Below are 70,138 nucleotides of genomic sequence, written 5' to 3'. Positions count from 1 at the left end.
AGTTGCCCAGCACTGAGGTTTGGGACTCTTTTTTTTTTTTTTTTTTTTGGTCCAGGCTTTGGACATTCCCTCCAATGAGATGACCATTTGACAGGATTGAAGAAAAAACAAAAAAACAAGAGTGATTCTCCAACATTCACCTGTGTCCTCCTGGGCACTACTCATTAATATCTAAGTTAACATTCATTTTAATTATTTCAAAATTAATTATTTTAGCTTACTTTAATAGAGGTTAATTAACATTTTAACTGAATTTAATTAATTAAAATTGAAAATAAACCCTGTAACTATCTTGCAAATTGCACCATTATATTGCAGTGCTTTTCTGTGTTAGGAGAGCATTATTCTGTCACACGTAAACATTTAAAATACCACCATTTCTGTACCTTCAAAAGACACTTTAGAATGTCTTTGGAAATGTTTTTAATATGATGAGACCTTCATGCAATGGAAGTGGTACAGGGCTTGCCTGAACCCAGGCTGGGTGTTCCTCGGGACAGAGTCCATTCATCATGGGACTCAGCCTCCCTGGGGAGAGACCTGGCAAGAGATCTGGCAGAGGCCCAGAGGTATGGGCCAGACCCATGCCCAGGAGTCTGGGAAACATTCATTCATTGAGAACTTATTTTTCGGCACCCTGTGTGAGGTGCTGTTCTAGGCACTGGGACAGAGCTGTTAGCAAGGTCCAAGTTCCTGCCTTCCGTGCGACTGACCTCTAGTGGCAGCAGACGGTAAAGCAGGTGAGTAAATAGCCGCAGTGTTCCGGAGGTGAGGGCGATGGAGAAGCATAAGCCAGTGGAGGAGGATAGGATGGGGGGTGAGAAGACACACCAGGAGGCTAGTGGGGCAAGACATAAAGGAGGTGAAGGGGCGAGGCCTGCAAAGATCCAGGGCAGGGGGTGGCAAACTTTTCTGTGAAGGACCAGATAGTAAATACTTCGGGTTTGCACGCCCTCTGGTGTTTGTCACGGTCCCTCCGCTCTGCTGCTGTCACCCAAAAGCAGCATAGACAACAGGTCAATGGATGGGCATGGCTGGGTCCCAGTAAAGCTTTACACAAGCAGGTGGCGGGCTGTGGCTTACCAATCACTGATCTAGGGGAAGGGAGTTCCAGGGAGAGGGAACAGCACATGCAAAGGCCAAGTGCCTGGTGACTGAGGAATAGCAAGGAGAACGGTTATACCATGTACCAAGCACAGGAACGCAATACAAGGGAGGGACGGTGGCCAGGAGAGCTCAGGCTCGGTGCTGGGACAGAGGTGAGGGGGCCACTGCATTCACCGTGGCAACTCTTCTGACTCCCCTCTCACCTGATCGGGACCCATCGGGGACCTCGGGAACGGAATGCACAAAGCCGGCCTGAACAGCCCATTTGCTGCTCATGCAAATGTTCCTCTCCTGTGGCAAGACTTTGTTCAGAGAATTCTTTAAAGGGGTTGTTTTGGGTTGGATTTGGGATGCACACAGAGTTGTGATCAGATGTCAGGAAATGCAGTTAGGTGATGAAAAGGAGTCCGCTGTGTATGACCAAAGTGGGACAGTTGCTCCAGGCGGGGAGCAGAGGGCTGGAAATCCGTGAGGTCAGAGACAGACAAGAGGGGACAATGCCCCCCTTCTCTGAGGTCAACCCGGCTCTCCTGCTGCTCAGCTCAGTTAAAAGAAATAGTTCCTCTACCCCCCCAGCCTCAGTTTCCTAATCTGTTGAATGGGAAGGACAATGCCCACCTCAGAAAGTTTCATTCATTCATTCACTCACTCACTCATTCATCGAGGATTAAACAAGATGGCAGATATAAAACCCTGAGCACGTCGCAGTATTCCAGGGGAGTCAGACCCCTGCCCCACCATCTTTCTCTCGGGAAATCCCATTCCCAGGGAGCAAAGGCTCCTCTTGGGAAATCCCATTCCTAGGGGGCAAGGGCTCCTCTCTGATGATGAGAGTGTGTTGTTTGCGCAAAGTGGCCGAGAGGGAGAGCTGTGGCTGGGAAGGCCGAGCATCGAAGAGGCACCTGTTTACAGGTTGTTAGGTGACTATCTGTTGAGTTCCCAAGATGACTCAGAAACCGACCAATCATTTTGCTCCATGTTCAAGTTTGTTCATTAAATCATATGCTCAGCACACTTTATTATGTGCCTACTGTATGCAAATATACGTGGAGGACAAACTTCCTTTCTAGCCTTTTCCTGCCCCACTCCCTGTGGCAACCTCTCCTCTCCATTGCACTAAACTTCTCACCGTCTTCATTCTCCAGCACGCCTAACGCCCCAGTCTCAGTTTGGTGAACTCAACTAATGAACTCTGGCCTGGGAAGTGCGAGCACCTCAGGGAGTTGCTTCCCTTCTCTGGGGCCCTGATCCCTTGATGAAAACCCCAGAGCTTGGGTTACCAGAATGTCAAGCTTCATACCCCTAGCTTTGCATCCTGTGATATCAGACAGGATTCAGGGACACCTAGCCCATCTCTATCCAGGCCCACAGAAGACACCACTAGCCAATCAGGGCATTCTAACTGCTGAGCCCTGCAGGGCCCTCAGAATCTTTCCAGGGGGCACCTGCCAGCCATTACCAATCAAATCCGAGTTGGCAGTTGAGATTAAACAGACTTTCATTCCTGGCTGGTGCCCTGGATGAGGTGAAGAGACACATCAGAAAGGCACCAGATACAGTCAAGGTGACGGGCATGTGGAGGGTGGCAGGGATCAGTACGGGGCAGTGGCGAGAATGTGGGGGCAGCGGTCCATTGGGGGCACCCAACAGGGGTACTAAGACACTATTTCTGTGTCATTCCTGTCACATCAGCCCCTTTATGGGTGAGACATGCCCAAGGTGGGCTTCACCTGCCAGGTTTGGACCCAGCTCAGAGGGGAGGAAAAAGTGAGGGAAGGGCATTAACTATGAGCCAGGCACCATGTTAGTCTTTTTCAAAGATGATCTTTCCTATTTCCCATCATCCACCCTGCCTGGGAACTACTGTTAGCTCCATTTAAAGATGAAGAACCTGAGTCTCAGAGCTTATTGAACATGATGATTAACCACAAAACCATAATAATCTGCTGGTGTTGGACTCCAGCTTCACCTCTTCTGGCTGTGGGGTCTTAGGCACATCTCTTAGTCAGCCTGTGCCTCAGTCTCCTCATCTGTAGAGTGGGGATAATAGCAACAGCCAGCTCATTATGAAGGAGTTAATATAGATGACGTTTTGGGAACATCCTCTAGCATAGAGTAAGAGGTCTATTTGCTAGGCTGTTTGCACGGGTGTCTTATTTATTTTGATATCTCCAGCACCTCACAGAATGTCTTGCACATAGTAGGTGCTCATTAAATGCTTTGGAACTGAGCCATTGAGCTCTGACTATCCTTAGAAGAGTCTCGCATAGCTCTCCTTGTCCCCGTTTCACAGAGAGAAAAACTGAAGCTTGGTGTGATAAGGTGACCTGCCCGAAGTCCCAAAGCTAAGAAATGGTGGAGCGAACTTCCACTCCAGGTGTGTGTGAGCCCAGAGTGCTTCCCTTGCCCCTGCCTCCCTCGCCCCTGCCTCCCTCAGGGGCTTCGCCTTTTGCTTTTTCCTTAAAATGTTCCAAAGACTCACCTGCTGTTGAGCCCCTGAATAGAGGATATGTAACCACGTGTCATAGGAGGATGTGAGTGGACAGTGATTCTGACCAGAAGGAATTAATTAACCAATGAAGTCTGAAAGCTAGATCTATAAAGTAACTGAGATATGTGATAACTGTGTTCTGAGCTAACCTTGATTCGAGGCAGTGGAAGGTGAAGAATGAACATGATATAAAGTGAATTAAGAGAGTTCAAGGTGCCCATAAGCTGGGTAGGGATTGACCATGGGTTTTATCTTAATTGGTGGAGGCTGCTGAAAGGTACAGAGCCACTGCAGGGGTCAGCAGGAAAGGGTGCTGACCTGCTGTGATGTCTGCCCGGGGATGGATGTGAACAGTTGGCATCTGTGAAGGAAGTGATAAAAGGCTGGTTCTTTGGCTGGGAACTGGCCCCAGGAATGGTGGCGAAGGGATCCTGAGCCTTTCCCCAGTCTCCTGATGCTCACTCAGTGACTCAGGTGTTTTGTGAATGGCCAGCCTCTAGAACAATTGGGAGCATTGACTTCTAGAGAAACTGAGCATGGGCTAAGAGCAGAGCCCTCCTTGGTGAGATGGCCATGTGTCTGTCTCATTCCTCCTAACTTCAGCCACAGGTTTCCTTCACTGTACTAAGTGACTTCTAGCTTTGGAATTATAGTGAAGTTTCAGACCTGGACACGTTTCCAGGCTCTGTGAGGACCTACACCTGCCCAAGTTATCTGTCCTGGAAGGAGTCTCAGAGAGCATCCAGGCAGTGAACTTCCATCCTGGCTGCACATTAGAATCACCTGGGGGGCTTTTAAAAATACCGGGGCCGGCCTCACCTTCCCCCCCACTGCCCCAGTAAAAAAGATTCTGGATTTGTTGGTCTCAGGAGGAGCCTGGCGTTGGGTAGAGAAGCACTGATTTAGGACAACAGTAAAATGATGGCAACGTGTTGAAACTAATAGACTGTAACAGTTATGTATGTACACTGAAATACGTAGAGCAACCACTAATAAAACTATGCAGAGAGATATATCCAAAGAAGCAGAAAACAAATGACCAAATGGCAGACTTAAGCCCTAACGTATCAACAGTTAATGTAACATAAATGGTATAAAAATTAAAAGAGATTGGCAGAGTGGGTTAAAAAGTGACCCAATCACATATTGTCTACAAGAGATCCACTTCAAATATAAATATATAGGCAGGTTGAAAGTTAAAAGATGAATAAAGATATATCATGCAAACATTAATTTTTAAAAGCAGGAGTGGCTATATTAATATCAAGTAAGGTAGATTTTAGAGCAAAGAGAATTATCAGGGATAAAGAGAAGCATTACAAAATGCTAAAAGCGTCAACCAACCAGGAAAACATAGCAATCTTAAATGTTTGCACATCAAACCATAGAACTGCAGAGTATACGAAGCAAAACCTGATAAAACTGAAAGGAGAAGTAGACAAATCCACAATTATAGTTGAATACTTAGACACCCCTCTCTCGGCAACTGACGGAACTACCAGAAAAGCAGCAAAGATCTAATTGACATTTATAGAGCCCTCAAGCCGACAGCAGCAGACCATACATTCTTTTCAAGTGCTCGTGGAATATTTGCTAGGATAGACCATACCCTGAGTGATTAAACACACTTCAACAAATATAAAAGAATGCAAGTTATACCGTGTATGTTCTCTGACCATAATGAAATCAAAGTAGAAATCAATAGCAGAAAGATTACTCCCCAAATCTCTAGGCACCGGAAATTAATCAACATACCGCTCATGCTTCTCAGTAATCAGTGGGTCTGTAATCATCTGTAATTAGTCAGAGTTCTCCAGAGAAACTATATCTATCTATCTGTCTATCTAATCTATACACACACACACATACATATATATATGGGAGAGAGAGATTTATTATGAGGAATGGACTCATGTGATTATGGAGACTAAGAAGTCCTATGATCTGCCATATGCAAGCTAGAGACCTAGGAAGGCTGGTGGGTGTACTTCCAGTCTGAGTCCAAAGGTCTGAGAACCAAGTGAACTGAGTATGTAAATCCCAGTTCAGTTCAAGGGCAGGAGAAGACCAATGTCCCAGCTCAAGCAGGGAGGCAGGGAGAGAAGAAATCTTCCCTTCCTCTGTTTTTTGTTTTATTCAGACCCTCAACAGATTAGATGATGCCCGCCCACACTGGGAAGGGCAATGCCTTCTTCTCAGTCCACTATTTCAAATGCTTATCTCTTCCAGAAACACCCTCACAGACACACCCAGAACTAATGACTAACCAGACATCTGGGCACCTCATAATCCAGTCAAGTTGACACATAAAATTAACCATCACGGGGTCAAAGAGGATATATCAAGAGAAATACCAAGGACGCACTGACCCGATGGAAATTTAAGATAAACGATGTCAAAATTTGTGAGATGCAGCTAAAACAGCACTGAGAGGAAATTTTAGAGCACTAACTTCTTACATTAGAAAAGAAAGTCTCAATTATCTAAGTTCATGAAAGTAGAAAAAGAAAAGTAAAACAAACCCAAAGAAGGGGGAAGAAAAGAAATAATAAAGAGTAGAAATCAATGAAATTGAAAACAGAAAGACAATACAGAAAATCAATAAAATGCTTGTTCTTTGAAAAGATCAATAAAATTGATAAACCTCTAGCAAGGCTGACCAAAAAAGGAGACACAAATCACCAGTATCAGGAATGAAATGAGATAGCACTACAGATAACATCAGACATCAAGATGATAATAAAGGAATACTATGAACGACTCTATGCACATAAATTCAACAACTTAGATGAAATGGATCAATTCCTCAAACACTACAAACTACTAAAGCTCATCCAATATGAAGTAGATAATCTGAATAATTCTATTACTATTAAAGAAATTGAGATTGTAGTTAAAAACCTCCCCCCAAAGAAATCCCCCGGCCCAGATGTTTTCATGGGAGAATCCTACCAAACATTTGAAGAATTAGCACCAATTTTATACTCTTCTAGGAAAAAAAAATTGGAAACACTGCCAAATTCATTTTCTGAGGCCATTGTTACCATGAAGCCAAAACCAGACAAAAATAGTACAAAAAACAAAACTATAGACTAATACACACAATGAACATAGAGAAGAGAAAAAAAAATCCTCAACAAAATATTAGCAAATTAAATTCAGCAATATATGAAAAGAATTATACACCCTAGCTGAGTGGAGTGTTTTTCCCAGGAATGCAAGGCTGGTTCAATATCTGAAAATCTACCAGTATAATTCACCATATCTACAGGCTAAACAAGAAAAACCACATGATCATGTAAATTGATGAAAAAAATCATTTGACAATATTCAACACTGATTCATGATTAAAAAAAACTCTCTGCATATTAGGAATAGAGGAGAACTTTCTCAACCAGATAAAGGGCATCTACAAAAATCCTATAGCTAACATCATACTTAATGGTAAAAGACTGAATGCTTTCCCCCAAGACAAGAACAAGGCACGGATGTCTGTTCTCACCTCATTCAACATAAAATTCTTTCTCTGAACCCTGCCCTTCCTGAGAACCCATGTGATGAATGAAAATTTGAGGCTCTAGCCTCTCTTCCTGGAGAGTTGGGTCCTCAGACTCACCTGCTCATTCATATAACTTTCCAGAAAGCACAAGAGAATACAAAGGAGTTCACCTAACTTTATTATGCTGAATCTGCTCTAATTTATGTTAGGAAAAAGCACACTTTCTAAGTTTGGAACGTTTGTAAATAACACTGACTTGTGACACACCAGCCCCACACCAATGACCATGTGTGCAACATGGAGGCTGAGAGCTGCTAATGTAATCCAGCCAGGAAACTGAGGCCCAGAGAGGGTGAGTGACTGGTCCAAGATCACACAGCCAGGTATGGGCAGAGTTCAGAGGTCTTATCTCCAAAGCCAGTCTCCCTTCTGGCTTCATAATAATGCAGTGAAATCACTTCCAATATGGGACTTGATCACACTGACATTTGTCTCTGTCACTGCAGTCGAGCTGTGGCCCAGGACACAGGGACTGTCTGAGCTGGGCTGCGACCTCTCCAGGTCATCGTGAGGTCTCTAGCTGCTCTGAGGGCACAGCCAGACTAATGTTCAGCCTCAGTTGTGAGGCAAGGTCGCCAAGGCCAGAAACCCTCGGCCCAGCACCAAATTTCAACCCGACACCTCCCATTACAAGGAAACAGGAAGCCCGTCTGCTCTAATTACAGTTGACAGCGAGCCTCAGGCTGGTCTTTCATAGAAATACTCCCATTATGTAAGGAGGTTACATAAATCATCTTGTGATGTCCGCGTCATACATCCACAGAGGTGCTGGCTGGACCACTGTGCCCTTGCCCCCAGCGTAGCCTCTGTACGTTTCCTGAGCGGGGGTTGCTGGACAGTACAGCTGATGTCAGAATGTAATCTACAGGCCCTTATTTCCACATTCCCTGTCATCAAAACAGACTCCTTGCTCTAATCCACTGTTTGCAAAATAAGTAGAAAGTATGCATTTGTGTGTGCAAAATCAATCTGTAATCACCACACACTGCTGTCACTGTTTTACATGTTGGACTCCCACACACTATTTCTTAATGGGCTTCTCTGCATAAAAGCAGTTTGAAAGCGCACTGCCCCAGGTCACCTCCCTAGGTTCCCCCTGGCTGGGCTGGCACAAGACATGGCCCACTGCCTCCTTTAGCTTTTCAGTTTCAGGCTGCACCGGTGTCAGCTAATTCTAGAAGAGGACCATGTCAGATGACATCCAGAGATTCTGGATGGGTGGTCCCTAATAGTTTGTTTGGGAAGCCAAGGAAAGTTAAGGTGTCGTTCGTTTCACCGCTGGATGGGCCCGAAGATGGATGCTTAATCATCAAGACAAAGTTGATCTCTCCCCGCCAGTAAGTTGCCTTGGGAACAGAGAAGCAAGCGAAATGCGCCCACCCTTGCACCCTCTGGTCCTGGCACACAGTAGGTACCGAATGGAGTCCCTCGTGATGAATAGCGTGGATAAACTTGAGGCGGGGTTAACACGACTGGGACGTAGGAGATGCATGGCAATGACAGCAGATGGTTGGGACGGGACCCTCAAGTTCAATTCAGCACAGCTCACTTGCTTTCAACAGAGCTTTCTAGAGCCCCTGCTTGGCGCAGGGGGATGCAATTGTGAAAAAGAGCTTCCTGCTTTCAAGGCACACACAGTCGAGAAGGAACACACAGTCGAGAAGGAACACACAATTTCTCATCGAGTGCAACCATGGCAGCCACAAGGGTCAGTCATGAAGCCCTGCTCTGTGCCAAGGCCATTCTAGGCACCAGAGATACAGAAATGAACCGGCAGACAGAACTCCAGAACCTGGAGCTTGCCCAGGCAAGGCTGGGAGGGTGGGGCAAGCAATGAACAGTAACACCAGACAGGAAGCAGTTGCTTCCAGTCCAAAGGATACATTCTATTCGGCAGGATGGCCAAAGTATTTAATTCATGAAACACTTAATGAGAAGCTACTCTGTGCCGGGCCCCAGGAGGGCTCAGATTCCAAAGGGCCTTTTGTGTCAAGCCAAGGAGGTTAGACTTCATCTTTGACTCTGTAAATGGAGGGATGGGAGACGGTGTCGCATACAGTGCTGGCAGGTGGAAGTCTTCCTGGATGTTTGAGCTGGGCCTTGAAGAATGCTGAGGGGACAGGGCTGCCTGAGTTGGGCCCAAGAAGCAGAAGCCTGAGGCTTGTCTTTGGGTGTGTCACCAACTGTAAACAGGGAGAACAATTCACTCCCTGCACAGGACCAGGACCACAATGAGAGAATGACCGTGGAAGGACTCTCTAGAGGGAAGCATGGTTATCATTAGTGATGTTTTTCCACCTGTCTATACGGCCCGTTGGAAAATCACGGAGAAGCCTTCCCCCGGCAGGGGTCACCGGCAGCGCCAGAGGCCTGGCTTGAGGCCTGGGGTGCGGCCGCGTCCATGTGGGGCCGTGGATCAGGTTCTCAGGCCACAGTTCAAGCCACAGCTGGCCCCGCTCCCCTCGCCTGGTCACCGATAGCCACGGCTCCCATGTTCCTGAGTCGGAAGTTGAAAGTCACATTCCAACGAAAGGACGCAAGAGCTGAACCCAGGACTTGATGTAGAAAATCTGGTCTGCGAGGCCTCCTGACAGCTCAGGGAATCAGCGAGGGCTGGTGGGACAGACACGGGCTTTGTACACAGACAGTCCTGGCTTCAAGTTCAAGTGCTGCCGGTTAGTAGCTGCGGGGCCTTGGGAAAGTAACTGCACCTCGTGCTCCTCCTCTGTGACGGCCACACTCACACCCTCGGAGCTGTCTCAGGGCCACGTGAGACGGTCCACGTGCATGCGTCTCAGCGCGAACCAGATGCCCTACAAGTATCGATTGTCTTCACCCCGTGTTTTTCTCCCTCCCTCCCTTCCTTCCCTCTTTCCTCAAAAAGCATTTGGTGGAAGAACAGCCAGTGTTAAGAGCTCTGGAGAGTTTTAAAGATGCAGACTCAACTCCCACGCAGCTCAGGGACCTGTTGGGGACGAGGGTCCATTACTGGCTGAAAAGCAAGGGGATGTTGTCACAGGCAGGCAGCATCAGGTGGGTTGGAGTGACCGCAGGTGCCCTGGAGTCTAAAAGGAAGCTGAGATCTGAGCAGAGTGGCCCGAGAGCATCTCGATGCTCTTAGAAGGGAGAAGGCGTTCCAGAGAGAGGGGCAGGCAGGAGCAGACACGGAGTGTGCAGGCCAGGCAGGAATGGGGCCAGTGTCCCAGCAGAGAGTAATGGAGAAGGTGTCTCCTGGGCCGGCGCTGGCTTATGGAGGAACCGGAACGCACATCAGACTGGCTGACCCAGCCTCCACCGGGCAGCAGGCAGTGGGGAGCCGTGATGAGAGCAGTTCCAGAGCCTAACCTGGTGACCTCAGGCATTAGAGTGTTTTCTCCAGCCGTGTGTGTGCAGGGCATTTTGGAGCAGAAAGGATGTTTCTTGCTTCTACCAGTCAGGGTGGGCTGGGTTATGCTGCAGAAACAAGTAACCCCTAAATCTCAGGGGTTTACAGTGACAGCGGTGTAGCCCTCGGCCACACAGACGCTGCTGCAGATACGGGCCAATAATCCAGGATGCTCCGGTCCAAGGTCACCTTCATCTCAGCAGCAGGGGGAGAGGGCACAGAGAACAGGGCACTGGCTCGTAAATGCCTAAACTGAATTCTCCTCCGAACCCGTCATTCTGCCTGTAGAGACTCTCAGGCCAGAGAGGAGGCGGCTTGGAGCCCAGTGCTGTGGGCAGGCGCCTCGTGCTGGCGGTGGCTGCCTATTGGCCAGCAGGAGGGGGTGGGACCACCACTCCTGGGTGAGTCCTCCTGCCCTGCCAGTGCTCCCAGTCTGGGGGAGTGGGAGCCTTGGAGAGGAGTCCTTGGCATTATAGGTTGTATGTCAAGGTGTGGGCTGGTGTCAGCTGGCTAGGGACAGGAGGAGAAGGTGGCAGAGGAAAGGGGGAAAAGAAAGGAAGAGGAAGGAAAGGAGGAGGGGAGAGAAGAGGCAGAACGTGGGATGGTGGGGGCCCACCCAGCTGGCTGGCATGGAGGCCTCGCCCATCAGCATTTCCCAGGCAGCTTCCCTCCGCCTGCGGCCTCACCTTCCCTCTGGGCCGTCAGTGGGCAGGGCCAGGGGCTGGCTCTAGGCTCCCTTACTTGCTCAGAGCGGCCCTGCTTGCGGGCCCCGCCAGCGTTGGCACGGTGACAGTAGCCAAGTGTGCAAACTTGTGCCATTGTCCCCAGGCCAGGGGGAGCCATGGAGACTGGCTAATATGACACAGGAAAATGTTTGCTGATGGCAATTCTATGGGCTTTGTCCACCTCTTTCTCCATCATGACGACTCGATTTAAGTCCCTAACTGTTTGACTACAAATGCTAGGGGACCGTGCAACGCCAACCTTTTGTCCGGCCGCGCTGAATGGGCAATTCAGGCTTTGTGCAGCTCAATTGAGGAAGCAAACATAAAGACAAGATTCCTGAGAGCTCCAGTTCCCTTCCCATGGATATCCCAGCACCTCGTTAGAGAGTCCTGCCCTGGCTACCTCTCCAACATCAGTGTACTGCCCGCCCTCGCAGGCCTGCCAGCGCCCGATGCCTTGGGAAGGGGGTGGGGAGAGAGAGAGGACAGAGAGAGGGAAAGAGGGAGACAGAGAGCAGAGAGAGCCACTCAACACTCAGGGACAGCGGGGAAAGCAGCCCGCCCCGGCTCACCCCATCCGATTGTCTGTCTGCACTGGAGCATGGCAGCTGTAGGGCTGGAGTCTGGGGGAGCTTTGCCAGCCCATCTCTTCTGGGCTCAGCCCCTCCTCAATCTTGGACTTTTTAAACGTGCGCGCGCGCGCGCGCGCACACCCACACATACATACCCGCGCTCGTGCGCGCACGCGCGCGCGCGCGCACACACACACACACACACACACACACACACACACACACCCCGCCCCCTCGAGAAATCAGGGAACCGAGGTCAAGGGGAGGAGGGGCGTGGAGGCCGAGAAGGAGAGTGGGCTGAAGGGTAGAAATTTACCGGGAAATGATTGCATTTGGGAGCTGTCTTTTTTGTGATGGTCCCCATGGTGACAATTTGTGACGGCAAAGAATGTGGGAACGGGGCGCTGCCGCCTGATTGGGATGCTTTGTATCTGGAGAGGCGCTCCTGATTGGCCTGAGGGGCCCCCCAGCTCCGGGGACTCGTCCTCCATTCAGCCCGCTCGAGGGCTGCACAACTGCCTCCAGCCGGACCACGGAGCTCGCCGGCCGCGCCGGGCCTGGCCCAGGTCTGCGGCGGGGAACCTGCCGGGCCACCTTGGCGGGGCCCGGGGCCCCGCACCCTCGGTCAGTGTGGAGGTCCAGGCGTCTCAGGCCCCACTGGGTGGGGACGTGGGGCAGGCTGGGGCCTGGGGGAGGGGCGAGGTGCTGCGGGTGGTGGCCGAGGAGGCATGAAATTGCTGCAGATGCTTCTACGGGGGAGTCCCTGCTGCCCACAGCCTGAGATCAGCCCGCCAGGCAGGCCTCGGCTTGAGTGCCAGACAGGGGTCCTGCCTGTCCTGCGTGAGAACTGTGGGTGGAGCGTGGGGACTGAGGAGGGGGGTGGATGCTAGCAGGGCTGGGGGCGGGGGTGGGAGGAGGAGGGCACCGCCGGGAAGACAGGGGGCTTGGCCTTGCCTTAAAGTGGAGCGGTTGCCTCGGCTCAGAAAATGAAAACCTTGCTGGCAGGTTGTGGATGCCGGCGGCGTGGTATGTGGGAGACACAGTGGGCTCCAGCAATGCCACTTGTGGCTGGGTAGCCTTGGGCAAGTCGCCCGACCTCTCTGAGCCTCGCCTGCGTGTGCAGGGCAACAGACCCAAGAAGACGAAATGTGTTTGTGCATCACAGATGCGCTGGGAAGGGTTAGAGGCTCGAAGGAGCGTCCCACGACCCAGGACTCTGTCTAGGGCTGAGGGGTGTTGCGGTGAGCACCACTGTCTGCAAGCATGTGCCCTCTGGGGAGGGCTGAGTGTGGTTGCTCAGAGACTCCAGCGGCTGCTGTGTCCCTCCAGGTCAGCTCCGTGCCCTTCCCTGGAGCCGCCAGCCGCCTGCAGAGCCGCCCTCTTCATGGAAAGCCCCGTGCAGCGGGCCCCTGGTGATGGCATCCGACAGCGACGTGAAGATGCTGCTGAACTTCGTGAACCTGGCATCCAGCGACATCAAGGCGGCCCTGGACAAGTCTGCGCCCTGCCGCCGCTCGGTGGACCACCGCAAGTACCTGCAGAAGCAGCTCAAACGCTTCTCCCAGAAGTATTCCCGGCTCCCGCGGGGCCTCCCCGGCAGAGGGGCCGAGCCTCACCTGAAAAGGGGGTCCGAGGACCGGCCTGGGAGGCTGCCCCTCGATTCTGGCCACAGTTCCAGCCCCGGCGGGGGTGGGTGCTGCAAGGAGAAGGCGTTGGGGAACCCCTACAGGGAGGAATGTCTCTCTAAGGAGCAGACCTTACACGGGCCGGATCCAGAAGCTGCCAGGCCTGGCCAGGTGCCCATGAGGAAAAGACAGCTGCCGGCTTCCTTCTGGGAAGAGCCACGGCCCACCCAAAGCTACCCTGTGGGGTTGGAGGGGGGACTGGGCCCCAGGGAGGGACCTCCCTATGAGGGTAAGAAACACTGCAAGGGCTTGGAGCCCCTGGGGCCCGAGACAGCCCCAGTGCCCGCATCCCCAAGGGCACCCGCTGAAAAGGAGCCACTCAAGATGCCTGGGGTCTCCCTGGTGGGCCGTGTCAATGCCTGGAGCTGCTGCCCCTTCCAGTACCATGGACAGCCCATCTACCCAGGCCCTCCAGGGGCCTTGCCTCAGAGCCCGCTCCCCAGCCTGGGCCTCTGGCGGAAAAGCTCGGCTTCCCCCGGCGAGCTGGCCCACTTCTGCAAGGATGTGGAAGGCCCCGGGCAGAAAGTGTACAGACCCGTGGTTCTGAAGCCTATTCCCACCAAGCCGGCCATGCCCCCGCCCATCTTCAACGTCTTTGGCTACCTCTAGCCGGGCTGGGAGGGCCTTGGTCCCCACCGCTGGCCTGCAGGGGTGTTGGACCAGCCCAGCAGTGGGCTGGGCAGTGGTGTAGCCTCTTGAGAGCCTTCCCTTTGTGTGTGGGGGGAGGGGGAGGGCAGGATCGGGGCAGGGGCTTCTCAGGCAGTTGCCCAGCCAGCCCTTGCAGCCTTGGGAGCGGTGGAGCCGGGCTTGGCCGGCCCCTCTCCACCCGGGCCAGAGCCCGACAGATGACCCGCAGGCCTGTGCAGACCTCAGTCGGCGGGGCGTTGCTCTGGCCTGCCGGCCGTTCCAAAAGCCAGAGTTACGCACCTGTGCATCTGCCACCCACTGTGTAAGCCAATCTCAGTTCTGTTCTTCTTGTTCTTTGTAAATATTAAGAAGGCTACAAGAATAAAGACATTTCTTTTGCAGTTTTCACATCTTGGGTCCATGAAGTTGAATGGTCCCCAGGCCTAGGACATGCTAGCTGGCCCAGACGGAGGGCCACCTACAGAGGCTGTGGGGGAAGCCTGGAGTGGCCCAGAGACCTCTGTGATGTCTGGGGATGGGCACTGGGGCCCAACCGCTCAATTCCAAGGAAGGAGGGTGGAGACAGTTCACGGGAAAGGATGCTCTGATTCCCCACGCCAGAGAACAGAGCGGGGAGGGTGTGGCTACCCAGAGGGTCCAAACTGCTCTAGAGAATAGGGAGGCTGGGACCAGGGCAGGGGGACCTGTGCTCCTGGCTCTGCCGTGGGATGTGGGGCTGGAGCCTTCCTCTTGGGGCCTCTCTGCCCCACCTGCAGGATGAGGGGTGGGATGAGAATGGTTCCCTCTGCAGTACCTTCCACTCCAATCACAGCCTCAGGGCAGAGACTGGGCCAAGACCAAGCAGGAGCAGAGCCCCTTGTGGACAAAACAACTGGTTGTTTGACCAAATTGCTCCTTTTTTCAACATAGTCTTTGGTTCTATGTCCATGGGCAAAATCATCATCATCATCGTCGTCATGTCTAGCTCATTCAGATTCCTAGGTTACCTGCCAATGGCTCTCTTCCCGGGCCCGATGCAGTCCCTAGCACACCCTAGGTGTCCTGCCAGTGGAATGATGAGGGCCTCTGCCTGGGACAATGCACAGAGGGGGGCACTGGTGGCGGGGAGTGGCCCTTGGTTTGGCCCCAATAGTGCCCAAACCAGCAGCCTTGGGAGGTGGGGGGCCGGCAGAGCCAGAGCCCGAGGGATCCCCCGCATGCCTGTGCAGATCTCAGTCGGTGGGGCATTGCTCTGGCCCGCACCGCACACTGGCCCAGGATCTGCGCTGCTGTGTGTGGCATGGCTCCGTGGCTGAGAGCGTAGGGGCTGCCATGGGCGCTAAGCGGCTCATTTCATCAAAAACACAGTTCTCACGACCGGGACAGGTGCAGGGGACCAGCCTGGTTGGGGACTATGGCCCCAAATCAACAGCATACTGTTGAACAAGTTAATGCCCGCTCTGTGCCTCAGTTTCCTCCTCTGTAAAGCAGGGACTAGATCAAAGATAGCAAACAGATGCACCCACCACTTCTGAGTCCAAGGCAAGTATCATCAACTGGTCACACACTCTCTCTGTTGGGGCCCGGATATGGCCTCAGAATCCTTCCTAACACAAGGTCTCAGGATTAGTGATTGCTAAGGCCCCTTGCTACCCTGCCTGTTTTTACTCCAGCATTCCCCTGGAGAGGGGCATCCACATGGAGGGGCAGCGTCACTGGGAAGCCGGTGGGTTTCTGGTGGTTTCTGCCTGATGGTCTCAGAGGACTTCAGAGCCATGAGGCCACATGATGCAGGCAGGGTTGTCCTGAGTTATTATCTGGCTCATGCGGTAGGGAGTCCTCAGCCAGAGCCCTTGCCTCAGGCTGCTCTGGTTTTAAAGAACAGAGAGGGGGCCTGGAGGAGGCATGTCCCCTTCTCTCCCCACCTGCACATCATTACAAAGGCCCTGCAGGACCCACTGTGATGAGGCTCGGCCCCTCCACATTGTACAGCAGGGTGTTAAAAGCTCTAATCTGGGCCCTGCCACCAGCTAGCTGTGTGACCTTGGGCAAGTTACTTGCCCTCTCTGTGCCAGAACGTCCTCATCCAAAAACTGTGATTGAAAATAGACCTGCCACGTGGGTAGCCGTGGGGATGCTGTGAGTGCCAGGCACTCTAGTACTTCACAAAGGATGGAAAGTTGCACCAACCCAGAGTCACCCCTCCTAGTTATCGGACGGTGTCTGTAGGTCCTTCCACACCGACATCTCAGTGTCGTTTATAGAGTGCGCAACCCACGGGAACGGGTGCCCGGGTCATCCAGCCACCCGCACTCCTTCAGAGAAGGAGCCCAGCTCTGAGAGGCATGTTTTCTTGGGGTGCTGCTCGAGTACACCGGGCCTGGGTCCCCACAGCTCCTCTGGGGCTCAATCTTTCCCAGGGGATACCTGGCAGTGCCTTAATTCAAATTCTGAGAGCCTTGTCTGGAAGCAGAAACCTTTACTAAGGTGCCACTCAACAGAAGCACCCGACACCGTGATTTTCCACGTCGAAGCAAGTTGGGGAAAAACACAACTTGGAGAACTTCAGTATTAAAAACAAAGAAACAAAAGACAGCCGCAGTAGCAGGGGCAGCTGCTTCCCTAACCAAGAAGTGAATGGTGTTGTCTCAACATGAAACCCAGGAACTCATCTCCTGCTCACAGGCTCAGATCTCCAGCACTGGGTCAAATGTGCCCCTGCTCATGAAATGAAGACACTTTCAGGACGTTTACTGTTTGGTGATGCTGTCCAGACACCTCTGTGGCTGAAGTCTTCCCAGGGGCTGGGTAAGCGCAGGAGTGGTGTCTGTACAGTCCTCCTGACAGCAGAGATGGTCAAAACACAGAACCACTGGCACAGTGTGAGCGCTGACCACTCAGAACCGACCCCCAGGGGGAAGCAGGGCATTTACGCTTTAGCTGCTGGGTGATTCGGAGGTGCGGGGCTGGGCAAGGCACTGGAGGGGAGGGGCTCTGACCAGTGGCTGCGACTGACTGGTATGGACATACATCAATATTCTAAGAACCCAAGGCAACTCCTGTGCCTCCCAAGCCGGGCCCCACATCCTGCAAATAAACGGTGCTGATGCTGAATCAGGGGCTGAGCTCTCCCTTCCCACATCTCCCACCACCTCCTCAAGACTCACCTCCTCCAGGGGAGACCTCCCTCAGACCAGCGTCCCCATCCTGCCCAATGCCTGTGGCCGCTGCCTGTTAGGACCCTCTAGGACATAAGGCAACCTGAGAAGTGCTGTAGGTTTAAGAGTTTTGCCTGATACCCAGCCCCACCCCAAATGCCCCCAAACAACATCTTTCTGCTCTGTCCCATCATTGACTGCCACCCCCTCTGGCTCCCAGGTCAGCAAAGGCATTCTTCATTCAGGGCTTTCCTCTGGCTATGCACTGAGCCCGCCTTGGCCCCTTCCCCTGGGACCCTGGGGTTGAACATCCCCAGTCTGGGAGGACGCAGGTTTCCTTCGATATTTCCTCAGGATCTCTGAAGCAAGACAGCATGGGACTATAGCCAAGCACTGCTGGGCTGGAATCCCGGGGCTTTGCTGTGTGTACCCAGGCAAGTCCCTTCCCCTCTCTGGGCCTGTTTTCCCTCCTGTACCGGGAGGGAGTGGGCAAGATGTGGCCTGGTTCCCTCTGACCCCTGGCTGGGAGGTGTCATTTGTCAGACTCATCCTCTTCAGGAAGACACTGGGACTTACTGGTTCCATGGCAAGCCAGCGTGTCAGAGCCAGCAAGGCCACCAGGGGCCACAAGGATGGCAACCTGAGGCCCCAGAGGAGTGAGCCGACAGCAGAGCCAGCCTGGGACCCAGAACCTGCCCTGCTGCTTGTTTGCCAAAAGCCAGAAACTCCGTCTGACCTCGCTGAAGCCTCTCCTGGGGCGGGGCCGGAGCAGACTCTGAGGAAGGTCACCTGCTCTGGTGTCACCTGAGTGGCTTTAACCAGTGAGGGAAGGCAGCGCCTATGAGTCACTGGGACTTCCATGGAAACAAGGCAATCTCGGCGAGCCGAGCAGGACTCAGACGGCGAGAAAGAACTAGAGCCGTGCCAGACCTCAGCTCTCTCACCTGCACCACCCCAAATGGGCTCGCAGCTCCTGCCGGACTCCTCCTGCACCCACGTGAGGACGGAAGGATGCAATGGGGGGCACGAGGCTTCCTGTCTCTCAAGTGTGGTGCCTTTGCAAGGGCTGACGATGTCCATCCCTCCGGCGATTGCTCACAGGAGCCGGTATTTGAATGGTTTCTCCCAGTATCTCAGCTTTTGTAGCAAAACGGGTAAGACGTGAAGACAGCACCAGGGGACACGTGTATAGGACAAGCCCAGGTGTCAGGAGACTTGTAGGATCTGAGACCCTGTTTGTGATGAAGCTCCAGTTTCCATGACAACTGAACCGGGAGAGAAAAGCCAACCGTGGCTATGCCAACCACAGGACAGGAAGCTGTCCCCTCTCCTGGGGCTGTCAGGTCTCTTCTGGTGAATGAAGGACACATTCTCTTGGGCCTTTCGGAAGCCCAAACCAAAGTGACACTATCAGGGGTCCATGTGCCCTGTCCCAGCACCTGCTCCTCCCCCACTCCTGCCAGGAGCTGGGCTAAGGACCTGAGGCCCCGGAGGGGTCTGGCGAAAGGGACTTCACCGGGCAGGGCACCATCTGTGCAACATTTATTGTACCTAAGGAAGCCCTCTGGGACCGAGGTCTCCCCACCCCACTCCCCGGGGCCACACCTTTGGGGAGAGAGCTCAGAGTCAAGTGGAGAGTTTCCCAGAGCAAAGGGAGAGGGGCGCAGGGACACTCTGCAGCAAGGCTGTCTGGGAAAGACAGACTCACCCCCAAAAGCTCTCCAGCCACAGCCCAGAGGTGGCGCCAGGGCTTCCCTGCTGGCCCCTGCCTTCCCCAGACCACCCCAAGTCCTGCCCTGGTCCCATCTCCTGGCCCCAGGAATGGAGCCTTCTGCCATCAGGGATGGCAGAGAAGGTCGGGGATCTCCTTGTCCATTTGAAAACAAACATGGTTCTTCTCCTACGTGACACATTCTGTCCTCTGCTCTGGGCAAAGCTCTGGCCCGGAGGCCGGTGAGATCACGGCGCTACCCCAGCTGAGACGGAGGCAGCCCACAGCCTCATCTGTCACCAGGTCCCCTTGGATTTGGGGCCACTGCTGTCCTGACACTCAGTGAAACAGTCTGAGGAACCACTCCTTCTCCACGTGCCCCGGTTACTGGGTGTTCTCATATTTCAGGTATCTAATCAGCCTGCCTGGGAGTGGCAACGTGTCCAAGAGTTTTATACGGTATTTCCCAATGGCTTTTCGAACTTGCAGCCGGCAAAGGTGAGCCAGGGGTCTTGGAGGTTCTGGAAAAAGGAGAGAGAGATGCTGATTCGCCGTTTGCAAGCGGCAGAGGGTTTGCATCTGTGACCCTGGCTTGTGGGAAGTAGCCAACCCACGTAGTTGGCTAAGAGAGCGGGTGCCTGGACTACCCCCACGCTCCATAACCCCGGCCCCTGACAACTGAAAAGACGTCACCCCTCATTCGTCTGCACAGCCCAGGGAAGTAGTAGGGCAGGTACCAAACCCATTTTACAGGTGAGGGCTTAGCGGGGGTCACATCTGGGACTAGAACTGGCATTTCCTTTGTCCTGTGCCCCTCCTCTACACACCAGCCCAGAGCCCGCCCCTCCCCACAGCCTTAGCAAGTACGACCTCTTAAGTGCCCCCATGCACGGAATTCAGCTCTGGGCTCTGGGGGGTGCAGAGAAGTCAGGGTCAAGGGGCAGGGACTGGGCAGCTTCCAGCAGGTCCCAGAATCCTACCGGGCTGCCTCCTCCAGGAGGCCCCCGGGATACCTCATTCAGTGGAGTTTTCTCAGCTGGGGGGCGGGGGGAGGGGGAGAGAGAGGTAAGAGCAGGGCCTGATGCATCTAGTAATTCATTTCAGCCCTGGGAACAGGGTAGGTATTTGCTGAATCAAAGAATGCCATTCATTCATTCAACAAACACATGCTGACGCCTTCACTGTGGCTGGCCCCGTGCTCGGGCCAGAGATGCAGGGGTACCCACTCAGGAGCTTAGATGGCGCATCTGAGCAGGGTCCCGATGGGTGGGTAGGAATCTGCCCGGTGAGGGAGGGAGGGAGGCAGGGCATTCCAGGCAGCGGAAGTAGCAGTGCCAAGCCAAAGAGGCCACCGCCACTCAGGGAAGATCAGGGTGCAGTAGGAATGTGGGGGGAGGGGGGAGCCCAGCCAGCTGCAGGGCTGTCTCACTAGCTGCCCCATCGCGGCCCTGCTGACACTTCCGCTGCCCTCTGGGATGCTCAGCCCCGCTCTCTGCTGAGTGAAGTCTGAGCTTGTGGGAAGGCAAAAGGCCACTGCGTAGGCAAAGGACACAGGGCCACCAGGGCTGGTATCCTGGCTGGCTTTGGAGTCTCTGATGTCAACGTCACAGCATTAAATGAAAACGCACGTGGGAAAGTGTTTCGCAGATGGAGGGTGGGCTTTAAAGTAACCGGAAGAAGTATTGGTTAAGAACTATTTGTTCTTCCTGTTAATAAATGTTTGTAGCACACTAAAGGGTTCAGCAGATTTTTTCCCATGGACACAGTTTAGTTGGAAATTACCCTTCCCAGGCAGGGCTTGAGGAGGGCACAGTGAGAGGTGGGACGACATCTAAGCAAGGACCGCTCTATTCTCTAGTGGCCTCTAGTGGCCAGTCACGGTGATGGCAACCAATTATTCATTAATTCAAGAAATGTTTGTTTATTGAGCATCTAGAGTTCCCAGTGAGTGGTCAAGTCCATCCCACCCTCCCCCGTCCTCCGCCCCCTCCTCCTCCCCGCTATCGCCAGCCCAGTAACTTTATTAAGGACCTCAATTCAAGAGCTCCCAGGCATTTGTGCAAATGGAAAATCCTATGGCAAGTGTGGGTTCAAAGGGGCACAGGGATCAAGGAGAACCTGGCAAGTCAGAGTTGAGGCACTGGGCTGTGGGACAACTGGACAGGTAATGAGGCAGCGTCTTCACCTGCGGACAGCAGCAGCAATGGTGGGATAATAATAACTTTCTGTGGGTCAGCCTCTGTGCTACGTGATTGACAAGCACTTGGGTCAGAGACAGGACGGTGCCCCCTAGCGCCAGAGAAAGCCCTGGGGCAGCTGGATTGCCTCGGGGCAGGCATCTCCTCAGTATCGGCTGCAGCACCCAATTCAACTGGCTCTGACGCCTCACCTGCCCGTAATTTCTTACAGGAATTCTTGGCCTGACTCAGCTAGGCTGCTCCATCTGCACTGCACACAGCTGCTGGACCGCGGCCAAAGTCCCCTCACTGTGCCAGGTACACACCTGGCCCTGCAAACACCCCCAGCTGGCAGAGCTGGGTGGGGCTGGACACTGAGCCTGCCAACCTGCTCTGTTCAGACAGGGATACTGAGGTCCAGAGGGGAGTCCTGCCCACGGTCGCCCAGCAAGCCCCTGGTTCCAGAGCTCTGGGGGCCTGGCCCCTAGACCGGTGACCTGACAGCACCGGCACCACCCGGGAGCATGTTGAAATGCAGACTTTTAGGCCCCACCCCAGACCTGCTGAGGCAGACTCTGCATTTTTAAACAAGATGCTCAGGTGCTTCGTGTGCACTTCGCAGTTTGAGATGCCCCAGCCCATAACTCCCCCTCCACCCCACCACACTGCTTCCCAGCGGCCCATAGTCCTGGGCGACTTACTCTAAAGGTCCTGATACCCCGCGGGGAGCCGGAGTTTTTGTTTAAAGCATCCTAGAGAGATTTAGTGGCGGGATGTTGGGGTCGATCAAACCTGGGTTTGAAGCCCAGCTCTGCCACTAACTAGTGGTGAGACGCTCGCCAAGTGACAGTCTGAGGGTCAGGCTCCTCACTTACAAAACGAGGAGTCACGGAGCCACTGGATGTGACACGCAGCACAGAGCCTGGCACGAGAAGGTGCTCACCAAATGTCAGTAACAGTCACAGGCCCCGAGTCCCGGCCTGAGTCAGGCAGGGTGAGCTGCCGGCCGCAGCAGTGACAGCCCCTACCTGCTTTCTCCTTGATGACAGCCCAGTCCTCGAAGCTGTCAATGTGCTCCTTCAGCCGGGAGCAGAGCTGCACGTTGCCCACGTAGTCCAGGAGGACGTCGATGATGGGCCCTGCCCAGCGGCTCACCTCCGGGGCAGACAGGATCTCGCAGAACTGAAAGGGAGCACACACCAGTGCTGGGACACCCAGGACCAAGGGCACTGCCTCGACAAGCTCATCCTACAGGTGGGAACCTGCGGCCAGTGAGGGCAGGGGACACGTCTGAGGACAGACACTGGGCATGCCCAGGGTAGGATCCAGTTCTCCACATCCACACCCCTCTCTCATCAACACAGGCCTACTGCTGCCAAAAGCGGGAGGGGGGCAACTTGGGCAAGTCACGTCACCTCCCTAAGCCTCAACGTCCTTGTCTAGAAAATGGGTATATGACACCAACTTCAAGGGTTTTTTTTTTTTTTATGAGAATTAAGGTAATATAAACATAAACTTCTCTGCACACAGAGGATAGCCCATAAGTGATGGTCATTAGCCATTGTTAATATCTCCAAGAGGAGGGTGTTTCTAATTTCCTTTTCATTTTACATTCTGGTTTATTTAAGTCATCACCATGGACAGGTCTTGCCGCTGGGGTCACTGACTTTCTGCACCTCACCTGACCTTGTACCAGCCTGTTCTCACCTCCACCCGGATCCTGGTCAATCAACCTCATATTCCAGGTGTAGGTTTGCTGGGGGTGATGAACCCCTCAGTTTTGCAGAGTTCCTCACCAATCCCCTGCTCCACTGTTCCTTCCCCCAAAACAGCAGACCAAAGAAAGGACTTAATCGCTCACGTGAACCACTAAGTTCTGCTGCCTCTAAAGCATGCTAACACCGGGTTCTGCTGCCTCCGAAGAGCGCTAAATACTAGCTTACACTCCCTCCAAAGTGCACTGACCATGAGTCCACACTGCCTCCAAATCCTGCTAACCATCATCTTCTGCTGCCTCCCTAGTGTATTCCACCCCGCCTCCGGTGCACACAGCCTCGGGAGCGAGTGAACCACTAGTCCCCCCAGCCTCCGGAGCGCACTGGCCCTGGCCGCACTCCCCCAGACGCGCCTTCCTACCTGGACGACGCCTGGCGCCTTGTTCGAGCCGGGCGCGTTGTTGAACCTGTTGGAGGACGACGGGGCGGGCGGGTGCGGGCCGTTGCCGTACAGGCACGAGAAGCAGGGCTCGCCGTTGCAGCCGAGGTCCATGAGGAACTTGAGCAGCGACAGGCACTTCATGGAGAACATGATGGTGGCGGGGAAGGCGGTGGGGTGCGTGGCGATGTAGGCGTCGATGTTGGCGCCGTGGTCCAGCAGCAGCTGCATGGTGCGCAGGCAGCCGTGGCGGATGGCCACCAGCAGGGGGTTGATGACGTCGCGGTTGGGGTCGGCGCCGGCGAGCAGCAGCAGCTCGGTGGCGTACACGTTGTTGTTGACCACCGCGAAGTACAGCGCCGAGCTGCGCCGGTCCTCGTAGAGGCGCGCGCGCTCGGGCGCCAGGGGCGCGTTCACGTCGAAGCGCGCGCTCAGCAGAGCCTCGAGCACCTCGTCGTTGTTGCGCTCGGCGGCCAGGTGCAGCGGGCTGATGCCGCTACGGCGCACGCGCGTGCGGCTGGTCACCGGCAGCAACATCTGCACGATCCTGCGGGCGGGGCGGGCACGCGCGGGTCACGGGGCGGCCAGCACCTCTGGGCCGGACCCGCGCCCGGTGGAAGCGGAGGGGCCAGGCTCGGCCACTCGCAACCACTGAGTGAGGAGGCACGGACCCACCAGCAGGGGGCGCCGCGGAGACAGCCGTTCTCACAATTACCACTTGGGGGAGAATGGGTCTGCTTTACAGATAAGGAAACTTGAGGCTCAGAGAGCTTCCACCACCTTATCAAAATCACAGAGCCAGTAATGAGTGGAGCTGGGCTTCAAACTCACAACCCTTAGCCTCCAAAGTCTGAGTCCTTAAAAACCTCAGCCAGACTGGCCCGTGGTTTCAAGAATCTCTTGCCGACTTATTTCAGGCTAAGGAGTGTTGCCCATTCCCAGCTCAATTATCTGAAGGAATTGATTAGAAGGCCCCAAACCTAATGACTGTCTGGGCTACTGTCTTCAGGAGGCAGTAGAGCCACATCGTGAAGCATGGAGCTAGACCCTGCCCTGCCTGGGTAGGCTGGGGGTGCGGGTAGGCGTGGGCGGGCAGGGACAGCCGTATCCAAGGGCTCACTATGTGCCAGGAGACATCCAAAGGCTTTACAAACACTATTCGGTTTACTCTTTACAACACCCCAGAAAGTATGTCTCGTCATTCCCTTTAATACAGATGAGAAAACAATGCTCAGAGCGGTTAGGGGGCTTGCCCAGGCCGTACTTCGGGAGACACAAACCAGGATTTGTACCCTCCTCTGACTCCAGGGCTGAGCTGTCCTGCATCTCTGTCTTGCTGCCCTGAGGCCTTGGTGGGTCCACCAGGTCCTGGGGGACAGGAGGGGACAAATCTGTCTGGCCCCAGCCACTCCTGCCCCAGACCCCAGTTAGCCCTCAGTGACCGTGAGGTCGCCTCCCCGGTCCTGGGAGTCTCAAAGCCTCTTCCCCTGAAGGCTGACTCTAGCCTCTCCCAGGCTCTCTGCCCTGCCTGTGGCTCGGAGAGGGTTGATCAGCTGCGGCTGAGACTGGGGATTGCTGCCAGCCCTGACTCTGCTCTCCTCTGATGAATCAGGCACTATTCTCAGCCCTTAACCTACGCTAATCTGGTACATCCTCCCAACAGCCCTATGAGATGTGTACTAGCATTAACCTCATTTACATGAGCAAAGAGAAGCCCAGGGACACACAGCCAGTAGGTGATGGAGCCAGGATTGGAACCCAGCTAGTCTGATTCCCCCTGGAGTGAGGAGCGCACTCTTAACCACTCCTCTGCTTCTTGTGTGGCAGTCAGGAGAGAGCTGCTATGTCACAGGGTTTTACATTCTTCACAACACATTACTTGCCTGCCCCATTTTATCTTCCCTGCAGGCTGTGGAGGTAGCCAGAGTGGGTCTGTGGCCTTCTTTGTAACAGGCAGGGCTCAGAGGGATGAAGTGACTGATCGAGGGCCATAAAGCAGTTCTGGGGCTTGACCCCAGGAATCCTGACCCCTTGTATTTGCTGTCTTCCCCTAGACCCCTGCCACCTGCCAAGCTCTTGCCACTGACGTGATTACAGCCCCTAACCCACACATTCCCGGCTGACAGGTGACCTTGTGGGCTCCAAGGAAGTGGCCATGGCAGGGCAAGCAGGCGCCACCAGGCCCATTCCCACACCTCTTTGCCTCCTGGCACTTGGGCTCCTGGGGCTTCTGGCTTCTTAGAAATGTGATGCCAGGGACCTCCCCTTAGGATCTCAGTGGAAAGTATTATTATGGTTAGTGACGCTGTGTTTGCTTAAAATCTGCCTCTCAAACCTCAAAAGGAAATTCACACACCCAGGGGGGCTAATTGCCTCCTAATTTCTATTTGTGCAGGCTCAGGAGGCCTGACCTCGCTCTGTTAAGGTGCTGGTCAAAGGCGGGGGCCGGGGCCTCAGCCTGGACCACAGCCATCGCCAACAAATGCTCCCTAACAGCCGTAACATGCCCAAGCACGGGAAAAACAGCGAAAGGGGCTGCCTGGGGCCACTGGCCAGATGGGCTGGTATCTCTGGCAGGTCGCAGCTGGTCTCCACTGGTCCTTTGCCGAACCAAGGGAAAATGGCAGAAATGTGGGAACGTGACTGGACGTTGCCTAGAGTCCCAGAAAATAACACAGTGAAATTATCTAATTGTTGTACGCTTCTGGAGGACTTGGCCAAGCTGAGAGTAATTGTAATGCTGGGCGGGGTCTGGAGATCAGTGTGTCCAGCCTCCCATTTTACAGAGGGTGAAACTGAGACCTGGGTGTGGGGTGGGAGGTGGAGGTTGGACTGGAGGTGGATGGCAAAGCCAGGGCAGAATGCAGGCATCAGAATGCCCAAGACCAGGCCTTTCCATGATGCCCCAGTCCCCCTAGGCCTGGGGAGTGTTGGTCGCCCCACTGCATGTCATCACTTCTCTCCCACAGACCAGTTGGTGGGAGGAGGGCAGGAGGACGATGGGGAGACCCCACAAGACAGACTGGGACATTCCCATTTCTCCCATGGGCAGGTCCTGGGACCACAGGTGCTCAAAATGCACCTTAAGAAGAGAACAAACGTACTCATTGCCTGGCAGAAACTTTGGTGTCTGGGAGGCCTAGTTCCCTGTCCCTCTCTTCTCCTTTCCCCAGCATGGAAGCTGCACCCACCAGCTCAGCCTCCTGGGTCACCGGGTCACGGTGGTGTGACCTCTGCCAGCATTCAGTATAAATTTGACCATGGACTTGACTTTCACAAGGGAACCAGCTGCCCACAAATGGCTCTGCTCCCAATACCACTGGTAGCACTGTGTCAACCTGGCAGTGTGTGTGCGTGTGTGTGTGTGTGTGTGCGTGCGTGTGTGTGTGTGTGTGTGTGTGTGTGTGTGTGTTGAGGGAGGATTACCTCTTTTCTGAGCCCTTACGGAGCCAGCAAAGGCTCCACCAGTGGAGAATCTGCCTGAGGGTGTTCCCGAGGGCACAGTGGGACTCCTGCCCACGAGGGATCCTTCTGGGGGAAAGTCTGCAGCTCTTCCCCTGGGAGCTGGAGCAGAGGAGCAGGTCCTCCACGAAGGAGGAAAAACAGGCCCACTGCCACTCTGTGCCACCTGCTGGATGAACAAGCAAGCCTAGGGGTCTCTGGGTCCCCGGAGAGACAGTGGAGCCTGCTGAGGATACAATCTGTGTGCTCTCAATCCCTGTGCAACTCAGAATCCCTGAGGGAATGCTGAAAATGCAGGTTCCTGGGCCCTGACATTCAGGGCCCAATTCAGCAGGTCTGGGGAGGGGCCCCGGAATCTGAGGTGGGTGATCTATGCATCACGCCTTGAGAAACTTTGCTGCAAACCTTCATTTTCCTCCAGAAGGTACAAGCAGTAAACCAGTTTCCTGGAGTGGATGGGGTTAGAGAAAGGGGCCTGTCCTCTCATTTTCTGGGAGGGCTTGAGCTCTGACCCTCAGTTTCCCTTTTAATTAACGGGCATGCTAACTTGCTTATGAATGTGTTGAAAAATGTATTTTAATTTAATGTATTAAATGTTCTCTATTCTGCCTTTCCCAGAAAGAGTTTTCAGTGGCTTGCAAAGGTAATATAAATTAGAAGTAAAAGAGAAAGGATATTTAAAAATTAGGGAAGGCCCAAAATACATGTCAGTATTATATGTCAGCCACAAACGACACATTGGTTCTCCCCTGGGATGCCTGGTAAAATCAGCTGAGGGCTTTTAGGAATCCTGCAGTCCTCGCCCCAACCCAGATTGCTTACAGCGATATCTCTAAGGGCGGCGCCCAAGCCTCAGGGTTTTAAGAGTTCCCCAGGGTTCCAGTGTGTAGCCAAGGTTGAGAACCAGTGGTTTCAGTGCTATTCTAAATTCAGTTTAAAGGGATCCTGCACCATCTGCTCTTCTCTAATACTACTTCTTAATAAGTCTATCTTTGGTGCTGAGTTTTAATCTCATAAGGTGTCTTTGCTAAACTGGAAATGAAAAATAAGAAAAGGTGTGTCTTGGGGCTTCCCTGGTGGCGCAGTGGTTAAGAATCTGTCTGCCAATGCAGGGGACACAGGTTCGAGCCCTGGTCCGGGAAGATCCCACATACCGCGGAGCAGCTAAGCCCGTGCGCCACAACTACTGAGCCTGTGTGCCACAACTACTGACCCCGTGCGCCTAGAGCCCGTGCTCCGCAACAAAAGAAGCCACCTCAACAAAGAGTAGCCCCCGCTCGCCACAACTAGAGAAAGCCCATGTGCAGCAATGAAGACCCAACGCAGCCAAAAATAAAAAAAGATGAATAAATTTATAAAAAAAGAAAGAAAGAAGAAGTGTGTCTTGGAGGTGCCTAAGACTTTGGGGTCTTGGGGGCTCCTTTCTCAGCCACGCCCAAATGTCACGCCCTCCAGTTAAAAGTGCTGAAGGCACCATCTGGCGAGCACCGAGCCCAGATGCTGGAGCCACCTTCCATGCTACAGACAGGCAGGGCGTCCTGGCAGGTGGTGAGTGCGGAAGGCCTAGGGAAATTCACATCAAATCCCCAAGCAGCCAAGGGAGGACAGCGTGGAGAGGGCCACATGCCACATGCCCAGGGAGTGAGTGCAGCACTGGGGGCTTGCCTGGCCGCGGGCCCTGCCAGGTGGCAGGAGCTGCTGGGGGTCGGCTTTACCCCTTTGTAGGGCAGACGTCAAAAGGTGGCCTGGCCCCCTCAGTCTTGGGGTCGAGAGGGAACTGAGGTCTGAGAATGGAGGGTGAATAACCAGGGACATGGCTTTGGGAGTCAGCACGAGTCCAAAGCAGGAGACTCTGGGAGAGCATAAGCCATTCACGTTGGTGGTTCCAGAGAGGCCCAGCCTTTCTCCCTGGCCATCCTTAGCCACACCCAGTGCTCTTTCAAACTCCCCACCAGCTGGGGCCAGACTGCTGACATCTAGTTCCACCTGAAGGCATTGGGCGTGACTGGAGGATGCCAAGTGACAGTCCCAGCTCGGCCACTCTCTGGCAAACCACTTCCCATCTCTGTCCTCGGGTCTCTCCTCTGCAAAATCAGGCTTGGATTAGATCAATGGTCCCCCCCAGAGGTCTGGCTGGGCTGTATCTGGTTGACCCAGAGCTTTTCAGTGATAGAGACTTGGGCTCCCTCTCTCCTGGAGATTCTGGTTCCGTGTGTCTGGGATGTGCTATTTAAAAAATAGCCCAGAGTGACTGTGCTGTACAGGCAAGTATGGGGAGCCAGCGTACCGGGAGGCTTCAAGGGTCAGCCCTTCTGTCTCTTTCCCTCGGGATCTCTCTGGAGTCAGGTTAAGAGAATCCATGTTTGTTGACTGATGGGGGATCTTTCTGGAGCTGAAGAGCAAGATGCTATCTTGCCCACCACCTGTGCCTGACTTAAGTTGTTTTCATCGCTTCATTGGTTTCACTGAAAAATTATGGAATGTACCCTCCCTACATAAGAGAGAATGCAGACCCAGTGAGCACCTACTGTGTGCCAGGTGCTCTGCTGAGGGCTTTATTTCCATTCTATAGCCGCGTATATCCATTTCACTAGTCCCCGCAACAGCCCCCGAGGCAGTGCAACCTGCCTCCCGTTTTACACAAGAGGGAATTGAGCTCAGGAAGGTTAAGCAAGCTCCCCAGGGCCTCAGGAGGCATTCAGACCCAGATATGTCTGCCTCACGGCCGGCTACTTGGTCCAGAGAAGGCGGGGTCTCCTCTGTGCATGTATGGGGCATGAAGCGGGGAGGGCATCTTTGGTTGGTCATTTGTGCGGGTACCTACAGAGCAGGGCCTGGGGCCCCTGAGAGTCAGCTCTGTCTCCTTGTGTCTCCACTCCATTCTCCACCCCCATTTCCCTCTGCCTTAGTGGAGACCACCCACACCCTCCAGCCCACATGATCTTCTCCCTGCTGAGGACAGGGCTGCATTTCCCAAAGTGTGTCGTCTGGGGTACACGAGATGGGATTTTAGGTGAAAAGGTTTTTTTATTAATTGTAACTTGATCATTTTAACAATTTAATAGTGTGATAAACGTTCCCTTTTGAAAATAAATTCATTGAAAATAATAACGTCTTGAAAGGAAAATACTAAGAAGTGAGGGTACAGATATCTAAAATCAGGAAGAATGTCTGTGAATGCTCAAAGTTTGGGGAACACTGGTCGAATGGAAATTACTGGGCCCTGTGCATCCTCCACGGGCACCTCCTAGGCGAGTCTTCCCTGACCCTCCAGCTAGTGGTGGTGCAGGTGGAGGTTTAACAACTTGCTCTCTGGGGGGAGGAGGGGCCTCTGATTTCTAACAATCATTAATTTCCATGGTGTAAATACTCTCATCATGGCCATTTTCAGGCTACCAATGTGATCAATCAGCTCACAGGAGCTGTACAAGCCAGCTCTAGCACTCCTCTGCTTCCAGCCCATGCTAGTCTCTAGGACCACCACGGACCTCAGCTCTTCATGCTCTTTCATTCGTCATGAATTTGTGTGTGTGTGTGTGTGTGTGTGTGTGTGTGTGTGTGTGTGTGCGCGCGCGCGCGCGCGCACATCTTCCGTCCCACCAGATTGCTCTCTGAAAACTTAAGCTTCTCTCATCTCACTCAAAGTACCTAGCACACAGTAAGTGCTTAAGAAAAACTAGCTAGTATCAATGGTACTATTTGTATTATTGTAGGTGTCCCCTGTATGCCTGCTAACTGCCTAAGAGGTTATCTTTGCATCCCCAACAGAAATATCCACTAGTCCAGACTCATATCTGGCTTTCTGTGTGGAATCCAGTAGATGTGACGTTTGGAACAGGTGAGTTCCTGTCATTTGCAAGCTGAGTGACCTTGGGCAAGTCGCTCAACCTCTCTGTCTTAGCTTCCTCATTTGAGAAAAAATGAAGATAATCGTATCTACCTCAATAGATTTGTTAAAAGAATTATGAAAAGTACAGCTGTTAAAAGGATTGAACACATTTCTAATGTAAAGTGCCGGAAAGTGCCACATAGGTGTTGGCTATTATTATTGTTCCTGGTGTTGTAAGCATTCACTCTAGCTTGCCGACTGCTGAGGGGTCTTCCTCTTTTCCACCTAAAACGTGGCCTGGGCTCTGACCTCTCCTGGGCCTCCCTACCCCCGTGGGCGGGGCATTCAGAGGAATGGGTGGGGAGGGGGAGGAGCCTCAGGGGCAGGGGCGGGGCCTGGGCTGACCTGTAGTTGCCCTTCTTGGAAGCGATGTGCAGCGGGAGTATGCCATCCTTGTTGGCCTTGTTGGCGTCGGCACCCTGCGACAGCAGGAACTCCACCACCTTCTCGTGGTCGTTCTTGCAGGCCTCGTAGAGGGCAGATGCGTGGTCGCTGGCCTGTGTGTTGATCTCAGCACCTGGCAAAGGAGAGGCGGATGGGTGAGTGATCAGGGCGGTCACTGTCCCTGATGTAACGCCCACCTCGGGCTGGCCGCTGCTGCCCTAACCACTGTGATACATTGGATCACCCGGAGGACCTCCAGCTCCTTTCTGCTACATTGAGACCCGCTGTCTGCCATCCTGAGCTGCCACAACGATGCTAGGATTTACTGAGCACTTGCTCTGTGCCAGACGCTGTGCCTTACCTATGCTATCTCTTTGAGTCCGCAGCATACTGTAACCCCATGCAATCGGTAACAACTTTATTTCCATGTCACAGACAAGGACGATGAAGCACAGAGAACCTCTGCAACTGGCCCCAGAACCCCCAGCCCATAAGGGAAGAGCCCAAACTTGAACCCCGATGATCCGATGGCAGAAGCGCTGACAGATGGTCAGATGGCAGAGACCATGCTCTCAACACTCATTCCACCTAAAGGGATCCAGATCCTGCCCTGAGGAAGGCCCTCACAGCTCTAGGAGGGCACAGAGCCTCCTCGTACAGAAAACCCTAATAATTCTATTCATTGGGATTTGCTCTTCCCTGCCTTCCATTTCAAGGAATAAGGGAGGAATTACTTCTTGTCTCCTCTGAAGGAAACACTACACCGTGCTGCAGGAGGGAGGAATCCAGCCTGGTGACAGTCTCCCGTAAGCCCAGTCCCCTACACCTTCTCCGTCTCCTGGTGGTGATGGAGAGAATGCAGGGGTTTCTCTGCAAAGAGCGGTGCAGCCTGTTCCCAGTCCCTCCCTATTCCGGAAGGAAATAGAACTGAGATGGCAGTGAAATGTCAGTAAGGGCTGAAATCAAGAGCATCTGTTAACCACACAGATCCCCTCTCTCTGGGCATCCAGCTTATCACAAGCTTTCTTGTAATTTAAAATTTTTGATGACTGATTTCTGGTCTAGCGGAAAGAGCACAGGCTTTCATGCCAGACAAGAACCAGTTGAAGTTTCTGTTTCATGCTTTACAAGCTCTGTGGCCTTGGGCAGCCTTTAGGAGCCTCAGTTTTCTCATCTGTTGACTGGGAATAATAGTACCTACTCAACTGCAAGGAGTAAATAAGGCAATGTAAGCAAATATCAGCTATAGACTGAAACACTCATGTCCCCTGAAAACTCTTACGAAACGTAATCCCCAGTGTGATGCTGTTAGAAGGGGGAGCCTTTGGGGGGTGATTAGGTTATGAGGGTGGAGCCCTCATGAATGGGATTAGTGCCGTCATAAAAGAGACCACAGAGAACTCCCTCACCCCTCCACCATGTGAGGACACAGAGAGAAGTTGGCTGCCTAGGAAGTTGGGACAGGCTCTCATGGGACACTGAATCCACCGGCACCTTGATCTTGGACTTCCCAGACTCCAAAACTGTGAGAAATAAACCTTGGTTGTCCGTAAGCCACCCAGTCTGCGGTATTCTGTGAACTAAGACAACCTCCCCACCAGGTGGCTGGCACAGAGGGGCTGCTCAGCAAATGCGAGTTCTCCAGGATGGAGGGGCCGGGGCGCAGAGGCTGGTTCTGCCTCCACCCCGAGGGAGACTTGGCCAGCGGCTCTGACACTGCCGAGCTCTCAGAGTCAGGCTCCCTGGAAGCCTGGACCCCGCCGGCCTCAGGCAGAGCCGCCTGCTCACACAAGAAAAATATTTGCATTTGCAAGTGGACTCAGCCCACAACGGGAACAGACCCTGACTCAGGGCTTCAGCGGGAGAGCTGGGCAGAGGTCTAGCGTTAGCCAGTTCCCCTCGCCTGTCCGCTGAGCACCCCGCCCTTTGCCCAGCCTCCTTTCCTGGCTCCCAGGACCCTCCCTGTGCCCCTCTGTCCTCAGGCTGGTCAGCCCAGATATGTCCCCAGCGGCAAGGAACTGCCCTGGGTCTGTTTTCCCAAATGCTCGGGCACGTGCTGAGTAGGTGGATGCTATCCAGGCCAAGCCCCAGGATGGAAATTCTCGAGGCCTGGGGCGGGGTGGCGGGGTGTGAAGAGCATGCAGTTTGGAGTCAGATGGACGCAGTCGGAGTCCAGGCTCTGACTGTGACCAATCATTTAACCTCTGCGAGCCTCGGTCTCCTCATCTACAAAATAGCATGAGGACACTCCCTACCTCTTAGGGCTGTGGAGGAAACCTCACTGGCTTCTTGTGCTCATGCCTAGTGCAGTGCCTGGCACACAGTGGGTCCTCAACAAATTATTCCAACTCAGCCCCAGCGTCTGGCTTACCTCTGGGTTCTCTGTTGCTCAAGTGGAAGGGTCACTTCCCATGGAGAGAGAAAGGAAATCAAAAGTGTTCTTGGGGTAGATCAGAATATAATACTCTTTAACCAAAAGAATGTCGGCCAAAGTCTTGGAGTCTTCTGTTACTGGGACATGATAGTTCAGGCAATATTATTTTATTTTGTCCCATTAAGTGAACAAAGATTTTTCAGAGGCAAGGAGTGCAAAGACCAGGGTTCAAATCCCAGTTCTAATTTTCCGTGAGACCTTGGACAAGTCATTTTCCTATTCTGGTCCTTGTTTCATCACCTATAAAGTGAGGAGGTGACCTAAATGTTGTCTGAAGTTCCTTCTGGCCGTGATAGAAGAGAAGCGGTTAGGGTGTCGGGAGACTAAGATTCTGGCTAGTTCTATCACTAATTTGCTACGTGATTATAGATAGATAAGTCCCTTCCTCTTTCTGGGCCTCAGATTCTTCATTTGTAAAATGAGGTTGTTGGGCTAGGTTAGAGATGGCTAATATACAGCACGTGTGCCACCCCACTCCAAGTTTGTGCCTAATTGCGGGGATCACTTGTGGAACTCAACACATTTCCGGCTGAGCCTAGACACAGCCTCAGAATCCTTCTCAACACAGTACTCCCGGAAGATAGCATCACTCAGTCAGAGTATATCCATAGAGGACCCCTAAACTTGCCTTCCCTTAGAGTTGGTCTCTGAGGTCCTTCCCAGCTGTGCCCCTTGGGAACTCCATGACCCAGGGACCCTAGCACTCACCGTGTTTGGTCAGGAACCTCAGTGCGTCCAGCTGCCCACTCTGGGCGGCCACGAACAAGGGGGTGATGCCATAGGCATTCTTGGCTTCCACCTTAGCACCTCTGCTCACCAGGATCTCCATGACCTCCAGGTCATTGCGAGCAACAGACTCGTGCAGAGCCGTCCAGCCTCGGTTACAGCGGTGGTTCGTGTCCGCGTTGTACTGCACCAGAATCCTCACTGCCTCCACGTTCTTGCGCTCACAGGCTGTGCCCAGGGAGAAGCAAGATGGTCAGCAGGGCCCCGGCAGGAGCTGGCCAGCCAAGACTTCATTCATTCGTTTGTCCCTCTACCCATTCACTCATCAGCCGTAAGCGGATTCACTCAACAAATATCTACTGGATCTGCACTAAGTTTCAGTCTCTGCATAAACCTAGGCTATACAACAAAAAGTAATAGTAATACGAATCAGAATTTGCTGATATGTCTCTGGCACTGGTTATATGCCAGGCACTCTATTCTAAGCACTTTGCATAATTAACTGATTTAGTTCTCCCAACCACCCTTAAAGGATGTAGTGTTATTCCCTTTCACAGATGAGAGAAGTGAGGCACAGAGAAGTTAAGTGACTTGCCCAAGGTCACACAGATAGTAAGTGGCAGAACTGGGATTCAAATCCAGGTAGTCCATTCTGGAGTCTCTGTCCCCTGGAAGGTTCTGGAATGCCCCTACCTCATCTCCCTTTCCAGTGTTACCTGCTTCGGTCCTCCACGAGCCAGAAGGGGAGGAGGAGGGCAGTGCCATCGTCCTGATCAAAACACTTCCTCAAAAGCTACTCACTTAATTTGGGCTAAAATCTGTCTTCTGAGTCTGCTCAAACATCCCTTATAAGCCTCATCTTGCAGTGGGCCCTAAACGCAGCCTTAGCGCTGGCAGAGCTTCTACCAGGGAGGCTGGGCACTTGTCCAAATTAACCGTCCCTAGAAGCTTCTCTGAGTCAGTCAGAGGGGGTGGTGAGAAGGAAGGGGGGCTGCCTGTGTAGTGTTTCAAACAGGACCCCAGGCTCGGTTTCCTCACCTGTAAAGCACAGATAATGGAACCTTCCCGAGAGGATGCCGTGGGAGGGTGGAGGGAGGTAGCATACGAAGGCTCTAGGGTGGAGCTTGGCACATTGTGGAGCTCATGCAGGACCAGGGCCCAGGCTTCAGCTGTGAGTCACCCAGCATATTGGGCGCTCTCTCTGGGTCAGCTGAGGCTCCAGGTGATGGCTCCAGTGCCCAGGGGACATGAGTTCTAGGCAAGACACTTCCACCACAGGTCTGCAGTGGACCTGGCTCCTGCTGCCTATGGAATGTTCCAGGTGCTGGATACCAGACACAGGGAAAGTTGGAGATTTCTGTAGTTTTTCAACGTGTAAAGGTCCTGTCATTTTTGCAAGCCCCAAAGCTGATTGCTTAAGCGTATAGGCATGAACTAAACACTTGATCGTGGAGTAGTTCAGAGTGTGGTGCTGGCATCCAGCTCGCGGAGTTTAGATCCCAGATCTGCCCTTGCTGGCTGTGTGATCCTGGCTGCCTCATGTCAGTTCTCTGTGCCTTACGGCTTCATCTGTAAAATGGGATACTAGCATCGCCTACCTCGTACGTGGATGGATATGAGGGTTAGAAAAAAGAACAGAGCCTGCTAGTTAGTAAGCACTCAATAAATACCAACTGTCATGAGTATTCGGATTTTGACCCTGGGTACTGCCAGGGCAGCCAGTGAATGTCCTTGGATGATGTATTGGGTAAGCCAGGAGTGTTTCCTTTTCTCGAACATCCTGGAGGTACAAATTCCCTCTCACGCCTCTTTGCTTTTGCCTATGCTGTTCCCCTTGCTTGTCCAGCTGGTAAATCCCTCCCATTCAGGCTCAGCTCTGGGACCCCCTCCTGCAGATGCCCTCTTCCACATCAGGGCCCCTCCCCAATGTTCCCAGGTGCCTTGTGCCAAGCTCTTCAATGCCAGTGGCTGACTATTACATCATCTGCGAATCGACGCCCACCAGATGGGGAGAGCACACGGACACGGACCGTATCTTTTCATCTCAGGGCTCTCAGCATGCCTGGCCCATGGGAGGACTTGGGAAATGCTGACTGAATATGTACATGAATGAATGGTTCAACTATGGAAGTTATACATCTAAACGAGGCTGCATCATCAAAGTAGACCCCCTTGGGGAGTTGTACAATTTGCAAGCAATCCTCCCCATTGCCCACCTAGTTTCTGGACCCTCCCTCGGGGAAGCCCACCCTAGTGGGCTCACCTTTGTAGAGTGGTGTCTCTCGGGCCTTGTTGGAGATGTCGGGCTCAGCCCCAGCCTGGAGCAGGGATTGGAGGCAGTCCAGGTGTCCCCTGCATGTCGCCAGGTAAAGGGCCGTTTCCTCCTGCAGGGTGCGCTGGTCAATGATTGCCGGGTATGCTGGGGAGGATAGACCAGGAAATTCAAAAGGAGGAAGATACCCACCTCCCCCTCCAACACAGGGGTGGTCCCGATTTCCTCCCAGTTCCAGGGACAGATGTGAGTGGCCTCCACCTGAATTTACCATCCACACTGCCACACTGCCCTGGCCTTGGATTCAGTCACTTTCACAGGGCTGTTTCAGCTTCCCGGTCATATTAATCCAGCTCAGATGCCACCTCCTCTGGGAAGCCTCCCCTGGTTGAACCCCCTCCTTCTCCGAATGGCCCTGTCCTTCCCTTACACTCCCACCAGCCACTGCCAGAAGTCCGTCTCATGTAGTCGCTCCTGCCCTGGAGTGTGGTGGGCTGCCTGGGGTCCATGCTTCTTGAGAGCAGAGGTAACTCCTGCCTGCAGGTGTTCCCCATCCACATCTGGCCTGGGGGAGAGCCGAGGCTCAGAGAGGAGGCATGATTTGCCCAGAGTGTCACAGCTGCTGGAGACGGCCTTGGCAGGGCCCAGGCACAGCTGCGGTATTTTCCACACCAAATCAGCCCCTGGAACATTCTCGAACAAACTGGCAGTGGCTCTCCCACAAGTCAGCCTTCCCTCATTCCTTTTCTAGGAATTAGGCCCTCCTGTCCTGGGAGGCCTGGAGAGGTGGCGGGATGGGTGGGGCAGCGCTGGCGGGATGGCTTGCTTCCCCAAGCACTTCCTTGCTTCCCACTTGATGACTTTAACTCTGCGAGCGGGGTGGTAGCTTTGCCTCGCCCCTTTCACCATGGTGGTGGTGAGGCAAAGCTCCGCAAGGAGAGTGCCCTTGCCCGTGCGTCCGTCCCCACCTGTGGCTGCGCACAGAGCCCAGCGCCTCACCTTGGTGCAATGTCTTCAGGCAGCTCAGCTGGCCGTAGTAGGCCGCCTCGTGCAGCGGCAGCCAGCCCTCCTTGTTGGGCTCTGCGAGGTTCTTCCCCGCCTTGATCATCGCCTTCAAGGCCTCTTCATCGCCTTCCTTGATGGCCTTTAGCACAGGGTCCACGGGCCTGTGAGAGCAAGGGGCAGGTCATTCCTCCGGACTGGGGCAGGCAGAGGCAGGGCCAGGTGGCCTTTTTCCCAGAAGGAAAGCAGGGCGTGCTGGTGACCAGGAGTGGGGCTGGCTGTGGGATCGCACAGTCCTGCTTGGCCCTGCTACTCTGGGACAGGTGCTCAGCCCCTGCAGCCGTGTCCTCTCAATAAGGAGAATAATTTTTCCTAACCTACATGGGTGTGCCCTGGAAACTCTGCCCTGACCTCGGCCCTGACCTTGGCCTCTCTGACTCTCAGCCCTGTCACGGCTTCCTCAGCCTGCCTGTGACTGGGTCAGCCTCTCCCTGCCTCCGGTCCTAAGCCCTCAGCTAACCACTGGCTTTTACATGTCTTTGATTGTTTGCCCACTGTCTGTCTCCCCCACTGGACTCTGAGCTCCAAGACCACAGGGCCCGTGTCTTTCTTTTATCCCTTATGATTTGGTTCCCACGGCACAGCTCAGTGGCTGGTCCATAATAAGTACTTAATAAATATTTGCGGCTTGAAAGAGAGAGAGAGAGAGAGAAAATATGAAAGGAAGGGAGGGAGAGAGGAAGGATTCAGAATTTAAGAACCCTGACAATTATTTCACTCCTTCATCCCTTCTATTTCCAAAAAGACAGCCTCTTCCTTGTTAGAGTTTTGCTTGTGTCTTTGGGGATTGTATTTGTATCTCTTTCAACACAGTCTTTGCAATGGCTTCCTCTGAGCTTTTGGGGGACGCACTGGCCTAAGAAGATAAAGGTGAGGGCTCTGGATCGGGCTTTGCCAATGTTCCGTCCGCCTGTGAGCATCCCTGGGCCTGGAGTATTCCCATGCCTTTATCTCCAAGTTGGGTACCACATTGGGAAACTCCACTAGAAACATGGCCGGCTCATTCACTTCCACAGATGGAAACCAAGGATCCCTTTTAAACAGAGCTCCTTGGTGGCCAAAAGAGAATCAGGGGACCCCTCTGTCCCTGCAGCTTTCAGTGGCTGCATCTGCTATACCAAGACCATTTCTACCAGGAGGATTCGGGCTTCCAGTGTCGGCCCCCCAAAGGGATGGATAACTGACCCCACTGGAGGTTTTAGTGATAATTAAACTCCTTCCCTGAGCATAGCACTCCAGAGTTTACCAAGCACCTCCACCTTCAGGGCCTGTTTGCACTGAGACAAAGGCGCAGACCCTTCAGAGGGGGAGTCCGTACAGTGAGCACCTCTCTGGGGTCTTCCCAACCCCTTTCCTTTCTCCGGACCCTTCTCCTCACCTCTGGAACTTTCAGCTGCTGAAAGATTTAAGTACCTGAAGGATTAATACGTTTGACACCTTCACAATTTAAAACTTCTGAATATCAAAAAGATTTCAGGGCTAATATGAAAGATAACTTCTTAGCTTGGCTCATCCAAGCACTTTGTTTGTTCGTTCGTTCATTCATTCGTTCATTCATTCATTCATTCATTCATGCACTGAGCTGGCTTCCCCCATCCTTGGAGAGTCAGTGAGGACAACAGACTGCTGTGGGTCCACTCTTGGGGAAAGAGCTGCGTAAGTGGTCCCATTTCCCTGATGGAGGAGGTGAGACCGGAGGCAGGCCTTGTCCCAAGGCCGTCATCCCTGTCAGTGGCCACGATAGGCCCAGAGTGTCTCCAGGGCCAGCCCCTTTACCCTCCCAGCTGCTCCCCCCTCCAGCATGAGCAGCACTTCCTCCTGACTCTCAGCCTCTCTGGTTATTAATAGCTTCAGAGCACAGATGCCGGTTAAGGACAGACCCAGCAAGGACGATGGGTAACTGACCAGATAAGCCCTGAAGTCCCCATCAACGCCATCACTGCCACCTTGATGAGTTCCGCTCACGAGCGGCCCAGAGCAGCCCCGGTTGGTGTCAGGAAAAGCCCCAGTGGGGTAGGTGTCCTGTCTCTCCCGGAAGGTCTCCTGTGGGACCCGTCTGAAGTGGAAGGGAGGAGGGCTGGCTGTTCTTGTGGCTTTGGCGGGTGTGCGGTGTCATGAGAACATTCTTAGGACGCACCGCTCAGCTTGGGCCTCATCCAGCTGTGGTGCAAGGACCCTGGATCGCTCAGACACACACACTGCCAGCTTCTGTACGAGCTCAGCCAAAGTGCCCGCCCCAGGGCTGGGGGGAACTGCTGCGGGTATCAGACCATCAGAGACCGAGGAGCTGGACAGGACCCTGGAGGCCACTCTGTCCTCTCCAACCTTCTCTACGGAGAACGGAGACTAAGTGAGGGTCAGCGACTCACAGGCAGTCTCACAGGAAGTGGCAACAGCGCTGAGACCAGAACCTGGTTTCGCTTTTCCAGACTGTCAAAATCCTACCTGCAGCGCCAAGGAAGAGAGGGGTGGCAGGACTTGAAAAGGGCTGGGAAGAAGAAACAAAACATCGGCCAATTGTCTCCTCCCCACAATGTAACAGATCAAGGAAATAGGGGCTCCAGCGACGGGACCGCTTTTTTGTTTTTAGCTGCTTCTGGGGTCGAGCAGAGAAGGAAACAGCACAGAGCTATTTTCTAAGGACTCACCTAGCCCAGCACCCTGGTGCCAGGCAAACAGAGCCTTTCCTGCAGCTCGGATTATCTTTTGGTTTTAGCACCTGGCACTTAATAAATAAAGGCAACAAAGCAAACCAAAACTTGTGGGTGTGGGCGTCGTGGGTGTGCTCAGATAGAGCCACGGTGATGGCATGCGGGAAAGCGAGGCAGAATGGGGGGCTGACTCATCGGCCTCAGATCTGAGCCCCTGGAGTACTAGAGCCGTCTCCCCAGTCCCCCTCTCGCTGGGTCCCCAGGTTCAGAGCCCTACGGGGCTACTTCAGCACGCAGGGCCCATTCTGGGGGAACTGAGGGGTTAATCACAAGCTCAGCCTGGCTGGCAGTTCCTAGAGGATGGAGCCTGCGACCACCAAGCCCAGCTCGGCAGGAGCTGCTGGGTCTCAGGGGGACACACCTGGGAGGGTTGTTCCTTGGAGTCCCTCCAGAGTACCCCTCTTCCTGGGGGCTGTGGGACTGCTTCCCATCCCTGCACCCCAAACCCAGTTTAGAGGAGAATGAGCTTGGATGGTCTGGGGGCCGCGGGGGGCGGGGGGGGGCACTTACGCTAGCTGGAAGGACTGGCTGCGGTTGTATTTCTGCATAACCTCCTGGAACAGGCCCTTGGGGGCTGCGGTCGTGGCGCTCTCAGGAGACACAGCGGACCTGGAGGGTGCAGGGCAGGAGTGAAAGAGGGAAAAATACTCTGCATATGAGAAGCGGGTCATGGCCGGAGGCAGGAACGAGGATGGAGGGAGAGCGAGGGGGAGAGACTGACAGACAGACACAGGGCTCTGAACCAAAGCAGATGGCCGGGTCCTCCCTGTGCGCTGGACACAGCTGCTGTGTCTCCAGATTATTTTTGGCCCTTGGAGGAAGCCCTGGGAGATTTAAATGACCATATAAGACAACAATGAGGTTAACCTCACCCCACCCCCGAAGGTTCCCCTCCCCAGCCAGCCACGCAGGAGGCAGATATGAAGCAAGGTGACATTCTTCACCCAGGAGGATGTGAGGAGCAGTCAGCAGCAGGTCCCAGGATGAAAGGGGCTCGGTCCCAGGACGGGCCAGGCTGGGTCCCCACAGGGATGGACAAGAGATTCACCGGGGTGGGGGGCTAGGAGAGCACAGCTGGGGCGCCAAGCCAGGTCTGTGCTCCCACCCTCACCTCACTGGCTCCTCCTTAGAGGGTCCTGCTGTCCCAGGGTCGGGAACAAGCAGTACAAAGGGTAGAGCAAAAGGATGCGCGAAGAAGTTCATCGGAGTCAGGGCTTGGAGTCAGAGTGACACGGGTTCAAATCCAGGCTCTGGCACTCCCTGGCTGTGTGACCTCGAACAGGTGCATCTTCTCTGGGACTTAGTCTGGTGAGGCCTGAATGCGTGAATGGTGTAAAGTGCTTACCAGAGGGCCAGGCACAGGGCTCCACACGTGTCCACCATTCATTGCATCATTATTTCATCTCTCTGAGTTTCAGTTTTCCCACCCCACTGGGCTGTTGTGAGGACAGGAGGAGTGAAAGGAGGGGAGGTGGCCACTGCACAGATCTGGATTGGTTGGAGCTGGAATGGGAACAGGGCATGCTGGCCCATCTTCCAGCGGGTTGGGGACCCTGGTGCAACAGACACCCCAGCGGACCCGGCCTGGTCTCCTGCACCCCTCTGCGGAGTCCCCTGCGGGATTGGGAAGGGTGTTGCTACAGGTGACCAGCATCCCGTGGGCCACGGAGGTGCTGGAACTGTGACCCTGAGGCCCTGCAGATTTTGTGGACACCCTCAGCCAGGCCGGGGCACAGGGAAAGGGAGGGAGCAGAGAGAGACGGGAAGGATGCCAGCCCCCTTCACCTGCTGCACCACGGTCATCACCTCCCACCTTCCTTCTCCCCCACCTGCTCCTGAGCAGCGAGGCCGAGTGTGATGCCATGAACACTAGAGCAGGTGCCAATGCCACTGCCTTTCCTAGACTCAGAGACTGAGGCTCCTAGAGGCAGGAAACGGCCCCAGGCTCACACGCAGCTGCAGAGTCGACTCCTGTCTGCCGCGGAGCTCCGACACATGCTCCCTCCTCCAGAGGCTTGGTGTCTCCCGCCCCTTTGTCCCTTCTTTGGCTCTCAGGCCGCCACGCTGACAGTCCCTGAAACTGGGAACAAGCCCCCACCCCTCTCTGTGCCTCAGTTTCTTCCTTTGCAAAATGAGGAGGCAGGACCTGACCAGGGGTTTCCTCGCTGCTGTGGTTGCCGTGGAGGCTTCACTGCAATGAGCTCACATGGAAACTCAGGATGCCATACAGATCTCACACCACATCTTGGGGACAGGGGTGCAGAGACTGGCCCTGCCAGGGCCCCTTTTCCCCAGCCCTGAGAGCTGCTGTTTCAGTGTCATTATCTGCACTTGCTCCCGGCCCTAAAAAGCGGAGGATGCTGGGCAAGACAGAAGCAGCCTGAGGCCAGGCCCACCTGAGCAGTCCCCAGCCCTGTGGTCATGACAAAGCCCTGGGCTTCTAGCTCTACATGGCCCTGGGGACCCGGTCACTCTCATCATTGATCCATGTGTGGCCTCCCATCACTTTTTGTTGTTAGAATGCTTTTAGCCAGGTAAAACTCATTGATGAAAACCTACCCACCACCCTAAAATTAGGACATCTCTCTGACGGTATAATAATAACAGCAACAATGGAACGGTGAGGCTGGTGGGGATGGCAGCGAGATGGCGACGGTGACATTCCCTCACGATGGGGCATGGCCTCGCCTCCTTTCTATGCTTGCACAGCCTGTGCTAGGGCCTGGGGGTGCAGATCGATGGCATATTCCTTTTTGTTGATCCCCAGGTGTTCAGAGGCTCACGGGGTCGGGCGGGGGTGGTGGTGAGGACACACACCACCACAGAGCCGCAAGGGAGGGGCTGGGAGAGAGGCAGGAGGACCCGCTCTGGGCGCTCTGAAACTGAGCGTGTTAACTAGGCTTTAGGGGCAGGGAGCATGAGTGCTCAGAGCCGGAAGGGGAGCCAGGCCCCTGACCGGGTTCCGTGCTCTTTCTGATCAAGGCGACAGGCCCCATTTCACCCCGGGTCCAGAGCAGGGAAATTCCCAGCAGAGAAAACCACTAGGGCTGAGTCATCAGAAGTGAGAGGAACATGGCAGGATGTGGGCAAAGGTCATGCCCTGGAAGGGGCCCAGGTAGGGCCCCACGTCCTTTGTGTGGGCGGGCAGGTCGGGGTCGGTAGTATGTCACCATCAGCAGCTCCCAACAGCCCTGTCCTGGAGTCCAGCTGGTCCCGGCTTCAGACACAGGTCAGGCTCGGTGAGAGTGGGGACCAGGGCTGTGATGACAAGGCCCCCTGACTTCTCAGTGGGCCCTGTCTGAGTTAATGAGAAGCCCAGGCCAGCCCCAGGAAGGGTGTTACATTGGCCTGGACCTGGCTGAATGCGGGTGCAAGCAGGCGTCTTAATAGCACAGGGAGCTGACAAATACAAGAGTCTTCCCATGCCTGCCACTGAGCAGCATCCCATACCTGTCCTCCCATCTGGTCCTCACACGAACACAGGTGTCATGAGTACAGGGCCTGGCACCACAGGCGCTTGATAAATTTAAATGAATGAAACAAAACAAGCAAACAAAAGCCTTTGTAGGGATAGTGTCCCGTATGGTAATCTTGGTGCTGTGTGGTTGTATGCCAAGACCTCAAATTCCTGGAGAACCAGCCCGCTGCCCTCTTGGCTGGAGAAAGGAAGAGCTCACACGGGATTGTCCCCTCCATGCCCATTCCCCCCATGAGAGTTCTGTTTCCCCCGCACCCACTGGCCAATGCATCCTTTCTGGGCTGGCCAGAGAGGACTCACATGTAGAGAACATGGATTCCAAGCTGCAGCAACTTCTGCCTTCCCATCCATGGCTAAGATTCATTGAGAGCTTGCTTTGTACCAAGTCTTATGATAGGCACATGGCACAAGTCATCTCATTTCATCCTCTAGTCCACTTTGTGAAGGAGATGAAATTGGCTCCCTTTTGCAGATGAGGAAACTGAGGCTCAAAGAGGTTTGCTTCCTCTAGCCTGTTTGGCAAACTCCTATTAATCCTGCAAAGCCCACCTCCTTGGCTAAGAAGTAGATCAACCCTTCCTGTGTCCCTCTGACACCGAAGCAAGCCTCTTTGCTTCATCCATCCTGTCGGATGATTATGTACCTCTGGGCCTTTGCCCTCATTAGACTGAAAGCTTAGGGAGAACAGGAACCAGGCCTGATACACCTCCAGGTGCAGGGAAGTCACCTGGCACATCGTAAGTGTACAGTAAGTGTAGGTGGCTTATTTGAATTGTTTGCAGCTGTGCACACGTCCGCCCGAGCAAGTTCCTACTTCAGGCTTTCTTCCTTCTTCTTCTTAGAAATTTAACCTTAAATAAAATGCAGAAGTTTAAAGACTGGAAGACTCAGCTTCCTGGAGCCACTCGGACTGCTATTTTCATACCCTTGGGCTCCCTGTTCCATGAGTGCATGAACCCTACTTCTCCACTGGATGGGACGTTGGTCTGCCTTTCAGGGGGCCCTCAGCGGGCCAAGGCTTGATCCTCATACACGTTCAAACTTCACCCCTTACCTCGTGGTGGGAGAGGAACAAATTGGAAGATGACTTTAAAAGGGAATATTATATTTTCTCTGGGATGCTGAGCTGACTTTCATTTCTAGGATCCCAAAGACCTGCTTGACCTTTAACGTCCACGTTTGCCATTTTGGTCACAAGCTGATGACAATAAATTATATTTCTAGAGAATTTTATTGGATTCAAAATGCAGGGACTTCCCTGGTGGTCCAGCAGTTAAGACTCCACGCTCCCAACGCAGGGGGCCCAGGTTCGATCCCTGGTCAGGGAACTAGATCCCGCATGCCGCAACTAAGACCTGGCACAGCCAAATAAATAAATATTTTTTAAAAATGCATTGATTTGCCTAAAAACATTCATTGGGCATCTACAATGATCCAGGCTCTTTGCCAGGTACTGAGGATACAAAAGTGAGTTATATCTCTTCCCTGTCCCCAAGGAGGTCACACGGTGTCCCTGGGGACACTCTCAGGAGGCCGGGCAATGCCTTCCTAGGGTGACACAAAAGCTTGTCCATGATACAGAGGCAGCCTTGAGATGGGCACTCAGGGTCCTCAGGTAGGAAGTGGAGTGAAGTTGTTCAGGCTGCAGGATGTGGGACAGCACCCACCTCATCTGATTAGCTTTTCATAAGAATACTGCACGGTAGGCCTGGGCAAGTTTTTGTTATTGCCATTTTAGGCATAAGGTTGCTGGGGCTCAGAAAAGTCAAGTAACTTGCCTAAGGACACACAGCCAGTAGGTGACAGAAGAAGGAGCCGAACCTCCCAACCCACTCCTGTTTCCGCTCTAGTCTGCCACCTCCTCACTCATTCACCCTTTCATCCGTTCACCAAGAGCTATGAGGTGTTGCCACGGGTCAGGCCCTGTGTGCTAGACACGAGGCCTCACCAGAAGGAAGACGGCTGAGGCCCCTGCCTTCAAGGAGTTCACAGGTTAATGGCAGAAAGAAACACATAGAGACTGTTGTAGTCAGGGCAGTGAAAGAAACAGTCAGGAAAGTAAGAGAGCAACTTGCCTGACCTGGGAGGCTGGTCAAAAATGAGGCGGAGCTGGCCAAGTGGAGCCTCTGGGGACATATGTGATGTCCGCTTTCTAAGCCTGCCGGGGGTCTACTTAGATGAACACTATGATATTTGGGGGAAAAAGTGGACAAGGACCCTATTGGGCCCCATACTTACTGTGACACCATGTCTGAGTGCGAGCACAAACCCGTGTGTCTCTTGTTTGGGGGACCCTGAATCTCTGTGGGGAGACGTCTCTTCAAGGTGGAGGAGGGACAGGAAATAGAGAGAGGCTTTTGCAGAACCAACGGAGCTGGGCAAGTGTCTGAACTTCAGGGTGGGACAGACCTTGGTTCAGTTCCTGGCCCTGCCGGGCGCGTGTTTTGTCATACGTAAAATGGGCACAGAAACGTCCACCTTGCGTGGCTTTTGTCGGGATCAAGTGAACGCCTGTGGGCTGGGCATGTGGAGGAAGAGAATGTGATTAACGATCCCGTGAAAGGGATTTGCTTCCCTAGCAGGGCCCAACCCAGCCTCCTTTCGGAGATGAAAGGGCAGAACAGAGCCTAGGAGGCTTCAGGCCACATCAAGAGTGAGGAGATGCAGGCTGAACCCTGCCCTGCCTGACTGTGCCTGGATCTTGGGTGAGGGCCGCATGGCCTTGGATAAGTCCTTTCCCTGCTGCGTGAGAGCTTTCTTTCTCAGGATAGATGTTTACACCCCACGTGGGGCCGCCACTTCCTTACCACTAGAGGAAGGAGGAGGTCAGGGCCCAGTTCTAATGTTTTCAAGTGTCTACAGCACTCCTGCAGGGGGTTCCCACGCTGGGGAGAAGGCTGCAGAGGCCCCAGGACATATGGCTTGTGCTGCAGGCCGGGTTGGAGGGAACTTGCTCTTCTCTCTCTCTGATCCCTCTGAGAAAGAGGAACCTGTGGTCTGACTTAGGCTGAACTGGCCAAAACAGGAACCAGGGTCTCTAGAGCATCAGCCACCACGAGTCCTTGGCCCTGGGCTTCTGTTTTTCAGATTGGGTCTCAGGATGGGATGTCCTTGTGGTCAGCTCAGTAACCTGGAGCCTTCATATTCCTTCCAGCTGCCCAAGGAGGTTGCCTGCCTTCCCCTTTAGGGAGGGGGCTCCTGAGTGATGGGCATCCCAGGCCTTTGCCCAGCCTTCCTGGCAGAAGTGGTCCAGCCTTGGAAGGGCCAGAGTCACTTGGGGAACACCCTGGTAGGTTTCATCAGGGCACAGGGCCAAGATGTACCGTCACCCACCTTCATCCGTGTCGACTGGCTCTGGACATCGGAAAAAGTCTGTTTATTGTTGCTGCTGTTATTACCATTGTTGTTTGAGGTTCAGAGAGGTTAAATGACTTGCCCAAGGTCACACAATTCAAAATTGCATCTGTGGAACTGCAGTTGTGGCCCGTGTCGTATTTCTACTGCTGTGACATGGCACTGCTGTAGATGGTCCTGCTAATGGGAGGATGAGGTCGTGCTGAGATGTGGAGCCGGAACAGGAGGCAGGATGGTTTTGCTGGGCAGATGTCATTGCTTCTCAGACATGTTTTTCCAGGGAGATGGCATAGAAAGGGTTGGAAGCCCTGGCCAGATTCAGAACATCAGTTCCTTTGCATCCAGACATAAAGCCAGCGGTACAAGGTCGAGCCATGGGCTCTGGAATCAGATAGCTCCAGTCTCTGCACCACTGTCTGCTAGCTGTGTGACCTTGGGCTAGTTACTCAGCCCTGAGCTTCAGTTTCCTCATCTGTAAAATGGGGATATAGCACAGAGCCTCCGAGAGGGTCCTTAAGAGGATAAAATGAGGCGAAGTGTGTACAGCACTCAAGGTGGCACTTGGCGCCTTCAGAGCTCAGTGAGTTTAGGTAACAAATGAAAGTCATTACAGTGTGAGAACGCATCTTAGAGACCAGGATAACTTGGTCTCGGATTAACAGTGTTTGGGATCTGTGCCTGATGGACGCCCCGCCTGGCCTCCCCTCGCTCACCTGGTCCACGGGTAGAAATACGCAGGTTCGCGGTTGACGCGTGTGGACACGGCGGCCTCCGTGGTGGCTGGGCCCCGAGTCTTGTCAGCCAGGCTCTGCTCAATGGCCATCTGGACCAGCTCATCCTCGCTCAGGCTTCTATACAGGTTGTACTCCTCTTGCCCAATGGCACGCTGTCTGCCCTGAGCACTGATCTCCGTGGCCATCCTCTTCCACCTCTCACCTTGGCCTCCAGAAGACACTCAGTGGGGAGGAGCAAGCATCAGATCAGGAAAGTCTGTGAGGAGATCAAAGCCACCCTGGTCACTAAGAGTCATGCAAGGTAGCTGTGTTTACACACAGGGAAGGCTGTGCTGTCTTGCGGCAATCACACAATCATTCTTCATCCATTCATTGCGTCCTGTGATCCACCCAACCACCCATTTGTCTACACATCCATCCACCCACTCATCTATTCATCACTCCACCAGCCTATCTAACCATCTGTCCAACCAGCCACCCATCTATCCAATTATTCATCGTCCCACACATCCAGCCGTCCACCCACCCACTCATTTATCCACTCACCCTCCCATCTGTTCACTTAGCCATCCATCTGTCCAACCATTTAATCATCCATCCAACATCCGTGCTCCTATCCACCCACTCATCTGTCTAGCCAATCATCCAACAATCCACCTATCTTTCCATTATAACCCTCAGATGTATCTGTCTATCCACCACCCATCCATTTATCCATCCATTCATCTATACAGCTATATATTCAACCAACCATCCACTCATCCACCATTCATTTTTCCATTCCAGACAGCCTATCTATACACGTGTGCATGCATCGTTAACTGAGGGATTATTTACTGAGCACCTCTTCTATGTCTGACACTCTTCTAAGCACTGGTGATACAGCAACACGATCCCAAGAGACAGAATCCCTGCCCTCAAGGAGATTACACAACCGTGCCCACATTCCTTCCTTCCAATCATCCAACAACACCCTATCCACGCGTTTCTCTGCCTTGTGCTAGAGGTGAGATTATTAGAGATGAATCACATGATCTAGTTAAAACCGATGGTTAAAATCACTTGCCATGTAATTCCAGGGACTGTCTTCTTAAAAAAAATTGCCTTAAGGAGAAATGGACTTTGGTTGAGTCAACTGCTCTTAGGAAATGAAGTCAAATCAGCTTAGCTTGATTTTCATTGTGACCGGCTCACATGCAGTGTGGCTGTAGGTCAGTGATTCTGAGCCCTGACTGAAGATTAGAGTCACATGAGATCTTTTCAAAAAATATCCCAAACACCAGTGCTGTAATTCGGCAAATATTCACCCTCCCCTTTCCCCTGGAGGCAGAATGTTGCCCCTTCCTTCCCCACTGAGCTTGGGCTTGGCCGTGTAACTTGCTCTGGCCAATGAACGTTAGTGGACGTGATAACGCAGCCACTTGACGTGCGCGTGTGCAGAGGCACTCGCTCTTCTGCCATCGCCAGGACTCCCCCTTGGAGCCATTGCCCTTTAGCTGGGCCCCAGAGTGAACCCACCTGGGACTGCCACAGCCCAACCTGCACAGAGGAGCTCTGTCCAGTGGGCCTGCAGCCTGAAGCTGAGGAGCCCAAGCTGAGTGACCCAGCCTGGCCTGGCCTAGATCGGCCTATCGACCCGCAGCGCCAGAGCGCGAGACTAAATGCTTGTGGCGGGTGCTTTGTCATATAGAATTCTTGTGACTCTAGTTAACCAACACCCAAAAGACTAGGCCGGGCACTTCACAGAGAGGACATCTAAAGGGCCAACCACCAAACGCAAGGGTGCTTAACTTCCTAAGTGTTTGGGAAGACCTCAGATTAAGACCCCAATGCAATACCACTATACACCCACCAGAATGGCTCAAGTGAAAACGATGGGAAATGGCAAGCATCGGAGAGGAAGTGGAGCAGCCGGAATGCTCCCCACTCGTGGCAGAAGTGTCAAAATGGGATGACATTTGCTAATGCTGGGCATATACATGTCATGTGACCCCCAAATCCCACTCCAGTCTCTATGCCCAAGACAGGTGTACGTATGTTCACCAAAAGACAACTTTGAGAATAATTCTTAGCAGCGTTATTCAAAATAAACCCCAATGGGGCTTCCCTGGTGGCGCAGTGGTTGAGAGTCCGCCTGCCGATGCAGGGGACACGGGTTCGTGCCCCGGTCCGGGAAGATCCCACATGCCGTGGAGCGGCTGGGCCCGTGAGCCATGGCCGCTGAGCCTGCGCGTCCGGAGCCTGTGCTCCGCAACGGGAGAGGCCACAACAGTGAGAGGCCCGCGTACCGCAAAAAAAAGTAATAATAATAAAAGTAAACCCCCCCTCAAAAAAAAAAAAAGTAAACGCCAATGGAAACGCCCCAAATGTCTATCAGCGTTTGAATGGATTACCGCACTGTCGTGTATTCAGGTGATGGATAGCGTATGCACCATTGAAATAGTCAAACTGCCGCTACACACAGTAACAGGATGCATCTCACAAACCCGAGTGAGCAAAAGAAGTCAGATAACAAAGAACATACACACACGATTCAATCTGTAGAAAGTTCAAGAACAGGCAAAACTAACTTATGGTGACAGAAGTCGGGAGAGTGGTTACCTTTGGGGGTTACTAAGTGGGAGGGAACATGAGGGGGGCCAGTCACGCCGTATTTCTTGATCTAAGTGGTTACATGGTTGGTTGGTTCCCTTTGTAAGAATCCCTGGAGCCGTTCGGGTATGATCTGTACATTTCTGTACATGATACCACAGTAACACATCTACTTAAAAGGATATAAAACTGGTTCTAGAAAGGATTGGTGTTTGGGCCCCGTCTCAGACCCATTAAGTCAGAATCTCTGGGAGTGTGGCCTGAGCATCCCACTTCTTCGAAGGGCTCCACGGGTGACTGGGAACCACCACTTGGCAGGAGGACCAGCCATAAAGCACAAGCGGCGGGGGGGGGGGGGTCACCCATCTGGGGTGGGAGCGGGGCGAGGGGTGGGATCTGACATGGGCTGAACCTTTGGTAGATATTCTTCCATCTACTTCCTGTCACAGCCCTAAGAGTAACACCTCCTGCTCTGTAAGGCACTAGCAAATGAAAGTTGTTATTACCACACAAATGTGGGTTTTCCAAACACAGCTAGACGAGGCTGCAGCTCCGAAGGCAGCACACAAGGGCACCTGGGGACGGTGGTCCTGTGCCCTGCCTCAGCCTTCCTGGGGTCATTCCCCTCCACCCGCTTCTCCCCACCAATCCTGCCTGGTTCAGTCCTTGATTTCCTCCTGCTTGGCCTCAGCAGTGGCCTTCATGGTGGTCTCCCAGCCTCACACCCCAGACCTCACCAAGTCCTTCCTCTGCCTAACAGAATAAAGCCTGCACGCCTGGCCTTGGCCTTTCACCTCTTCAAAATCCAGTTCCCATTCTCCCTTCACCCTCTTCCTCTGCATCCCTGACTTTCCAAGTAAGGCGAGGGCACACCTCTCCCCCAACCCAGCCGTGGTTCCTACCCCAGTGCCCTTGCTTGAGCTGTGCTGGACACATCTCCCTCCTTCCTGCATTTTAAGAACTCCTTCTCATTCCTCAACGTCCAGAGCAAGTGCCTCCTCTTCCAGGAAGCCTACCCAGTTTCTTCCAAGGAGCATTCTGCTGCTAGAACTTCTCCCTCCGGGCTGTGGTCAGTAGTTCATGTGTGGACTTGACCCTGGGTGGTCTTCCCAAGGCCAATGCCTTACGAGGAGAGAATGCCTGGTTCAAGTTTACTGTGCGGGTGGCTGTGTGTCTCCACTATCGTAGGGTACAGCAGACCCTCTTGATTGCCCACCCAACAGCCATTTCCCCCAATTTCTCTGATAGCAGAACCTGGCTTTGTTCAGGCAGCAGTGTGCCCTCTTCCATGGATGAAGCATGACTGTTCCAAGACAATTGGGACAATCTCACCCCCTTGGCCAGTGACTAATTTAGGGGTAGGCATGTAGCCTGGTTTTGTCCAAAGAGACATAAAGGAAATTCTGCCGGGGTCTCCCAGGAAGGACTTTCCTTTTCCTAATAAAAGAGAAAGCAGTGAAGAAAATGACTCCTCGCCCACACCCCTGCTTTGTGTTGGAGGACTTGCTGCTTGGAGTGGTGGCAGCTATCTTGTAACCATGAGAGGGACAGTGTCGCAACAGTGAGTTTGATGGAGTGAATGACAGGTCTTCTGAGTCCTTCATTATATTGTTGAGCCGCTGAACCAGTGCTGGGTCTGCCCATCCTGGCCTGCTTATTAGGTAAAGACTGAAGATCCTTATGGTTTAAGCCAATGTTAGGTGGATTTTTTGTTATATGCAGTCAAAAATCATCTTAAAACATGGTTCTTAGGCCTGACCGAGAGTTTTGAAAACACGCCAAGGCCCTAGTCCCACCCAAGACCATGAGCTCAAAGCCTCCAGGGCTGGCGGCCAAGCATTGCAATGTTCAAGGCTTCCTTGACAATTTTAGTAGGTAGCCAATGCTGAGAACCACAGCTCCACATCAAGTGTCAGGTAGCTGCTCTGTGCTCCACCCTAGGGGAGGGAAAAGGGACATTCTGACCTCAAAATCACTTTGTGCCTAATGTTTGGGGTACTATTATTATTATTATTACCATCATTATTATTTTGCAGCACCGACAACCTCAGTTTTGTTTATTGTGTAAAGAGACCGGCAATCAAGAGACTTGGGGGTTTACGTCCCAGCTCAGCCATGAGCATCTCTTTCTGTCTCAGGCTCTCAGTTTTTCCATCTGTTAAATGGCGGGATGGACTAGAACCTGCCCTCCATCCCTTCCATCCTGGAAGGGGGCACTGTGCAGCCAGGTGGTCCCCACCCCCAGCTGACCCAGGCCGTGCTTCCCACCCTTTCTTTGCTTCCCTGTGCCTGAGGTCCCTGCCTTGGCTTTTCCAGAGCTGGAGTTTGGCTCTACCCCCACCTGGCACAAGGCAGAGGCTCAGTTCATGTGGTGCTACCCTGACCGGAAGTGCCAATGCCCAGTGCCTGCCCAGCGTCGTGGTGCCCTGGCCTGAGGGCATCTGCTCCAGACCAGGGGCGAGGGGGAAGAGCACGGGACTAAGAGTCAGGGACCTGGGTTATAGTCTCCAAGTTGATGCTAAAGTGCTGTGTGACCTCAGCCACATCCCTGTCCCTCTCTGGGCCTCAGTTTTCTCTTTGCAAAAAGAGGATTTTGGCTAGAAGGTTTCCAAGGGTTCTTCCAGTTCTAAAGCTTCTACAACTCGTTGAGATGCTTGGTTAGCTCCGTGCTAGTGAACACCAAACTCTCTGTCCCTGGGAGTTCCTTATGGTCACTTCAACAGGTCCACCGTATGTATAGAGCTTAGCATCGGTCATGGGGGAATAGCGAACCAAGCAGGAATGGAAGGATCTCAGATCTGAGTGTCAGGAACCCTGGGTCTAGTTTCAATTCTGCAACTTACTAGCTATGTGACCTTGGTCAAGTCACTTCCCCTTCTGGGTCTCCGTTCCTTTATCAGTAAAAATGGGAATGAGACAACCCACTTCACCATGTTGAAGGGGCCATATACATGTGCTGGTCGAGTGCAGGCAGCTGGGAGGGGGCCCCTCCAGCCCCTCACCCTAAGGCAGCATTGGCCCTGCAGCCTGGTATGGGTAGCTCAGAGGTACCCGGACAGCACCTGGCTCCAGCGAGCACCCCTTCCTTGACCAGATTCCTAGGGAGGTGAGGACAACCAGGTGATGGTTACCTGGAACTGCCATGTCCCGCAGCTAATTCCAGACTCCCAGGCCCTCCCCCATGGATCACACAGCGTCCAGAGACTTTCCCTTTTGTCACTTATTCCATGGCATTGCCCCAACAACTGCCCTAGAAAGTAAGAACGTTTTTTGTTGAATTAACTTATTCATTCTTATGCATCCTCTCTCCCATTTGATAGACGAGGCAATTAAGGTTCCGAAAGGGGAAGGCAAGGGTTTGCATGAGGACAGCCAGCCGGAAAGTAGGATTTGGAGCCCAAGCTTCCTACCTCAAATCCAATGCTCCTTCTGGGAATTCCAGGGACACCAATCCAAGTAAGTGGCACTCACAAGGGTTCTGAGCAGGCAGGGGTAATATAGCCATCCTCACCCAACCCGGCACCTGCACGGTGGGGACCACGGTGGGTTCCCACAGATGGGGGTTGACCTTGAAGGGACCTTGAGGGAGAAGAACTTCCCTACCCTCACTGTGGGGTCGGACATCTCTTGATTTTCCCACTGAGATCCTTAGCCTTTGAGGGGCTTTGAGTGAGTCCCCATCTTTAGAATCCTCCTGTTCAAAACGGAGACCCTGGTAGGTACTGTGGTTAAGGAGGTGGTGGTAGAATTAGGAGGTTCAAGCACGGACAGGCCTAGCGCTGGGCCTGGCCGTTGGTAAGGAAGTGTGTGATACCAGGCTACTTCCCCATCATTGGGCCTGTGCAGTTACAGGCTAGGGCTGCTGCCAGGGACACTGGCAGGTGGAACTGCTCAACCTTAGCGTGAGGGGGCAATTAGGAAGCAGCCTGTGGGGGACTTCTCTGGTGGTCCAGTGGCTGAGACTCCACATGTCTACTGCAGGGGGCACAGGTTTGACCCCTGGTCGGGGAACTAAGTTCCCGCGGGCCACGCTGCATGGCCAAAAAATGAAAAAAACAAAAAAGAAAAGAAGCAGCAGATGGGGTCAGCTTGGCCGGGTTCAAATCACAGCTTTGCTGGTTGTTAGCTCTGTGACCTCTTAGAAGCTCAATTTCTCCACCTGTAAAATGTACCTAAAAGAGTACCTATGTCATGGCAGAGTGAGGGCAGGGGTGAGGAGGTGAGATCCTGGGTGATGCCCCGCCCCTCTCTTGCCCTCAGTTTCTCATGATCTTCGTGCTGTCCAGCTTGATTTCTGAGGCCTCAGCCTGGGGGCTAGGCTACCTTCTGGGCCTGAGTCCTGGAGAGAGGCGAGGGGTCTCAAGGGACCCTCTGGGAGGCTGATTGGGGTTAAAAAATAGCCCTTTCCCAGTGAAAGCAAGAGTGTAGTGGGCCCTGCCAGTCGAGCCAGGGGCCTGCAGAGGGAGCGGTGGTCGAGAGTAGCTGACCCAAGGCCCGCTTGGAACAGGAGAGACTGGAGCCACTCCTGAAGCTTCCAGGGGCTCCTCTTTTGCCTCCTTTGTGGGGCCCCAAATTCTGGCTCCAGGGGAGACCCCACCTCTCCCAGGGCAGCTATAAAATGGGGATAACAGTGGCTGTGACGGGGCTCCTTGAGTTAACACAGTAAAGCACTCAGAACAGTGCCTGGTCCATCCACAGCCAGTGCTCTTCTAAGTTGGGCCTCAGTTTTTACATCTGTGAAATGGGCATAGAAACACGGACGCTTGCAGGACTGGAGTGAGGACTAAATAATAGCATTTGAAAAGTGGTCCTTCTTCCCCCCAGTTCCTTCCCCTCTCCGGAAGTCCAGGCTCTCTGACAGCCAGGGTCTCTCTGGGAGCTGCGGTGGGGTCTCTGTAGCCGTTTTGGGGCCTGCGGCGGGAAGAGTGGCTTCCTGGATGTTTTATCAGAAACTGGGGGTGGGAGGTGTGGCTGGAAGGGTTGGGGGCAGAAAAGGGACTGGCAGTCATCCTCCAGGGCATCAAGTTCCCCCTCAGCGGGGGACTTGAGTCAGGAGTGAGAGCCCAGACAAGAGGCTTCCTGTCCTCTGCTCATCTGCCTTCCCTTCCCTCCCCTCCTGGCCTCATCCCCTGGCTAATCACCCTTCCAGACGCAGTTCACGCAGCTCCTCCACCAGGAAGCCTCCCTGATCTGACGGCTGAGGCGTCCAGGGCTGCCTCCAAGGGCACCCCTGACATTCTAGTGCTCTGACTGCCCACTGTGCGCCTGGCTCCCTAGAGAGCCTGGAAACTTCCACAGAGCAAGCCTGTATCACATTTGTGCCATAATCCCAGGACATACCCAAGGCCAGGTACACAGTAGGTACTTAATAAATGTTGGATGGGCAGGCGAATGAATGATTAGGTCAAACCTTGGAAGCACAGCTATTATGAGAAGACACTGTGCGTGGTAGAGGGCGTGACCACAGGTGTCTGACCACCTGAGTTCAAAGCCCGCTCTGCCACCAGCTGGCCGTGTGATGGGGAGCAGCTTACTCCACTCCCTCTGCCTCTTTTGGCCCCTCTGTAAAATGGAGATAATGATAGCATCCGGCCTACAGAGGTGCTGTCAGACAAAGCAAGGTAACATATAGAAATGTGGGACAGGGCGCTCGGCATGGGGCCAGTGGCCCAGGAAAATCCGCTAACATTAGTCTGTGGCTCCCAGGATGCTGCGGTTCTCTGCTCTGACCCATTCCTGCTGAGAAGCTGTCACCTGGAACTCGTTCCCAGTTGGCAGTTTCCATGCAAACTGTTTTCTCCTGACAGCGGTGGTCAGGAGGGTCGGCTGTGGCTGTCGGCCCCCGGGCTGTCCCGGGTAGCCCCGAGGGATGCTGCAGAGACCCGCTGGGTGGGTCCAGGGGTCAGTAACGGGGTCAGAGCTTGGGAAGGAGGGAGAGCTCCACGCTTTCCCTAAACCCAGCCTGGGTGCAGGATGGCTTCTCCCCACCACTTCCAAATCCACTGCTCCCCAGGGCCCCTCCCTCTGCCGCCTCCCTTCCTGCTGGCACGACCCGCTGTCCTAGGAACTTCAGAAGGACCCACAGCCCAACCCACTCCTCTTCATCCTGGGTTTGAAGTCATGTATGAGGTGACCACCTACAAATGACAATAGTGGGTTTCTGGTGAGCACTTAGTTCTTGGATCAGGGCAGCACGTAGTAAGGGCGGGATGAGTATATCAGGCAGGGTCCACCTGGGTGTTTTAGGTGTGAGTGTGGACTGTGCAATTCAGCTCTTATGCAAAGCACTATGGTTCAGACACTGCAACAAGCACTGGGAGAACCACAGCCTTAACGCCTCCCTTTGCAGTTAATTTACACTCTTACGTATGTTGTTAGCTTGAGCTGTGTGATAGATTTGTGATGAGGGTACGGATCCCATAGATTTGTGATGAGGGTATGGTTCCCATTCTGCAGATGAGGAAACCGAGGCTCAGCAGGAAGAAACTGATGAGGAAGAGACCAGAGGCTACATCTTCTGACTTCACACCTAGCCCTCATCCTATGTAACCCACAGCCTCCAGTTCTTTTTTAAGTTTTGAGTAAAGGCCTGGGTTAAACTAAATTAATTATCTATCTATCTACCTATCTATCTATCCATTCCAGGGCCTCACATCACATGACCTTAGCCCAAGGCAGTCCTAAATACCTGCCTCTTGGCGAGCCTGGGGCCAGTATGAGGAAGTGAGGAATTGACCTGGGCTGTTCCTTGGCCCCTAGGGTCCTCAACCCCCTCTCCTTGCAATGCCCAGTATGTTTACATCAAAGCTTATCTTTCTGATCTGCTGTTCCCCCAGGATCCAGAGGGGTCCTAGGAAATCTGAGGAAACACTTCCAGCTGGAGAGCTCGTGAGTGTAAAACATTAAAGCATTCTCTCCCCCTCCTGGGTCCTATGGCTTTAAAACCTAAACCGTAAAAAACGCTGGTGCTCACACTACTATATATAAAATAGATAAACAACAAGGATCTTCTGTATAGCACAGGGAACCATATTCAGTATCTTGTAATAACCTATAATGGAAAAGAATCTGAAAAAGAATATATATGACTGAATCACTTTGCTGTACACCTGAAAAAAATAGCCCTTTCCCGGGGAAGGCGAGAGTGTAGTGTGCCCTACCAGTCAAGCCAGGGGCCTGTGGAGGGAGCGGTGGTCGAGATCCAAGGCCCGCTTGGAACAGGGGAGACCGGCGCCACCCCTGAGGCTTCCAGGAGTTCCTCTTTTGCCTCCTTTGCGGGGCCCCAAACGCTGGCTCCGGTATATCAACTATACTTCAATAAAATTTTGAAAATAAAAATAAAAAGGCTGATGCTGTGGGTCCCTGCAATGTTTCCTGGCCAATTTCATGTATTACACCATTTGACTTCTCAAAACCTCCAGAGTCAGGGGAGGATTCTTCCCATTGCCCAGATGAGGAGACTGAGGCCCAGATTGTAAGTGGCAGAGAGCCTGCCTACCCCTCTTTTCATCAGACCTTCTGACACCGAATATTTAGGGCAGGGGCCAGGGGTTTCAGTTACTCTGGAAGTCTCTGCTCTGGCTAAGGGGCGAACCGGCCTTGCGGGGGAGGGAGAGTGGAATCCAGGCCACCTTCATTGGCCCCCAGAGGGGCCCAGGTCAAAGCCCCAGGGTGGGCCTTTGTAACAGGCAGTGCTGACAAGCCTTTGGCTGCCGGCGTCCAGGGCCTGGCAGCTAATGGGATTGGAGCCTTTTGTCCAGACTCTAAAGCTCAAAAGCCCCTCCCAGCTCTGCTAATCCCAGAAACTTTGATGCTGGTTACACACTCCTGGCTTCTCTCGGGAGTTAGGACTTTAGGTTTCTGAAGCTGGGCCAGGGTTGCTGGAGGTTACCGAGGGGATCTTATCACAGCTGACCCCATAGCCCAGGAGGGAAAGCTGAGCCCCAGGGATGGGGCATGACAGGCCCAAATGACCCAGGTAGGAGGTGACGGCCAGGGATTTGAACCTGTCCAAAGCTGCTTCCGCTCCCACGCCACCACACCGCCAGACCCTCTGTGCCCACTGTATGTTTGGGAGACCAAAACTCCATCTGAAATGGGCTGAGCGCCCCTTGCTAACCTGAATCAGGGTGAATCACTCACAAGTGGTCTAGGACCCTGATGACAAGTTTTAGAAGATTATTTACTTATTGTTGTACATTGAGGAAGCTACCCCAAAACAGAGGGTGAGAGGGAGAGAGGGAAAAAGAAAGAACAAGAGGAAAAAACCTCTTTCCTGTTTTTGGTGGAAAATATTCCATTTTCCGAGGAGAAGCATGAATTCCACACAGGCCCAAAGGCCCACAATCTGAGGTGGCACCGTGAGCACCAGCTAAGAAAAGCATCGTGAACGCCAAGTGGGTTTTGTTGTTGTTGTTTTTTTGGGTTCGCGGGCCTCTCACCGCCGTGGCCTCTCCCGTCGTGGAGCACAGGCTCTGGACGCGCAGGCTCCGGACGCGCAGGCTCAGCGGCCATGGCTCACAGGCCCAGCCGCTCCGCGGCATGTGGGATCTTCCCGGACCGGGGCACGAACCCGTGTCCCCTGCATTGGCAGGCAGACTCTCAACCACTGCGCCACCAGGGAAGCCCGTGAATGCCAAGTTTTATCTCTTTGGGCCCCATGCTCTTGAGTCCCCGGGCTCGTGGGTTACCTTCAGCTCAGCCTCCCAAGTGGAGGACACGTCTCTCACCCCCTGGCCCTGCAGTGGCTGGAGGTGAGCCCTAGCTATGCTGACCCTGGCACAGCTAGGCGCCTTCCCAAGGTCCCCCTTGTCCATCTCCCTGTCTTTTCCCGTTGCAGTCAGCCTGGCTCGCTTGGCACATACAGTCTGGATGCAGGACTCCAGGCCCCTGCCCCAGCCTCTGTCCAGGGCTCAGCGAATGCCTTGCTTTGCCATCTGTGCCAGCACCCCACACGGTGTGGGGCTGAGCCTCTGACAGCCGCTGCTCCGCCCCTCTGCAGCCCAAGTATAGCCTTGCCTAGCCCTATCCTGGGTACCTGGAGCACAGGGACTCTCCCTCATCTTGGCCCCTGGGTGGCAGAAGGTTCTGGAAGCTCTAACTCCAGGCTTCAGAGGGGGAAGTCTCAGGCGGGGCAGGGGTGTCCTCCCAGAGCCCCCTCCTCACCCAGCCTAACCACACGCAGGACTGACTGGAAATTGTTTTCTTCCAGATCACACCAAAATCAGCTAGGGTTGTTCTCCTTTCTGTTTTTTTTGTTTGCTTTTTGCTCTCCTGCCTTATTTAAATATTCTTCTTCTCTCTCTCTACTTCTCCTCTCTTTTTCCACCCCTCTCTTCTGTGCGCTTTTCTTTAAAAACTTCAGGCAGGTTAGGAATCACCTGACTTTTACCTTACCACCATCTCCCCGAAACGTTTCCCTCAACCGCAAAGCTCTTAATGACTTCATTGATACCCCCAGGCATTAATGAGTCCAGAAGAAAGTGCTGAGGATGGGAAGTAAAGATATAAACAAGTCCTGTGACAGCCGCCCACTCCGGGCCGCCTGACCCTCTACAGCTCAGCAGCGGAAGGACAGTGGGTGGGTCCAGAGATATTTTTGTGCCTCCTTTGGGAAGACTCTCTTGGATCCAGCCTGTCCACAATATACAGCACCTTATGATGCTTCGAAGGTGCCAGGACGTGTCTGTTTACCTCAGTGCCACTCCCCTGGGAGGCTGCAGAGACCACGGCTTAGAGGCCAAGAGGCCAAGAGGCCAGGATTTGAGTTCCAGCTCCAACTCCTCCTAGCTGTCTGGCTTTAGGCGAGACCCTTAACCTCTCGGGACTTCAGTTTCCACATCCGGGAAATGGGAGTAACCATCACCTTTAACTTATGCCCATGAGAAGAGTCATTGGGAACAACCACCGCAAGCCCTGGACTCAGTGCCTGGCTCACGGTAAATGCTCAGTGAACACTCACAGATACTGATTACTCGTATTAATTGTAAGGTCACCAGGGGTGGGTCATACTGGGTCCCCACCCCAAGGAGGAGGAAGAGGGCATCATGGGCTGGCCTGTTTGTGCAAGAGTGGATGATGCAAACTAGAAGGGTGCCAGTGGAGGCGGCTGCCAGCCCCTGGAGGAGGTTGTGTTGTAAACAGACCTGCCACCAGCTGTCGGGACCCGTCCAACTGTTCCAGAAGTGACTGGAGCATCTGCCCCTGGCTGCCTCACTGCGCTCTGCCCCAGGCTCCGACAGCACAGATCAGGGCCTATGGCTGGTGGGCTGGCCCCTCAGGATCTGTCTGGGCCCCTGTGAACTCCCTCAGTCTCTATCTCACACATAAGCTCTTCCATCCTGGGCAGGGGGCTTGGCCTCTGCCCCGACTCAGGTCTTCATCACTTACCTAAGGGTCACTGCCTCCCTGCCTCTTCATTCCGGGCCATCCCCCTGGCTTCCTGGGGAGCTGCCTGAAGTCACATTCCACCCACACCTCCTCTGCTCAGAAATGATCAGAAAATGTTCCATCTTCCTGCCTCACCTGGTGGGACCCGCATCCCCCATCCCCACCCCCCGCTTCCCCTCCCAGCATCATCCCCGCTTCTCACCTCCTGACCCTTTGCTATAGCCACACTGCACTTCCCACCATCAGCCCAGACCCACCCCGGCTTGTCTGCCTTTGCGCGAGCCGCCCCTCCACCTGGAGGTCCCTCTCCCACCCACCCTCCACCCGCCTGAAGACATCCACCCATCCTTTCAAAGGCCATCACCTCCTTGAATAAGTCCTTATATTTACACACACACAACGCTTCTCATTCTTTACGTGGTGTCATAGTTTTTGTTTGCAGATCCTACTCTCTCTCCTAAACCCCACGTCATTGCAGGTACAGCCCTTGGCACCCAATGCTGCTATCACCTGCCCCCCCCCGACAATACTGCACACACATACATGCTCCCTAAATGGCACATGAAATTGACGCCCCCATGCATGAAAATATCTTTCATTCAACCTAAAAGCATTTCTGAAATTCATTTGTCCGACATAGACATTGACCAAGGCCTATGGAACCAACAATAGCATCATTGATAACTCCTTTTGCATTTCCATTTTTAGAAGTGCACAGCAGAGTGATATTCTGAGCCAGAAACCTCCAGAAGATCCGACAAGTACGTGCAAACAGCCGATTCTTGTCCCCCAAATCCAAAATGAAAATCACCAGCTTGCTTTGTAACTCGAAAGAATAAGAGAAAGAGGGAGACGCAAGAACATACTTTGACTTTAAGAGGTTACAGATAGGCACCGCAGCGGTAAGCCCCAGCCCGACAAGCAATCTTGCTGTATAAGAAAGTTGAAAGCATGCATTACCTGTTAGGCTCTGAAACAAGGGTACAATTCAGGGGTAATAAAAAAGATTTTCTTGAGAGTGTCTTAATTCAGAACATGCTCCCTGAGTTTGCCTTCTGCCCTGGCCCTGGGCTCCTGGCTGCTGTGCCAGGCAGTTCTGAAACACTCTCCTTTGAACCAGGGAGTTTATTTTGGGCCCACCGCATGACCAATGATGGCGAGCCAAGCTATAAGATGTTATGAATCTCAGATTTCCTGTTTAAAGATTGCACTGGGGAAGCCGCGATCCTGGTTCCTCCAGGGCGCGTCAATTACGGACTTCACTTCGGAGAGCATCTCGGAGCTTTGGCCCTCCCGTGATGTCATCACTTGTGATCCCTGACATGGAGGCCATATATGGATATGTTTCTGGAACTCCCCAGGAGGGAGCGAGAGAGGAGAGAGATGCAGAGGGTAAGAGACACGGAGCTGGGAGATAAAGACACAAGAGCAAGGAAGGAAGTGTAGGAGCGATGAGAAGGAAGAGAATAGGGAGAAAAGAAGAAAAGTGGGAAGAGAGGATGGAGAGAAGAGAAGTAAAAGGAAGGAGAGGAGACAGGGAGGCTGGGAAAGAGGAGAGGAAGGAGGGAGATGGAGAGCAGGCAGGAAGGCAGGGAGGAGGATGGGGTGAATGAGAGGGAAGGGAAGGTGAGAGCGTTCAGTGTCAGGGCCTTTGCAGAAATCACTGCGCGCGCAGCAGGTGGCCCAGCCTGATATTTGGAGGTACCAGGATCCAACTGCTGGAGGCCATGGGGTGGGGCTGGAGCTACAAAGGGCAAATAAGCATGTGAGCAAGCCTTGGGCAGAGGCACACAACAGAAGGGAGCCCTTCCTCCAGGGCCAGGGAAGAATACCCCGTTTCTGGAATCGATGGAGTGCCACAAAATGTCAGCCTCGGGTGGTAAAAAACAACACACATAGAGGCACACTCACTGGGCACACGGGGTGCCAGGCCCCCATATGCCTGCATCTGTCTTCAGCTCTCAGGTGTCAGAGTCAGGGGGCTGGAAGTGTCACTAGGTCTATTCCTCTAAGTGGAAAATAATTTCAATTTCAAAGACCCCTTCCCCCTTTCCAGAGAGTGGATTTATGACCCCCTGGCGTGGCTCACTTTGCGTAGTTCATCTGGAAATAAATCTCAGTGAGTTCAGGGTGCCCGGTAGTCGGCTCAGTGTTCTGAGGGCTCACCCGGGGCTGAGGACGGGGGGACATGATTAGTCTCAGGCTGTCTCCCAGCCACTTACATCACTCCCGCTGGGACAGTCCCCCCAGGTCACTGTGGCTGGCGACCCTTCAAGGACAGCTCACACTCAGCCCCTCCCAGACTGTGTGCCATGGTGGCGGGGTGCCAGAGAAGGTGGCGGCTGTCTAGGGCTCTTTAACGTCTGGGAATTTTTCTCAGTAGGAAGGGGTTCTAGTGGACTCCATGGAATGCATCCCTGGGGTCCTGCTCCTTCCTTGGCATCCCTGTCAGACATGGGGCAGAGATTCCTCTCCTGTCGATGTGTCACAGACCTCAGATTTGGCCTGGGAGGGCTGGGCCATGGGCAGACACAGAGCCCCTTCTCAGGTGACCCTCTGCCTTGCCTCTCCCTGCCAGTCCAGACCAACCACTTATAGTCAAGAAACCTGGGGAAACTCAGTCTCCAAATCCTGTCGCCTGGGCCTGCACTCATCTTTTGAAAATTCAGAGCCCAAACGGTAGGTGAAGGATCACGGGGAACAGAAAGTGCATTGGGGGTGGACAGCAGGGGGAGGGGACTGGCCAGATGCACTTTGACTTGTATATGATAACATCTTCTGGCTGTACTCACACAACCTTTCCAGCAAGTGCTCCTGTCACCCCATTTCACTGATGAGAAAACTGAGGCTCAGAGAGGCTGGGGAGTTTGTCCATAATCCCAGAATCTATAAGTGACGGTTTAGCAGTTTGAACCACATCTGCCTGATGCAAAAGCCAGTGCTTTTAGTCAATGCAGGTCTATCCCCCAGGTAATGGGAATCCAAATGTTGGGGCAGAACAAGGAGCCCTGCAAGGCTACGACTCTAAATTGGTGAATACTTGCTGTTCCCCTGGTCCTTCACTCATCCCGCTTGGGAGGCTTGATGCTGCAGATACAGGTCCACAGACCCTGAGATAAACACCGGTTGGCCTGTCTGTTGACATCACAGGTCACTCAACTCCAAAATGAACAGGTTGGGGTAATCTGGTGATTCCCCACCTTAGCTGTATGTTAGAATCCTATTAAACCTAGCCACGCCTGCCTCTACCCCAGAGATTCTGATTTCATTCATCCGAGGCAAGGCCTGAACAGCACCAATCTTTAAAAACTTTTCATTAAATAATAATATACCCACAGAAAAGCACACCTATCATAAGCATACAGGTCAATCGACTCCCAGACACCCCAGCATCTATGTCAAAGAGAGAATATTACCAGCACCCCAGAAGACCCCTTTTGCTCCCTGCACCCATCTCAATACCACCACCCACCACCTCCTGCCAAGGGTGACCACTCTCCTAACAGCTAGTGGTTCAAGTTGTTTGAACTTCATGTGAATGGAGTCACGCCTGTGTCTTCCTCCACTGAACTGTGTAGTGTGAAGTCCGTCTATATTGTTTCATGTAGTTATGGACTGTTCCTCCCTGTTGCTGGGGAGCTTGCCATGCTATGAATATATCACAGTTAATTCACTCTACTGCTGATGGACCTTTGGGTGGTACCTAGTTTTCAGCTCTCATGAGCGGCATAGCTGTGAACTTTCTAGACTATCTTTTGGTGAATACCCATACCCGTTTCCGTCGGGTCAACACCTAAAACAGGAATCGCTGGATCAGAAAATCAGCATAGGCTCAGTTTCAGGAACACTACCAGTTTTCCAAAGTCGTTGTACCAACTTACCGTCCCATCTGCCGTGTGCGAGAGTTCCAGTTCCTCCACAGCCTCCCCAACACTGGGCAATCTCCACCTTTTCTCTCATTATCCATTCTGATGGGCGATAGTGGTAGCTGACTGCAGTTTTAATTTATGTGTCCCTGATAACAAATTACACAAGCGTCTGAGAAGTCCTGGCCCCAGTGATCTTTGGAGCCTTTGTGCAAGGCCCCAGAGGTGGTCCTGTGGAACAGTCCTCCAGGGAAGGTTTTTATGGGGACAGAAAGGGCTAAATGGGGCAGAGATGCAGAGGCAGAAACCAAACAACTGGTCAACCTGCAGAGCAGCAGAAAGAAGGCTGGGCTGCCAAGAGAAAGCCCCCAGGGCTCACGCACGACACCAGGAGGGTTCTACTCTCCCGATCCTACACAGAGCCTCCCCTCCCTCCCTCTCTATCTCCTTACCCTGCTTCATTTTTCTCCATAGCACTTATCACCCCCTCCCTTAACTATTATATATTTATTTGTCACTTGTTTATTGCCTGTCTGTGCCATCTGGAATAGTCTTTCTGTTCACTGCTGAGTATCAGTACCTACAACCGTTCCTGGCACATAGTAGGTGCTCATTAAATGGCTGTTGCTATATGTGCTGACACGCAAGCCACACAGCTCCTGGATCTAAACTGGGAAGGGCTGTGGCACGTCCACCAGACTCATCCTGGTTCTTGGCGGCACATATTCTCTCTCACACATAGACACACACACACACACAGACACACAGACACACAGACACACACACACACAGACACACACACAGACACACATACACACACACACACACACACACACACCAGACCTCTCCCTTTCAGGCTTCCCTCCATGTTTATTTTAATCTGAATTCAATGAGTAAAATTTTGGGGAGGGAGGCAGTTCATAGAGCCCCAAACCTAGTAGGCACCAGAGAGGGAGCCAAGCCCAGCATGTTTTCCATATGACAGCGATACCTCTTTCAGGAAGGAGAGAAAGAGAGAGAGGGAAGAGGAAGAGCCAGAGAAGGAGAAAAAGGGGGCGGGAGCTGGGATGTGGTTCAGTGCCGAGTCCTGGGACAGTTCTGACCCAGTGATGGAATATCACCTGCTAAAATAAGCACCCCTGCAGCCTTGGCGTCCTGGCCCCCAGCCCTGGCTGCCTCTTAATATCAGTTTATTTTGGTTTCAAGAGATGAAGAGGGACAGGAAAGAGTCAGATCCACACCCTGGGCAGAGTTCTGGGAGGGAGAGCACAGAGGGCAGCCTGCAGGGGTGGGGAGGGCAGACGAAGGCCCCAAGTCCTGGGAGGGAGGGAGGTGCATCGTGGAAAGGAAGGAGGGGGCGAGGAGAAGGCAGAGGGAAGTCCCCCACCCCTCTTCCTTTCTTTACAATGAACGCTGTGCCCTCTGGGGTGTGGCCAACTGATGGTATATTTCCTCTGGAGCAGTCTGGACCCCCATCAAGCTCCCAGCTCTGGGGGCCAAGGAGAACTCCTGGGAGAGAAGACAGTCTGCCCATTCATAGAAAGCAGAGGGAGGATGTAACCCCGCCCCTCAGATAGGAGAGAAGGGCAGGTCAGCCTCACACCCCATCGACATCCTAGATGTGCAGGTGACACCCCAAGGATGAGGGGGCCCCTGAGGACTGGCGAAGGGCAGCCTGACCCCGGCCCTGCTCCCTCCAGCAGCCCCCATGCATGTCAAGGGAGGAACAATGGCGTCACAGTTAGCGGATTTGAGGCACAGATCCATTGTGGGACACGAGCTCTTTGTAGCCGGCTGGGGCCTTCCTGAGCCGTGACCATCCACGACTGACCCTTCAGACGAGAGCGGTCAGGACAGAGCAGCAGGACAGAAAGGAATGGCAGAGCCACGGCCGCAGCCAGCCTCACAGTTCCCTGCTCTATACCTCATCCCCCGTCATGCAGATCACCCGCCATCCTCGGCTGGAAGCGCCGAGTTATCCCTGCCCAGAGACGCAGAGTAAGGCCGTCTACCTCGCCTCCTGGGCTTCAGCCCTCGGATGTGGGACATCTGCAGCAGAAGCACTGTAGCCCCAGCACCAACTGTCTGTAAGCTCTTTCTCCGAGGAGTGTCTTGCCCTTGGAGGAGGTCCCAGTAGGGGGTGGTCCTGGGCCTGGTGGGGACACGCGTGGTCAGCCCTGTGCAGACAACATCTTCCTTTTGCGGAGACACCACCCACATGCAATCCCAGTTAGCACCGCCCTGTCCTGTTTCCAGCACGGGCATTGGTGCCGGCTAATCCCAGCCCAACCCTCGCTTGCTGTGGGACCTGGCTACAGCCCTGCACCCCTCTGAATCTCAGTTTCATCATCTGAGAATAGGAGAGTGATGAGTCTTCTCTCCCATGGCTGTTTAGGGGTTAAATGAGGTCCCAGGGCTCAAACAGCCCACCCAGGGCCCAGCACTCAGGAGACGCTCATCCATGGTACTTCTTCCTTCCCACCTGCCACCTGCAGGGGGAAGGTGTGTGCAGGAGGGGAGGGCATCTCCCATGGGCCAGGCAGGCTCAGGTGACCCGTGAGTGGGCCTTGGACTGAGCCATCCTGGAGGCTGCTGACCCTGTGGGCCAACCTGAGTCACCATGCCTAAGTCACTGTTGGGAACTCGAGTTAGCTCTGTTAGCTGCTGGGAACAGATTATCCATGAACATAAACATGTTTCAAGCAGGTCTGGGAACTCTCTATTGCCCTTTGGCAAGAGGGAAAGGCATCTCATCTCCCAACCAAGACTAGCATGGAGCAGGCCCTCCCTCCTGCCCCGGGATGGGCCAGGCTGTGTCAGACGCTGCATTTCCTGCTGGATCCAGCAGCTCCTTGCCGGCCCAGGGCCATCCCTCCATAACTGCAGTGGAGCAGTGAGGGCAGGAGCCTTTCGTCTTCAGCCCTGGCCAGCCGCTCTGGAGGCAGAGCTTGCGGGGAGCAAAGTGACAACTCCAGAAATGCAGCTCTCACCCGTCTGGCATCTCTGCAGGGCAGCCAGCTGAAAGGCAGCTGACTGCTTCACCTTGGCCTTACTCCTCGGGGAATCCAAAGTGGCCACGTGACACTGCAGAGACGTCAGCCAGATCTGGCGCTCCCGGGCTTGCTGCAACAAGGAGGGCCTGTGTTCTGGGTGGGAGGCAGGGCTGAGGAAGAGGCAGGCAGTGGGCCAGGCGCCCCGACATCCTGGGGGTGGGAAGAGATGCAGATGCCCCCGTTTAGCAGCCCCTGCAGGGGTCCAGGCACCTGCATGGCCATCCCGGGAGGTAAGTGTTATCATCCTGATGGAGGAACCAAGGCCCTCCTGGGACTCGCCTGCACTTGGTGATGGTGACACCTCTGTCCACATAGCCTCGGTCCCACAGAGAACTGAAAGATCAGAAGATGAAGAAATGTCAGAACCAGAAGGTCCTGGGGCTCGTCTGCTCCATTGTCCTTCTTCTGAGAAAAGGGAATTTGAGGCTGGAGGGTGAGAGGGGCTCACCAAGGCAGAAGCCGCAGCTTCCAGAAATCCATTCTGCTCTCCGCAGCTCCCTCCCAAGCTTACGGTGTGATCATAGTGGTTGATAATCACATCATGCCCTGAACCCTAAAACCCCAGTTGCTGGGCAGATTGGCAGGAATCCCACCATGTCAGAGGGGGATGGGCCCAGAAAGTAGGCCAGACATCCTCATGGGCACATTTACGATGCCTGTTACCCCCTGGAGACTCCCAGAGATGCTTCGAGGCAGGGAGGTTGTGGTTTGCAATAGACCACAAGCCCCAGTGACCAGCTGGAGGCTTAAGCACAGGCAATTTGAGTGTCAATGTCATCGTGCTTCCTTGTTCCCACTCCAGGGGGTCAGGCAGGGGCCACTCCCTGCACAGAATTGCTTGTAAGTTGACTGCCCCAGATCTCCCTTGCAGAGCCAAGTGGCTAAGAACCAAGACTCGAGTCATCTACCAGCTCCACTACTTGTTAGCTGTGTGACCTTGGACAACTTACTTAACCTCTCTGAGCTTTGGCTTTCTGATCTATAAAGTGGGGAAAAAATGATAGTACCTATGCCTCATAGGAAGGTTGCAAGGATTAAATTTTATATATAGTAGTCGCCCCCACCTTACCCTCGGTTTCACTTTCCATGGTTTCAGTTACCCTCGGTCAACCGCAGTCTGAAAATATTAAATGGAAAATTCCAGAAATAAACAATTCATACGTTTTAAATTGCAAACGGTTCTGAGTAGCATGACAAAATCTCACACCATCCTGCTCCATCCTGCCTGGGACACGAATCATCCCTTTGTCCAGCGTATCCCGGCATTAGTCACTTAGTGGCCCTCTCAGTTATCAGATCGACCGTTGCGGTACCACAGTGCTTGTGCTCAAGTAACCATTTCACTTAATAATGGGTCTAAAGTGCAAGAGCACTGATGCTGAGAATTCGGATGTGCCGAAGGGAAGCCGTGAAGTGCTTCTTTTAAGTGAAAAGGTGGGAGCTCACAAATTAATAAGAAAAGGAAAAAATCGTGTGCTGAGGTTGATAAGATCTAGGGTGAGGATAAATCTTCTATCTGTGAAATTGTGAAGAAGGAAAGAAATTGGTGCCAGTTTTGCTGTTGAACTTTAAACTGCAAAAGTTACAGGCACAGCGTGTGATGAGCACTTAGTTCAGATGGAAAAGGCATTGAATTTGTACAATAGGTATTTTGAGAGAGAGAGAGAGAGGGATCACACTCACATATCTTTTATAATTGTTCAGTTTTATTATTAGTTATTGTTGGTAATCTCTTACTGTTCCTAATTTATAAATTAAACTTTATCATAGGTATGTATGTATAGGAAAAAACAGTATATATAGGGTTTGGTGCTATCCATCATTTCAGGCATCCCCTGAGGGCCTTGGAACGTATCCTCCATGGATAAGGGAGAACTACTGTATATATACATTTCTTAGAATAAAAACTTACGTCAAAAAATGTTAGATGTTGTTATTAGTTTAAACTTCCTGATAGAGACAGAGGGGATGGTGGTTGGTTGAAAACAGTGGTCCTTAGCTGGGGACAGTTTCCCCCCGGGGGACATTGGACAATTCCTGGAAACATTTTTGGTAGCCACAACAGAGGGAGGTGGGTTTCCTACTAGGTGCTACTGCATATAGTGGGTAGAGGTCAGGGACGCTGCTAGACACCCTACAGTGCACAGGACAGTTTCCCCAACATAGAATTAATGGTCAAAATGTGCACGGTGAGGTGGTGCAGTGGGAAGCAGGCGTGCGAAGGGAGGAAGAGGTCTTCTGGGAGGGAGAGGGGCTCCCCAAGGATGGTTTTGGATTTCAGGAATAGCTGCTGTCAGGGGGGCCAGGTGTTTGGATTTCAAATACCTTGTGATTGGTATAGGGATGGCTCACTGAAAGGGGCTCATAAACAGCCCTGAAGG

General features: G+C 53.4%; 2 protein-coding genes across 3 annotated transcripts; one reads left to right on the top strand and one right to left on the bottom strand.

The window, feature by feature from the left end:
* Positions 1 to 13,174: 13,174 nt before the first annotated feature.
* Positions 13,175 to 14,133, top strand: FAM181A (family with sequence similarity 181 member A; the record flags this gene model as incomplete). The annotated part of the gene is made up of 1 exon (XM_082649634.1): positions 13,175 to 14,133. The coding sequence occupies exon 1, from the start codon at positions 13,255 to 13,257 to the stop codon at positions 14,131 to 14,133; it is 879 nt and encodes a 292-aa protein (XP_082505760.1). The 5' UTR covers positions 13,175 to 13,254.
* A 4,703-nt stretch (positions 14,134 to 18,836) lies between these two features.
* On the bottom strand, positions 18,837 to 66,881 carry ASB2 (ankyrin repeat and SOCS box containing 2). Of its 2 annotated transcripts, none has more exons than XM_082647520.1 (10): positions 66,717 to 66,881; positions 47,837 to 48,113; positions 40,802 to 40,900; positions 37,518 to 37,684; positions 36,510 to 36,665; positions 34,229 to 34,474; positions 31,048 to 31,219; positions 23,334 to 23,898; positions 22,226 to 22,379; positions 18,837 to 19,541 (listed from the first exon to the last, which is right to left on the bottom strand). In XM_082647520.1, exons 2-10 carry the CDS (start codon positions 48,040 to 48,042, stop codon positions 19,405 to 19,407), a joined length of 1,902 nt encoding a protein of 633 aa, XP_082503646.1. In that variant the 5' UTR covers positions 48,043 to 48,113; positions 66,717 to 66,881; the 3' UTR covers positions 18,837 to 19,404. The 2 variants fall into 2 exon arrangements, with proteins under 2 accessions (XP_082503646.1, XP_082503645.1); XM_082647519.1 differs by lacking the exon at positions 66,717 to 66,881 and adding an exon at positions 61,799 to 62,457.
* Positions 66,882 to 70,138: the final 3,257 nt, after the last annotated feature.

Source organism: Grampus griseus (assembly GCF_964374135.1).
Source record: "Grampus griseus genome assembly, chromosome: 2".
NCBI lineage: Eukaryota > Metazoa > Chordata > Mammalia > Artiodactyla > Delphinidae > Grampus > Grampus griseus.
Note: the sequence above shows the minus strand (reverse complement) of the source record. Positions and strands in the feature narration are given on the sequence as shown.

Coding starts and splice junctions, on each gene's coding strand:
- ASB2 (XM_082647520.1), bottom strand. CDS start 48,042: ATGGCCACGGAGATCAGTGCTCAGGGCAGACAGCGTGCCATTGGGCAA. Junction 23,899..31,047: donor TCCAAGAAGGGCAACTACAG/GTCAGCCCAGGC, acceptor CCCCGCCCGCAG/GATCGTGCAGATGTTGCTGC. Junction 22,380..23,333: donor AGGCGCCAGGCGTCGTCCAG/GTAGGAAGGCGC, acceptor GCTCCCTTTCAG/TTCTGCGAGATCCTGTCTGC.